The 72089-nt window shown below is 30.1% G+C and overlaps 4 protein-coding genes, 2 long non-coding RNA genes and 1 pseudogene across 8 annotated transcripts; 3 read left to right on the top strand and 4 right to left on the bottom strand.

Moving 5' to 3' along the window:
• The first annotated feature begins 21056 nt into the window (after positions 1 to 21056).
• LOC126553700 (uncharacterized) lies at positions 21057 to 21687 on the top strand. The gene is made up of 2 exons (XM_050208831.1): positions 21057 to 21404; positions 21469 to 21687. Exons 1-2 carry the CDS (start codon positions 21057 to 21059, stop codon positions 21685 to 21687), a joined length of 567 nt encoding a protein of 188 aa, XP_050064788.1.
• Positions 21688 to 21898: 211 nt separating this feature from the next.
• Positions 21899 to 23146, bottom strand: LOC126553699 (uncharacterized). Its single transcript, XM_050208830.1, has one exon. It carries the CDS (start codon positions 23144 to 23146, stop codon positions 21899 to 21901), a length of 1248 nt encoding a protein of 415 aa, XP_050064787.1.
• A 10878-nt stretch (positions 23147 to 34024) lies between these two features.
• On the bottom strand, positions 34025 to 34752 carry LOC114120166 (uncharacterized). The gene is made up of 3 exons (XR_007606572.1): positions 34452 to 34752; positions 34194 to 34372; positions 34025 to 34111 (listed from the first exon to the last, which is right to left on the bottom strand). It is a non-coding gene; the product is annotated as an uncharacterized LOC114120166 (long non-coding RNA).
• A 1696-nt stretch (positions 34753 to 36448) lies between these two features.
• Positions 36449 to 37243, top strand: LOC114128639 (uncharacterized; the record flags this gene model as incomplete). The annotated part of the gene is made up of 3 exons (XM_027993201.2): positions 36449 to 36730; positions 36809 to 37044; positions 37156 to 37243. Coding segments are annotated over exons 1-3 (465 nt in total), but the record flags the coding sequence as incomplete, so codon positions are not given.
• Positions 37244 to 37254: 11 nt separating this feature from the next.
• On the top strand, positions 37255 to 37840 carry LOC126553695 (uncharacterized). The gene is made up of 3 exons (XR_007606571.1): positions 37255 to 37353; positions 37424 to 37510; positions 37587 to 37840. It is a non-coding gene; the product is annotated as an uncharacterized LOC126553695 (long non-coding RNA).
• Positions 37841 to 38172: 332 nt separating this feature from the next.
• Positions 38173 to 40016, bottom strand: LOC126553698 (putative nuclease HARBI1; annotated as a pseudogene).
• Positions 40017 to 42228: 2212 nt separating this feature from the next.
• Positions 42229 to 43876, bottom strand: LOC126553694 (uncharacterized). Of its 3 annotated transcripts, XM_050208827.1 has the most exons (5): positions 43273 to 43868; positions 43104 to 43208; positions 42965 to 43042; positions 42830 to 42907; positions 42251 to 42771 (listed from the first exon to the last, which is right to left on the bottom strand). In XM_050208827.1, exons 2-5 carry the CDS (start codon positions 43206 to 43208, stop codon positions 42604 to 42606), a joined length of 429 nt encoding a protein of 142 aa, XP_050064784.1. In that variant the 5' UTR covers positions 43273 to 43868; the 3' UTR covers positions 42251 to 42603. The 3 variants fall into 3 exon arrangements, with proteins under 3 accessions (XP_050064785.1, XP_050064786.1, XP_050064784.1); XM_050208828.1 differs by lacking the exon at positions 42830 to 42907 and having other exon boundaries at positions 42229 to 42771; positions 43104 to 43876; XM_050208829.1 differs by lacking the exon at positions 42965 to 43042 and having other exon boundaries at positions 42231 to 42771; positions 43104 to 43873.
• Positions 43877 to 72089: the final 28213 nt, after the last annotated feature.

Here is a 72089-nt window from a genome sequence, read left to right as displayed (position 1 = left end):
CATAGATTTACCTACTTAAAATTTTAATTAATTAACTGTAATATAACAAATTAATTAATAATAAAAGTATTTTTTTCTTTAGGAATGGGTAAATAAATCAGATCCATCATATGGGATATCAGACGATGATTATCCATCTTATGATGTCAATAATGTTACAAATAAAAAACATTATTTTGAAGTAATTTGTTGAACAGTTTATTTTTAGTATACCTACCTATTTTTAATGTATACCTTATTTTATGGAGTGAATTAACTTTAAAAAATCTAGTAATAAAGTAATGTTTTTTGTATTTGTGTTTATAGAGTAATGTAACTAGTTGTGCTTATAATAATAGCAAAAAAGAAACTTGTATTACTTTAAACAACATCAACTACACACTGGAATTAAGCCATGACACCCAAAATTATAATCAAATTACTGTGGAAAATAATAACTTAAATAATCAAAACAATGTTATTAACATTATAGAAAACGCAAAACAAGTAAATAAATTTCTAGTAAAACATTTTTATTAAAATTAATGTAACATTTTTTTTTCTATTACCTACATAGGTAAATCATGATGACATTTATGGCAAATCAAGTATTATTTTGGGAACACCTGTATCATCTGTAGAAAACCCAACGCCTATGGAACAGGTATACATATAATTTTCTATTGTGTATTATATATTTTTATAGGAAAAAAAAATGTTTATCTAATATAAATAGGATAATGATGACATCAATGGCAAATCATTGTAGTTTTGGGCACATCTGTTTCATCTTTAAACAGTCTTATACCTATGGAACAGGTATAGTGGTATACATATAACATATTGTATACTATATATGCAATTTTGGTTAAATATTTTAATGTAATAATTTTTATTTAATATAATAGGATAATGATGACATCAATGGCGAACCAACTGTAATTTTGGGTACAACTGAATCATTAGTTGGGAGTCTTGAAGTACATCTAAATACAAACAATCAAAATAAAAGAAAGTCTAGAGTAAGCTTGAAAGGTGATACCAGACAATTCAGAAGTTATCGAAATCAAAAAAGAAATACTGGTTTGGAATATACAACTAATAAAGGGAAAACAGTCAAATCCCGAGCATCTAAAGTACTTCTAGATTGTAAAGCTAAATGTAAAAGTAAAATAGGAGATGATTTACGTGAGCAATTGTTAACATGTATTGGGCCATGGGTAGTTTTAATAGACGAACCTCTTATATGTCTAAACTTATTACATGTTGTCCTAAAAAAAGTTGTAGAAAATGAAGGGATACACCAGAAAAACAAAAACCAAAGGAAAAGACATATAAATACCATGTACCAAGAGATGGTGATTTAATACAGGTATGTAAAGACTGTTTTATGAGAATATTTTGTGAAAGTACTAAGTTTTTAAGAAATATTTGTACTAATATGCTAAGTTCACCTGCACAACGATGCTCTCCAGATAAAAGAGGTTGTGCACCACCTGGAAACAAACGCTGTCAAAATAGTATTAATTTGTTGATTAACCATATTAACTCTCTCCCTAGTTACGAGAGTCATTATTGTAGAAAGGAGACTTCTAAAAAGTATTTACCAAGTCATTTTACATTGCAACGAGCCTATGATGAATACAAAATAAGTGTAGAAAAGCCAGTTAGTCGAACACTATATGAAAAATATTTTAAAGCTGCAGGGTTGAAAGTTAAAAACCCCAAGAAGGATACATGCGCACAGTGTGACAAGTATAAAATCATGCTTACTGATAATGTTATAACAACCGATCAAAAGAATAAGATAATTGAAGATAAAATACAACACCAAAATGAAGCTGAGCAAGCCTATGAATCAAAAAGAAGTGACATAGCCACTATGTCCACAGACCATTGTGTTTTGTCATTTGATTTACAACAGTGTCTGCCGACCCCCTCATTAGACAGCTCTGTTGCATTTTATAAACGCCAATTGTGGACCTATAACTTAACTGTGCACAATTGTGCCTCTTCTAAAGCAACATGCTATATTTGGTATGAAACTATAGCCAAACGAGGGGCTAATGAAATTGGTTCATGTGTATACAACTATTTATCTAATTTACCAAAAAATATTACTCATGTAACCATGTACAGTGATTGCTGCCCAGGGCAAAATAAAAACAGCATCCTTATGGCTATGTGTCTGTTTTTTTTGGATCAACAAGAAACTATTAAAACAATTGATCATAAATTTATGGTGCCGGGCCACTCAAGAATGGAGTGTGACTCGGATCACGCTAAAATCGAAAAAGCTCGAAAAACATTTCCTTCATCCATTAATCATCCATATGATTGGATGCAACTAATTAGATTTGCAGGAAAAAATAAGTTTTTGGTAGTAGAAATGGTGCAAGAAATGTTTTTTGACTTCAATAAATTATTGAAAAAATCTTATCAAATGAAGAAAACCAATGAAAATAAAGAAAAATTGTTTTTCGAGATGTTAAGTGGATTTGGTACATTAAAAACAAAAAAGGTATAGTATTTTATAAAACATCCCTTGATTTAAATGCAAAATTCCTCAAATTGGACTTAAACAGGAAAAATGAGACTTCAATGGAAATAACAAGAGCATACCATGATATTATGTTATGTATAACTGAAGAAAAAAAAAAAGACCTTATGACATTATTGGCATTTATACCTGAAACATTTCATGATTTTTATAAAAACTTAAAATCAAATATAGATATTAATGATCCTATAATATCTGATGAAGAAAATGAATGAATTAACTTCTGTACAATTTGTTTTTATTATATGTTATTTTAATATTTTGTTTTATTTTATCAAAGTGAGACTAAGTGATTATTCTTTATACTAAAAGTTACTATTTATTTTATCTTAAAAGTAGTTGTTTATTTTTAAAAGTTTTATATTGTTAAACATTTTATCACCCAAAAGACATTATGATTTTAATAAAGCCTAAAATCAGTCAAAAAAATATTACCTACTAGTACTATGTTCTTAATTATTATATACTAATTTATTAGATAAATACAATTATGATCAACCTTTAGGCATTCCATTCCATTTTAATATAATAATATGTATATTGTACATATTATTATTAAAATATTTTGTATTGTATTGAGTTACTTTTTAGAGAACTTAAACTATTATATGCAGTATTTAGTTATTTGTTTTATGGAAAAATAATTTATGTGTGATAAACAACTAAATTATAAAAAAAATTAATTATTAATAAAATTCTAAATTAATTTTTGTTGACTTGATCCCAATAGCACGAATATTATTACATGATAACAACTTGATACTATTTGCATTTAATGGTATCAAGTCGTAAAATATGATAAACGTTCGTGCTATTGGTATCAAGTCAACGAAAAAAACTAAAAAATGGTTTTAAAGCATTTTTTTTTACATAATCATACAATTTATCGAAGTTATAAATAAAATTAATAGTTTCGAAATTATTTTTATTTAAATGTAGAAGATGAAACGTTTTTGTTGTCTACTGAACAATTACTATTATTGACTTAATTCCCTTTTCACAAAAACCGTCCATATATATACATAAAAAAAAAAGTATTAACAAACAAATTATAAACAATTATCTGAATCATCGGAAGAAGAAGTGTCCCCTGTTATTAGCATGACATGAGATGTATTTTCTTGATACAATACTTGATCCGTATTGTTGTCAACGTTGCACAGTTTGCCTTCTTCTTTTATCGTATAACTTACAAAATTGGCCCACATGTCTGGTGTAACTTTTTTGATGCCATCGATCAGTAATTGTCTTACGTCGTTAATTTTGAATGTAGTATTGTGATTCTTCACGTGATTTTTCACAACCGACCACACCATTTCTATCGCATTCAATTCGCAGTGGTAAGGCGGAAGTCGTAGTACAATTTTGTTTGATTTTAACGCTTCTTCATCGATAATGTATTTGTCATGATGATGTCTAATTTCCCGAACCTTTTCTAACAACATATGTTTCACTAACGACGTATCCACATCACAGCCTTTTGAAGTCAACCATTCAACAATTTGGTATTTTCTCCAGCTTATTGTAGGGATGGGGTCCTTTTTTACGGAATGGTACGAAACATTGTCCATAACTATAACCGAGTTTTCTTTCAGTTTGGGCAAAACTCCGCAAAACCAGTCGTAGAATGTATTGCCATTCATTTCGTCGTGATAGTCTGCTGTGTTTTTTTTTGATTCAAAACACAGTAGACCACCCTCGACGAAACCCTCCGATGACCCGATGTGAACAACAATTAATCGCTTGCCCTTGCCTGTTGGATTTTTCGGGCCTGTTGACAGTCCTTTAACAAATGCATCTCTATGCGATGTTACCGTCTTGTCCAACCAAACCTTACTACAGCACTCTCCTGCATTTACCCATGTCTCATCCAAATAATAGATAGTACGACCTTCATTTCTGAATCGATGTATGTCTATTATAATTTTTGTCGCCATACAATTAGATCTCCTCGCTCAGTGAGTGCGCTGTTTCGGGCTCTTTTTGTGTACTCAAATCCCAATTCCTTTAAAATGCGCTGTAACGATGTCCTTGGTATAGTCGGTAAGTTTTGATCATCACTGATGGCTTGAACAATTTTCTTTAGTGTTGGAACTTCATTTCTTAACCAAAAACTATGAATTTTCAACCTTATAGCGTTTTTATCGAAGTCATCAATTTTTTCGTTGATTCTTGCACGAATTTTTGTTTTATTTGGTGACTTCAGTTGATTGTCATTTTTATAATTCCGTATGGTATTAACAATAGTATCACGTCCAATGCCGGATGCTTTCGATAGATACGCAATCAAAGGTTTGTACTTGATATCCGGTTGCTCTTCAAGTTTGGTTTTATACAGATTAATAATCATAACCTTCTGTCTGCTTCCAACAAACTGAAAAAAATAAAAAATATAAATAAAAATATTTTTTTTTATTTTTATTTTTTAAAACAGACTTATTTTCAATGATTATTATTATTAACAATAAAAACATAAAAAATCAGAATAAAAAATGTATAATATTATATTAAATTGTAATTCAACTTTATATTAAAAATGTAATACAATATTTTGTGTTTTCTAACTTCTAACGTTGTGTATAATAAAAAATTAAGCTGCACTTTTTTGTTATTAATATTTAATTTTACCGATTTACGATTAATTAAAAAAAAAATTTAAAATTACACCATAAATACTTTATGAAGTTACCAATACCTGGTATGAATTTCAAAATCTTAAGAACGTTTAGTATCTAAATTATTCTTAAATATTAAATTATTTAAAATATTCTTACCCGTCCATTTGGATTTCTTTTAACAGGTGAACGTAATAATTGCGGATTCTCATTTTGAACAGCATGTCTGACAGGTTCATTCACATTAATGGTTTCTTCGGAATTCATTTTTTTTTAAATTACCACAGCACAAAAAATATAAACAATATAAAAAAGTAAGCGCGCGTGTAAATGCACAACTGCCTCTCACTACAACAGGCTGTAGACAGTTTACATTACGCCTCACAGTGTATACAGTTAAGCGTTGCTGACCGTCACCGACAGTCGCCGAAGCGCTGTCAGTTGGTTGAGTGGGAGTGATTGAGTGGGGATGCGCGAAATCGGACGAGTTTTGGTTGAATAGCGATTTTTCGTATTCATTTGTTTTTTGTTTTACAAACACAAAAGAACCGAGCAAGCGTCCGAACACCGTATTACACTGGTTGAGGAGAAATAGACAATCACAATTACCATTTTTGTATTTTTATATTATGTATATGTAATATATATATTATTATATAATTACACATTTCAAAAACAGCCGGGCTATTATGTCGAGATAAACTTTTACACCAAGAGCGATAACAATGATAATACCTACTATCAGTTAGGTATATTAACTATAGGTAATAACTTATAAACACAACGATCGACTTAAGTACTTTTTTAGTAATTATCTCTTTTCTAGACACTTGATTACCATTTCCGACCGAATTACCCGTAAAACGATTTTCACTCGAACCCATCTAAGGTTAGGTTAGGACTCCCTCGGCTCCTTCCAAACCACCGGAGGTTAGGTTAACTAAAATAGTGACTACTAGACTTTTTACGATATTTTCTTTACAGTCCCGTCTTCGATCTAGGGTACTCACTTAGACCGAATATCACTTAGACCGAATTTCACAGCAGAGCGAGGCACATCTAGTAAAACTATAAAACATTAATTAGATTCAACACACCAAATCTAAAATAATTTTAACATTATAAACTATTTTCAATTTATTCTAATTATTATTTTAATAGTTTGTATTACTAAAGAAATGTTATTATTCTATAAATTATTAAAAAAAATCAGAAACTTACCTGTTTGGGATGTATTGAATGCAATCAGTAAAAAATGTTGAAATTGTAGAAAAACAAGTAGCAAATAAACTCGACTAAGAATTTCAAATGAATGAAATCAACTACGTATAATAATACTAGGTTAATAATAATATTATCGTTGATAATATTATTGTTAATCCAATCAATTTATAAATAACTTTATTATCAGCAGAAACAGACGGAGTATACCGACATACCGTGTACCCATATATGTCGCGGCCATTTTGTCTTGTCTAGTGTTCACTGGAATTCTAAATAAACATTATTTGTTGTTCGACGAATATTATTAGTATTAGTATAATATAATCAAAACTAGTACAGTAGTACATACACCAAAAATTGAATTATCAGTAACTAGCCACCGAAACTCGTTATTTGTCCCTTATGTAATTTTCTCTTTTTAATTATTTAATTAAAATAATTTTAAAACAATTATTATTTATTATTAAAAATAATAAAATAACTGAATTTAAATGAAACTAGAGTACCTATTTGGTAGGGGGCCCAGTTCTTATAATTTTTAAGAGGGCCTACCGGGATTTTCCCGGTACCCCGGTGGGCCAGTACGCGCCTGTAGAGCGCGCACTCGTTATCAAAACACGAGCCGACGCGTTCAATCGATTCCCCCCACTACTGCAGGGCAAACAAATATTAAAATAACTATTAACTACTATACATGGCCAGTACATGCGTAGGTATGCCGTATAAATGTATAATTTATTCCTTATTAATCATTTTCTTATTAGTTATTAATTATTTAATTATCATTTATCGTCCACTTATAATTATAATCCACTTGATTTTGTCTACTATAATATTGGCTTTGGTTATAGAACAAAAAATGGTTATTTCGTGTTCTTCTAATGGTTGTACAAACAGACGACAAAAGGGATCTAGTATTCAATTCCATCGGTATCTACAAAATATATAATGTTTTTGCTAATAACATAAATTATAAATAATATAACAATCATTAAATATTATATTTTATATCATTATAGATTTCCTCTAAATAGACCAAATATTCTAAAGAAATGGGTTCATGCAATGAAACGTAAAAACTTTACACCCACTAAATACAGTTATTTATGTAGTGAACACTTTGGTCCTAATGACTATCAAATTCGACCAGGAGAAGATATAAAATTACTATTAGAGTATGCTGTTCCATCAATATTTAAAGGGTTTTCTACTCATCTGCAAGAAAAAAAAAAATTGTCGTCGCCAGTTGGTCAGAATTAATGAATCAGTAATAAGTGTATTAAAAAATATGCTAATTATTACAATATGCTTACATCAGATAGCTACAATTTTAGAGTCAAGTATAACTACTCAGTTTGGGAAAAACATTATTAATTTAGTAATTAAATACCATATATACAAGATGGATAAAAATTAACGAAAAATGTATAGTAAAATGTATAATAAAAATAAAACTTACCGAATTTGACGACGATTCACGTGTTGAGGTAACTTCATTCAAAAAGGCATTGGTTCGATTAAACCAAATAAGTTTTGGTTTATATAAAGAATTAGTACCAGCTCCACTTTTTTTGCTCCTATTGATTTTTGCGATTTCCTGTCTGTATACGTCACGAATCGATTTAATTTTAAGATGCAATTGATCACTGTCCACAACAAGTCCGATACTACTTAAATTATTTTTAAGTTTTTCAAAATTACTGATTTTTAAGTTTCTATTTAAATAATCTTTATGTTTAATGTTCCATAATATTGGATATTGTTCGTATACATCGAGAAATTGGAAAATATCATCATTGTTCCACTTCACTTGACTCATCATTAATTTGTTTATGATATATTCAACAAGAAAATTAACAGAAACAATAAATAATTAAAATTTATTATAATATCTGAATAATGAATATTCGGTAACGACGTATCGTTTTTAGTGTTTTCACAAACTCACTGCTGTTGTTTTCACACACACTACCGGGGAAATACAAGCTACTAGTTCAAAATAAACAACTATTTCCCAATTACATGATACTATTTTTACTCGCATCGGATAAAATGGTGTGCTTGTTTGCTAGTGAAGTTGAAATATTTTAACTTAACTCGCAAACTAGTTTAGTATCAAAATAGTTTTCTAGTTTACTAGCACGCTCAACGAGACAATGCTTTTTTACTAGGTATCAGATAGTGAACTAGCTTACTAGTCGCTAGTAAACTAGCATCGTGTAAACTATCGCCGCTTGTACACTAAGTCTAGATCCTAGTCTTAAATTAACTATTTCTCGGGCAGAGTCATTTATATTCTGTCCTCAAATTTATTTAATATTGTTAAACATTAAGTTACAATTATATTTTTCTTAACATAATAAACTATACATTATACTAACTCAAATTGTTGTGTTCTACTCATTACTTATCCGAACTCCATCTACTGACGTACGACCGACAAGCGTTCCAGAGAATATTTATGTATAATTTTGTGACGAGTGCAGAGCCTGCCGCACTTGGGGTCACTGCCAGTTCACTACATTATGATTTAATTTTAAAGTGTTAAAACATGTCGTCTAGTGCTAAATTAATATTAAATAGAGCTGTTAATAATAATTTGGTTGACCACACTACTAGTAAGATTAGTACCAGAAAATGAAAATGTACATTTAATGTTCCTGACTATGGTTTCAGTGATTCCGGTAATAATTTATTATGAAATAATATTACATACCTATTATATTCTGGCAAGCATTTATACCAATCTTATATATACAAATGAATCGCAAAAGTGTTGTAAGCGCATAACTCAACAACGCCTGGACCGATTTCGCTCATTCTTTTTTGTTTGGGTCGTAATTGTCAGGAGAAGGTTCTTACGGACGAAAAATTGAGAAAGTTATCGGGTTAGAGAAATATGACGAGGTGGTGATGAAATTACAGAGGCGCCATCTATCCAGCAAATAGTCAACTAAATTATTTTTGGTAGTCAATGGCAACCATTTAAATAAAATAAATCATTTATTTAAAATGTTTTTAAAAATGCATGCAAATAGACATACAAACTTAAATCGTTGTCATAGTAAAAAAAGAAATTAAAAATTTTTATATATAAAAATGGAGACAAAAATATATAAAAATTCATCAATTGAGAACAGCTGAACCGATTTCGCTAATTATTTTTTAGGAGTATTTGTTATTGTCTGGAGAAGGTTTTTACGAAAGAAAATTTTTAAAAAGTCAACCGAATAAGTAGAAAAAGTGCAAAATCTATTCATTGATGTCTGGGATTTGAACTCGATACCATTGTCTTTATTTACTCTATGGTAGACATCTAAACATCAGCTCGATGTACAATCAATATAATCTATGGTTTCTATAGTTATTTTAGTTTGGAAATTTGAAATTTGTTGAGTGAATTTTTTTTTAGTTCACAATAATCTATCTATCTTCTATCTTCTATATATATAAAAATAGAGACAAAAATGTATAACATTTCATCAATTGAGAACGGCTGGATCGATTTCGATCATTCTTATTTTGTTTGGGTCGTAATTTCCAGGAGAAGGTTCTTATGTAAAAAAAGTTAAGAAAATTGCACGGAAAATAAAAAAAATACAATGAAAAATAAAAAATACCGATGACTACTATTACTATTATTATTATTATTATTATTATTACTATTTTATTTTCGGTAATCATGGTAACAATTTTTTTGTTATTATTATTTATTTTCCCCATTTTTGTAACATTTTTCACTGATGATTCGCTCCTATTGGTCGCAAGAGAAGGTGCTTATGTAGTTATGTAGTACAATTTTAGTAAAATCCACCAGAAAACTTCGGAATCTGGATGTAAAAAAACAACAACTGTCACTGCAGTCCAGCAAGAAAATAAACTATATTAAGGTCACTATTGATTATGATTGAATATAATAATTATAGACCTGTTGTTATATTTTGTTAAAACCATAACAACAAAAATAAGAATTAGCAAAATAAGTCAATGTCTACAGTAAATTTCAAATTCACAGCAATAAACTAACATAACAAGTTATACCAAGTTTTATTGTTTTACCAACAGGCAACAATATAAAAATTACGAGATGGCACATTATTGTATTTTACCCACCGTAGTAAAATAAAAAAATGATATAACTTTGAAACTTAAGTGTTAGAAATTATAAGCTTACGTACACATCTCGCGGGGTCCGCAATCCACCATGTGTGGATTGCCTACATGATAATATACTGCTCGCATAATCATAAGAGAGTCTCACGGCAACGGCAAGCAGAATGACTATAATATTATGACTTGAGTAACTCACTGACTAATAAACGTAGAGCCTGAACAATGATAGATCGATGTTTAAAATTTACACGGTACATTCGTAAAATCGTACCACAATTTAGTGTGCAATAAGAAAGCATTTTACAAAATTCGCATATTAAAGTGGTGGTTTCACAAGATTTTTGAGAATCAAAACGGTCAATGAAAATATATAAGTTTTGAACACCGTTAAATCGAATATTAAATAACAAATTAATCAAAATTCGAATCATAATATTACATAGAATTGGCATTTTTAACGGGCAACGAAGTGCACGGAGCCAGCTAGTACTGTTATAAAATACTATTTTATTTTAAAAGATTATTTTTTTTACAATTTAAAGATGACATTTTGGTACCTGATACCCCAGAACATAGGTATGATTCCAATATTACAATTGAAGATGAGATCACATTGATTCCTGAAAGCCCACAGACAGAAATGAATTCTCATATTAGTACAGATATTTTTTATAAATCTTGTTCTACTGCACGGAAATCACATTTTGATATCAATGAAATAAATCATTTAGGTAAAACCTATACTTTTCAATATAATATTATATATTAACAATCAATCTAATATTTAAATGTAATATTTTATGAAAATTATAACAAATTTATGTTAAATTAATAATAATATTATAGATGAACTAGATTATACTAATTTAGTAGCAAGTTGCTTTGACGAAAATTAAGTTGTTATTACAAACAATAACAATAGCATAGGTAAAAATATTTTAATTAAGAAAAATTAAAAGAATATTGATACCTACTTACATACATTTTTTTTTAATGTCTTAGTATAATATAATATATACTAAAATATTACTTATAGGTATACTATACACCTACCTACTACCTATAGGTATTATTTTTTTTTTTTTACAAATACTGAAATACAACTATACATATTATTTTATGAAATTGTATAATATTTATTACAGAACTTTTAAATGATACTAATTTAGCTGCTAGTCCAAATACTGATGGACCATTTGCACAATATGAAATAATAACTGTTGACTAGCATGGTATTGATAATATCTCTCAGAATGAAAGTATAGGTCAATTAATAAAATACAATATCTGTTGTTTATAAATATATACTAATGATTAAATCTGTTAAAAATAAAATATTTTCAGAAAATAATGAAGTTTTTAATAATAACTGTAAAAAAAAGAAATACAGAACAGTGGAAAAGAAATAAAGCAGCTGCACTAAGATCTAAGGGTGAAGAATATGTGTCACAAAAAAGGGTGATTGTTCCAGCCAAATCAGTTAATTTAGGCCTATTATGTACAAAATCATGTCGTTTTAAATGCAGTACAACTATAGATACAGAAACTAGAATACTATTATTCAATTAATTTTACAAAATGGAAATTAATGTAAAAAATGCTTATTTCTTTAAAAGTACCTATAAGACAATGTGAAACCTTTCGTGTTACTAAAAATCCAAAGAAAGTACGGTCATATACATATCAATATTTTGTCAAAAAAATTGATACTGATATTCGTGTTTGTAAAACTGCATTTTGTGAAATATTACAAATTGGAAGAAAGAAGGTTGAACTACTACAAAAACAAATTAAAATTGAGGTATCTCCACAAGCAGATAAAAGAGGAAAACATTTATCTCGACCTCATAAAATGTGAAGGGATGAAATATATTGTAAGTCATATTGAAAGTTTTCCTTCTGAAAGTTCTCATTACTCCAGAAACAATAATCCCAATAGAAAATATTTATCACCATTATTAAATATAAGTAAAATGTTTTCATTGTACAAAGAAAAATGTGTCGATGATAATAAACCGGAATGTTATAGACTTATAGTATTAAAGACACTACCTACAGGAAAATATTTTGCCAAAGTTTCAATTTAAACTTTGGTAATCCTAGGAGTGACACATGCAGTAGATGTGAATCCAACAATACAAGACATGTATCATTTTATAAAGCTGCCTAATGAGACTCAAGGGAAAGATCGTGAACTTGCAATAAATAATTATAAAATCTGTTATAATACCATGGACCTACAACAAACAATGCCTTTACCAAAACTGTCTACATCAAAAGCCTTTTACTTGAGGCAATTATGGTTTTATAATTTTAGTATTCATGCTATCACCGTCAAGGGCCATCAACCATACATGTTTACTTGTACTGAGGACTTGGCAGGAAAGGGTAGTAATGAAATTGCAAGTTCTCTGTGGTATTTTGTACAACTTTCCAAAAAAACTACTTTACAAGATGTGGATCACTTAGTTGTATGGTCAGATTCATGTTCTGGCCAAAATAAAAACTTTAATATTATATCATTATACCAGTACATTATTTTAAAAGGAGACTTTAAAATAATCGATCACAAGTTTCCTGAAGTGGGATATTCATACTTGGATTCTAATAGAGATTTTGGAAGAATTGAGAAAATTTTAAGAAAAAATCAAAATATATATACTCCAGAACAGTACCGCAGTATAATACAAGATGCTAGTAAAAAAAAATGTTGTTCTGGTTGATGTGGAACACTAGTTTAAAAAGGTTGACATTCTCAAGAATAAGTTGAGAATATTAAATTAAGTAAAAAACACTGAAGGTGAAAAAATTAATTTTCGAGACAACATCGAATGGATTAGAGTTGACACATTTGAAAGCTATAAATATAAGGAGAGTTATGATGAAGATGTTCCTTTCAAAACTGTAAACTTATTAAAAGATAAAGGTTTTATACCTACAGAAGTTACTTTAGAAAGACCGAATGAAAAAATTGGTGATATATCAAAGAAAAAAATTGATAATTTAAAAGCCCAACTTGCGTTTGTTCCACTTGAATTTCAGTGGTTTTATGAACAATTATTTTAACATAGTTTTCTTGTACTATTTTATTTTAAAGCATTTTTATCATGTTAATTTGTGATGTTTATTAATTTTTATTTTATTGGAGTTTATTAAAATTTAACAGAGTTTTTCATTTTATTTAACTGAGAGAAAGTTAATCATTTTTCGTTTTTTATTAATATTATTATTATATTGTTTTATTTTTAAAACTTATATTTAAGTTTTACAAAATTATTTATATTTTTATTATATAAAAAGTTATAAATTAAAAGATAATTAATTTATAATAATGGTATTTGTTTGTAATATTGTCAATATCACCCAATGAGAAATAATTTATTGGATAGTACTACATGGATAAAGGTGTTAAGTACTTCTTTTTTAACTTAAACTTAAGTTAGATCTAATATGAGTAAATGTATGAACTTAAAATTGATAGACATATTAAAGCAGTATAATATTAAGCATTAAATAATCAAAACCACGAGTGCTTAACTTAATAACTATAAAAGTTCCAAGCAAGTAAGAATGTATAAACTAAAATGATGCTTCCTGAAAAGTTTAGAAAATGTCAATTAACACCTCTATCCACTTATCCGTTCAGTAGTTCAGTTATTTAATAAATACAATTAACTATTATTATATAAAATATAAAATACTCGTATAATATAAAGTATACACAAATATAATAATAAATAATAATAGTTTTAAATTCTGAACGAAGTGATGAATGTATTGATTTTACAATGGTGTGTGTTCTTTTGTTTTGTGTCTGTGTACAGCATAACTAGTCGAAATAATGCTCCAATTTCAAACTATGGGGGTGATTTCCGATGTAAAAGTGAATATCCTTGGTGCATTATACAGGTAAAAAGTTAACATTTTCCAACAGTTTTCAAAAAAATCGAGAAAAACAAAAAAAAAATGACGGAAAAACGGCAATTTTTACGCAAAACCAGTTTTCGACCAAATCGATTTTTTTTTATGGTTGTAATTCAAAATCTAATCACTGAAAATACTTGAAATTTTCACCAAATGTTAATGTCAGTGGTATCCGTATATAGTTAAATTTTCAAAAAATTTTGACTTTTTTTAAGTTATTTATAGACCACTGAAATTTTCGATTTTTTTGAGATATTTTTTTTAAAGTGTCGATAAAAAATTTTTGGATGACCAAAAAGTTTTGAAAATTTAATACAAGGTTCCTTATGAGTTGTTTTTAATGTAGCTAAAAAAAATTAAAAATCGTTAGTCACAATTTTTTTTTATAAGCGTTTTTAGTTCAAATTTTTACGAAATCTGTCGAAAACGCGAACATTTGTAAGTAATTTTGAAGTTGAAAAACCATAAATTTTTTTTCTTTTATAACTAAGTTTTGAAAATTTGGTACAAGATTCTCCATACATTTTTCTTCAAATATCTGTAAAAAAAACTTTACCGGATTCAGACAAAAAATTTTTATGAGTGTTTGAAATTTAAATTTTTACAAAAACCGTGTTAAATAACAGTTTAGCCTCAAACGATTTTTGATATTTGTTATTATTCAAAAAGTATAAGTCGTAGATACTTGAAAATTTTACCAGTTATTAAGATTCGCGTTTTCTTTACGTGATTTAAATTTCAAATATTTTGACTTTTTTGAGCTATTTATAGACAACTGAAATTTTCAATTTTTCTGAAAAAATATTTTTGAAGTGTCGATAAAATTTTTTTGGCCCTATCAAAATACTTGAAAATTTAATACAAAGTTCCTCATATGTTATTCTTATAGTGATTAAAAAATTATAAGAATACATAATCACAATTTTTTTTTATTAGCATTTGAAGTTCAAATATTGACAAAAATTCGTCAAAACCATGAATATTTGCAAATTATTTTGTAGGTATATTTCATAAAAATTGTTGTATAAGTAGCTAAGAGTTGAAAATTTAATACAAGATTTTTCATAAGTTTAGCTTACAATATTATAAAAGAACTTAAATTTTGTTGTATTCAGGCCATTAAAACATAAACCCCCTTTTTCACCAACCACTAGAAATTATATCCTAGGCTGACAAATCATCTTCGTTCAGAATCGTTTTTCGTATACAATGATAACTATCATTGGATTCAAATTTAACACTCCTATAATATATAATAATGATCCATACGGCACCTAATGTACAGCAGAGCGGTACTCACTTGCCCGCTTTTTTTTTTAAATTAAGTTTTACAGTATAAAGATAAAAAAAAAAACCAAACATTTTAAACTAAATAACAAACATCACAGGTTTATCTTGTTTTAGCTGTTGCTGTGCCATATATATTCTTCCTTTTTTTTGAGTTCACTGAAAGCTTACTGTAGCATATGATCTTACCGTAAAAAAGTGTTTTACAATTCTTTCTTTAATATTACAGAATTTTAAACATGTAGGAAATTCAATAGATAAATCATTTATTTTTTTATTAATTAAGTTCTGAGAAGAGTAATGTATTATATATGTCTTATATTTAAAGAAGTTCACAATTACAAATTATCAAAAATAGTTCCATGCATGGATGTTTCAATCAACCTTTATTCAGTAAAGTAGTGTATGTCTTAATACTCTCGAACAGTTCATCATTAGGTGTATTTTGCTGTAAATTAATCTCACAATCTTTACAACAATGTTTTAACAACATATTAGTTGTACTTCCAGCTAGGTGGTATAAACTATTTAAGTCAATTTTATTTATGCATGTTAATATATGGTTAATAGTTTCTGTTTTAAATGCATCACTAGGAAGGTTACTAGAGTTATGTGTAAACATCTCACTAAAATTAATAATATTACTGGGAGTACTCTTATAACCAGGATTCTGGAAGAAATCTATAAGGTAAGTATCACTGTCCGTTACATAACTACTTCTTTTAACATCGGAAATAAATTGAGAAACTGAGATTATTTTTAAACTACTAAGACATTTGGTGGCTGTAGAAGTTGCTTCAGATTTACGGCGAATTTGAGAAAAAACATTTTCAATTGCGTCTTGGGTGAATCTATGACAAATCAAGAAATCAAAGCTACAATTGAATAGAGTTTCTGCAATATCTAACAAAGATAATGATGACATTATAAAACCAACATTTAACGGTTTCCATCCATTTCCAATAGTTAGGTTTTCAAATAAATTAATAACTTTTTCAAAAAAATCATACTCGTATTTAGATTCTTTAAAATTTTTAGTTATTGATGTTTTTTTTAGTTTTGAGGCTGTCAAAATGAACCATTCATCAGTTATTCGGATAAAATGTGCTGTAACTAAAGCATCTTGAGGTAAAGTTCCTAACTTGACAGCTAATTCAAGAGCAACTGCAGTCTTTAATGAAAAAATATAAAAGCTGCTCCAACGTTCATTTTTTGAAAATTATTTGGGAAGATATCTTCACGTTTCAAGTGATGTAAAGATCTAAGTTCTTTTCCTCCATCAATTTCTTCTGTCCACAATTTAATAACATAAGACCCTTTGACTATTTGAGAAGGAAGATTATTTATGTCACAGTAAGTTGTGGGTAAAACTATATCCCCTTTTAGTGTGGCACTTTTTAAATTTTTATTAAATGACATACATCAGGAGTAATGAAAATATAATGCCCATTTTAAAAGAACTTATTTTCTCTAATACCATCTTTTTTTTTATATATACCCAAAACTGTCCAAAGCGCTAGATTGCTATTACCCATATCCAATAATAATGATAATACTTTAATACTACAACTCTCAAAAAATTAATACATTCAAAAATAAAATTTTTGAAATATTCATTATCAACAGCACCATCTGTCACATGAGCACCTATAATTGTTTCCAAGTATGTCTAACACCTCTTATTAAGACCACAAGTAGTTTGTTCCCTACTTTGGTAGAATTTCCGATGGTTCCAAACATTTCACGGCGATTTTTATCATAACTTATGTTTGGGCTGATTTCCTTTTCATCCACTGACATACAACAAACTTTATCACTTTCTTCCATACAGGAAACTTTATGTTTGAGTGGGTCAAGTAAATCAGTAAACACTCCAAAACTTAATTTAAACTGACGTAGTCTTCTTGTTAACGTGCTATAAGCAGGTAATGGATATTTTGTTTCTATAAGATAATCATAACCGTGTACACCTAAGGCAAAACTCATTTTTAAACCCTTAACAATAGTCTTGGTTGCCCACTTTCTAGGAGGTTCATTTATAGCCATAATTTGGTCATCACAAAGGAAAGTATTTAATAATTCATTACTTTTTTGAACTTCATTCTTTAGGTGTTTAATTTCCAGCTGAGCTAACTTCTTTTCTTCTTCAATTTTATCAATTTGTTGAATTTCTATTTTCATCCGGTCATTTTCATCTTTAAGACGCCTTATTTCTGCTCTCGTTTTTTCAAGTTCTTCCTGTGAAGCAAAAGAAAACATTGAAAAACTACATCTATGTATTAATATAAATATTATATTATAATATTCAGTTTATATAGAAAGAACATCGTACGACGTGTGTTGTTTTAAAAATATCTAACTTTCTTAAAAACAATATATCCTATCCTCTTAATTATGTATGTAAGCCCATAATTTAAATTAGCACATTTTTACCTATAACCCTAACAATTAACATTTACTTATTAAAATTACATAAACCAACATGCATCAAGTATTTAAGCTGCAAAATAATAAATATTTTAACTATAATTTATATGACTTACTATTGGATCCATCACCAAACATTGCTCACTCAAGCAACTAACCGGCTCAAAATTTTCTCCGCCGATGGTTGTATTACTTTGTATACTTGTACTAAAATACAAAAAAAAAAATAAATTTAAGTAAAAAATAACTTAAATTTAAACTTACTTTAGCCTGTGACAACCTTTTTCAACCAATGAACCTTTTTTTAGATTTTCACTGTTATAATTGCGTGTTATCTGTAAAATAAATAAAAACCACAAAATTGAAGAATTTAAATTAATTTATTACATAATATAGATTAAAATAACTACTATTCATAATCATTACATATTTTTATATATAAATTATGTTATAAAGCATTTTTCATTAAAATAAATTTGTTTTAGTAATTAATTATGATATACCTTATACAAAGATTTTCTTTCAGTTTCCAACAAGAGAGGTGCATTTGGTACATCAAATAATGTTGGTAAAGCATTTGGTTTGAGTTTTTTTACACCATCAAAACGATGTGTTTCGAATTGTCCTTCTTCGAAGTGGATCTTTTGGAATATGCAAAAAATATAAAATAATAAATAATAATTATGGTTTAAAGAAAACGACAAAAAATATTAAAATTACTAAATTGTATTAATAAATTATGATTAAGTCTTCTTAACTATACTTACTTCACATAACTCAGACGAATTTGTAGGCTTCCATTTGTCACGGTGACAATTTTGTAACCAAGTTTTTAGTCTTTCAAGGTTTCTTGGAAACCGAAAAAGACGAAAACCTTTATTACTTGCATTGGAACAGTTTACTGCTGTACAACCACCCATTTTTTATACCCAGAATTTTATAGTTTCACACACAATATAAAACTTACATAGTACTATATTAATATAATATGACCATGACAAAATCTATTTTGTCATGAATATGACTGTTGACTAGCTAACTTGAGTACCTATGTCCTATAATATTTAAAAATTTTCGTTTATGACGTTCAGTAGAATGGCCTGAATCTATTATCACTATGTATCAATTGTCGAAAAATGGCAGACGATCATACCCAAATTTATAGTGCCTTACCCAGACAGGCCTTCACTGTATTGTTCGATCTTTTTGACTGTCGGGTGTTGCGCTTTGTAACCATGATCATGTTCGCTGCGCGCCGTCAGCTATGTTGGCTAGACTGTCGTTAACGGCGTCTTGCCGCCGGCGAACCGATGCGTTCGTTGTCCGTTTTGTTGTTCTGATCCGTTCGTTAAAGCGCACGCACATAGCTCGTCCGTGCCGCCTTCTTCTTTCGTTGTTCACGAAAAACACGTTTTTCCTCTCGCCGTCGTTCAACGGTCATTGTTTGCGTTACGTGTTATTTTAATAGTGCTGTTGCTCCACTAGCCTACTGTTGCCGTACAGTTTGATCTACGTTGCTCCACGAGATCGGTGGTCATTGCTTTCGACCCGCCCTACGCTCGGGTGCACACACACATAAACCACGTGTCAACTGGCTACTTCAACGTGTTGCTCCACACCGGTGTCCAGTTCGACCAAGGTTTCTCCCGTTCGACTGCTCGTTTGCAGAGTCAAGCAGCTCAGCCACCTCAAGACGTGCAGTCATTAGGAGCGGTGCAGGCCAGTCGGTGACCCCCCCCCCTCTCCTTGTATTTTGTTTTAGCATTTATTATAATATTGTCTCGTGAGTGTATAGAATTAATACACGCAATTATTAGTATTAAGTAGGATATAAATAGCGGTTCTGCTGCCCCCGCGCACCTCCCCCCCGCCCTAGTCTCGTCCCTGTCTCATCCTTCTACTACGTCATGTCTCGTCCTTCCCCCCCACCCGCCCACGTATCGTCCTTCTACACCGTCATGTCTCGTCCTTCCCCCCCTACCCCGCCCACGTCTCGTCCTTCTACACCATCATGTCTCGTCCTCCCCCCAACCACCCCGCCCTCGTCTCGTCCTTCTACTACGTCATGTCTCGTCCTTCCCCCCCTACCCCGCCCACGTCTCGTCCTTCTACACCGTCATGTCTCGTCCTTCCCCCCTCCCACCACCCCGCCCTCGTCTCGTCCTTCTACTACGTCACCGTATGTCTCGTCCTTCTGCCCCGTCGCCGTATGGATCGTCCTCCCCCCACGCACATCTCCACCCTCACCACCACCTGTTGTCATATATATAATTGTACATAGCATATTATTGTACATAGCATATTATTGTACATGGCATATTATTGTACACATCATATTATTGTATACATATATGATTTTTACATGCAATCTGTATATATTAAAGCCCTTATCCCTACCTAATAATTTTCACCCCCACCTAATAATGTCTCGAATTTAACAAACACTTACCCCTGCATGTGCAGACCATCATTCAGTCTATCTTCAGCCTTATACTATTTAACACTTGCACTTCGCGACCGTCCTCTAAGTCTTTTTTCAGTGTTTATTATTTTTATAAGTGATTTAATATGGCTGGCTCAATCGCTGATAACACTTCCTTCTACAAAAAGAAGACATATACTTATGTACCACCGTCACCACCAGCTGAACTCATTGATTCTTTAAGCTATACAATCGACTTTGCAGCCCGTAAGTTTTTACAAATCGGTATTGATCCTAGTGAAAAATTTCAAGTCGTTGTTCATGTGTTAACTTCTTCTCGGTATGTGCTTATTACTGTTGATCTTATGAAAAAAATATTCTCATATATGGGAATATATTATCGTTCATATTAGCCACACCACATAAGTATAAGCGAATAATATTTTATGAAGATGAAAAAAATAAACTATCGAGTATGATGTACAGCGGTGAAAATGTACTAGTTATGGAAGCAAAAAATCGTGAGGGCTGCAGAGTGTTGTTGAATCGGGCGGATCTTATGCGTCTTCAATATCTTGAAAAATGTATATTCGAGACCATCGTGCGAAAAGAAGTATTTTCCGTTCCGTTAGTTATGAAACAATATCATGAGATTGTTCAGTACATAGACAAGAAATGCGCTCAACAAAAATCATCGCCGAATAATGTTCATGATATGGTAATTTTCATTAAGAACATACAAGTCGATGGAGTAGTTAAATCTATACCAAACTTCAGTAATCAAATACAGATGTGTGCAGCTGAACAATTATCCGAATCTTTGCTGAACCAGAGAGCGAACAACTCACACGAGGTAATTAAAAAAATATATTATACCTTAAATAACAATATTTAATAATTTTTTTTTTTTTTTTTAGTTTTTTAATAAAACGAGGATTATTTCACCTATCTCATCGCCTACACCTATGTCGCCACCTGTTTTGTTGTCACCACCGCCATCACCGATTTATGCAATAAAATCATCATTTGATGAAAACGATGGACCGTCATTTTTCAATATGCAACCATTATCGGAAACGGGTGACTTCGATTCCGCCGTATCGGAATTGCATTTAGTAAGACGTAAACTATTTTAATTTTGTGTTATTTTGTGTAAAATAAAAAAACATTATATATATAAAAAAAGTTTTTTCATTTATTAATATTAAGTTTTACATTACAATAAGATATTTATTTACAATAAAATAAAATAAAAATAAAATAATTATTAATATTAAGTTTCGCAATAAATATTTACAAGGTTCTTTAATATTTATAATAAAAAAAAAAATATTTACAAAATAATATTTACAAGGTTCTCACTTCACCATTAAATGGATTATAAGTTATAATTTGGTCATGTAATATTAAACAATAAGCTGAAGTGGAAGCAGGAAACGGTGTATCGGTTTCAATTTCAATCCTGAGGTCGACAGTTGGCGTTTTTACGTTATCGTTCTGTCTGCTCATGTCAACAATTATAATCGGAGATAGATTTTTGAAATCAGATCTGGACAACAGAGGTGTAACATTATCATGTCCATAGTAAGATTTTTGAAACTCAGTGTATGCGTGGTATAATGTACCGATCTTATTCTTGGTAAAGTCGCATTGGAAATCTTCATAGGGAAATACTTCAGCGTTTAAATAAACTTTCAAGTTTTTAATTTTACAATGGTCAAAAAATGACATTGATTTATTTGAGCTATTTTTCCTATCAGTTTGAAATCCAATGATGACATATCGCGGTTTTTCCAATTTGTTAGATGTTTTTACTTTCCAAGAATGCGATGTGTTTTGAGGTAGAAACGGATACTCACACAACTCCCACGATCTAAACGCACAAGTTAGGGGCTTTTGATTGTTTACAACTTTCAACAATTTAATTTTTTCTTTATCACTGACTTTTACAATAGGCATTCTCCACAATATTTTTGTTATGTTTATTTTAACGTCTTTTAGTTTAGATGCGTCTGTGACAACTTTATTGTTTTTGTACTGCTTGATAGCATTTATATCTATCGAAGCTCTATTTAATATAAGTTGTTGATTGCAGTTTATTAAAATACGTTTATAATCTTCGCGAAAACCAAACAAATCTTTAAGAGCAATACAACCGTTAAACATATCACCTTCAATAAAATCTTTATTAATATTTTCAATGTCATTATCCCAAGCAGCGTTATGATGTGATGTAATATTCGATTTATTATAAGAGCAATATCCTTTTAATGTGGTTGTTATACCTGGATTAGCGAGTTTTTTAATTTGAATACCGTTTATTTCGTATTTCATTTCGGAGAAAAGAAATGCAAGTCCGTTGTTTATAAATCGAATGTCGTCAGTTATTTCTGCAGGTTTGGTTATTGTTCCTTCGATGTAAATATAACTCTCACACGGTAGAGTATAAGACTCTGTGTTATGTAAAGCGATACGCACTTCATCGTTATTGGAGAGGGCTGACGTAGAATAAGGTAAAAACGAGTGATATTCAATTTGAGTTATTCTGCAATCATCGGTGTATCCAGCCGTGACATCTAAATACACATCGTCCATATTAAATAGCGTTTAACGAACGTAAAAAAGCTAATTTTTTTGCTGTTAGACAATGTCGAAGCACTCTCTGTTTCGAATTTTTCTTTAGAGTTGTTGTCTTGTTAGTGTTATTAACACGACTAACGGGTTTTACATATGTAGTCCTATATATATTATGAAATTGTATCGCCATTTTATCACAAGTCTTGAATTAATAACCGTATCGATATCGGTTCTCCTCGTAGATCGACTAACTCGTTGTTTTGATTTTTTAAAGTTATACTCGCATGTGTTATAGATGTAGAATTAAGAGGATAAAATACCAAATGTGTTGGAACCTCTATTATTTTATATCCCGAGGTACATTTGAATAAAACTCGTGTATTGTATGGCACTGCTTTCCGTTGTTGAATGAACCCATAACTAGGTTTGATTCGATATATATACAATTTGTCTTTGTAATATTTACCAGCGTATCCGATTCGTGATGAACGTTAGCATTATATATACGATTTTTGAAACCCAACAATTGTCTTATATTGTTAGGCATGGTAAAATCCACAGTTTCGTTACAAATCATTGAACATTTTAATGTATTATTATCTGCTCTAAGCTCGAATAATGTATCCGTATTATGTAATAATTGTTTTATTACCATTTCCATTTCTGACAACTCATAAGAGCCTGTAGGTATTGTATAGCTAACAAGTGCACCATTATAAATAAAACCTATTTTATTACACTTTTCGTTTACATTAGGAATAGAATTATTTGTTTGAAACCCCAACACACAAATCTTAGCATTTTTACTGACTTCTATAGGGGGGAAAAAGTTAGGTTAGACAATTCACTAGAGTTTCCGGTTAAAGTTATGGTGTACATGATAAAAATTGTAGGCACAAGTGTCCGCAGTTTGTCGTATTGTATTTTTGATGTCTGTCGTAATTATATTCAATATTACAACCCGTTGAAATATTTTTGTAGTTCTAACGGCGGCGGCAAATTTCCAAACTATCATAATATTTAACTTGTTGTCCATTTTTTTTATACGCTACCCAATGCGTACCTGTACCGATTTCGAGATCTAAATTAACTACGGCCGACTCACGATGCTTAATTTTCAGAGGCAACTTGTCCCTGGAAAATACACCAATGAAATGAGGTATTTTCATCATGTCAGCGTATTTTATAATCTCATAATCATACAACGCTCTATCGGGTAACGTAAAAATTAGTTTTTTGTCGTTTTTCTAGCTTTCTTTACTGACCCCCCTTTGTAAGGTGCCAAGTATAAACCTTTACCTTTGACAATTTTATAAGATCGCCCGTTGTGTGGCGTAAGATATAAACCTTTTCCTAAATGAATAGGTGTGTTTTTACCGGAATTTAAATCATTTACGACTTTTACTATGTTACCGACGCCGCCGGTAAGCGCGCCTAATGCCGATAAACCGGCAAAAATAGGTATTAAAGGTAAAACACCGCCCTTTTTAGGTATAGGTATTGTTGTAATGATAGTAATCATATAAACAGTGATAAGATCTATCTTATCACTGTGCAAGCATGTGCATAGTGTATAAGATTTAGAAAAGACAGAATATATATTTAAAATATATATTAAATGTAATGTTAAAATAATAAAGATATAATATAGTAATAAAAGTGACTTATATGAATATATAAAACATGGCGCAGTCGGTCGTTTCGTTCAGTAATCTGTAAAAGTCTGGATGAAAACAGATAAAAATGGAGTTCAACAAACCGGAGTGCTTAAAATTGTCTGGTAATATAGCAGAGAATTTCAAGCTGTTCAAGGATGAAGTTATTATATTTTTTGAAGCGACAGAGACAATAAAAAAACCTCAACCAACACAGGTAGCACGATTACTTAACTTACTTGGCACAGAAGGATTAAAGTTATACAGATCAATCAAATTACCTGTAGAGGAAAAAGAAACAGTTGAGACAATCTTGAAACACTTGGAAAATTATTGTATACCTAAGTGTAATGAAATAATGGAACATTTTAAATTCTTTACTAGAAAACAATTGTGTGACGAAAATTTTGATAAATACTACGCCGAACTGAGAGTATTGGTTCAAACATGTAACTTTGGAACAATGGAAGACAAATTACTAAGAACACAAATTGTATTGGGAATAGCAAACAAAGAACTACAAACCAGAATGCTGAGAGAAGAATTAACATTGGATAAAGCAATTCAATTATGTCAAGCAGTGAAACAAGCTGAGCTGAACAGCAAATTATTAAAAGATCAAACTAAAGAAGTTGATGTAATGGAACAATATAGAAGAAGACCATGGAATCAAGGAGGTGAGCAGAAACAGGACAGAAGACAGAACCAAAGATACAACAACGGGAGGAATGATCAGGATAAGATATTCAATTGTAATAAATGTGGTAAGCAACATAAAGTTAGGGAATGCCCAGCATATGGAAAAGAGTGTAGGATATGTAAAAAATTGAATCATTTTGCCTATAAATGCAAAAACAATAAGCAAGTTGATATGGTTGAATGTGAAAATGATAATGTGAGTCTAGAGTATTTGACATTAGATGAAATAGCTAATAAAGATAATAAGAATACCTGGTTAGAAAAGGTTAAAATTAATAACATAAACACTGAAATAAAAATTGATACAGGGGCACAATTAAATGTAATGTCGAGTGAGTTTTATAAAAAATTAAATACAGAAATAAAAGACAGTAAGGTAGTAATCAAAGTGTTTGGGGGAACAATAATTAAGTCATTAGGTAAAGTAGAGGTAGCTGTTCTAGGCCAATCAGCACAAATTATTACAATATTTGAAGTTGTGAAATATGATGGAAAGCCAATTTTAGGGTATAAAGATTGTAAACGATTGAACTACATTAATGAGTTGAATGAAATAAAAGAAGAGGTTAATACAGAAAAGTTTATAAAAAAACATATAGATGTATTTACAGGTATTGGTTGCTTTCCAGATAAAGTTAAAATAAAGGTAAAACGGTGAAAAAGTTTATATATATGATAAATTTAAAAAAGAATGGGATGAAGGAGAGATTATAAAGAAAACAAAATGGTCCAGATCATACTATGTGAAAAATAGAAAAGGTAAAATATTGAGAAGAAATAATAATATATAAAAAAAAAAATGTAGGGTTAAGGACAATTTTATTGAGGATGAGGATATAAGTGTAGATAAAGAAGAGAATGATGACAATAGTGAGCATGAAATTACCAATAGTCAAACTGAAATAACTGGTAAACATAACAAAAAAAAGTAGATAGTAGTATGAAAGAAAGAGTGACAGAGTGCATTATAACAAGGGCTGGTAGACAAATTAAAAAACCAAATAAACTTAATTTGTAAGATCTTAGGAATTTGTAACTAGTATTTGTATTGTATAGTTGGTAGGTATCATATTTTAAGTATTGTAAAATTGTAAGCATATAACATTATTTATGTATATTATCACTCTGTATTATTAATTATTATCATCTACTATTATTGTTATATGTAGTCCTGAAAAAGGAGATGTTGTAATGATAGTAATCATATAAACAGTGATAAGATCTATCTTATCACTGTGCAAGCATGTGTATAGTGTGTAAGATTTAGAAAAGACAGAATATTTTTAAAATATATATTAAATGTAATGTTAAAATAATAAAGATATAATATAGTAATAAAAGTGACTTATATGAATATATAAAACAGGTATAATTCTTGGAGTTTTAGTTTTCTTATTTTTCTTTTTTTTTGGCAGCTGTCAGACATGTTTTTATTAATTTAGTTATATTTTTTTCATTAATTTTATTTTTGATCGATTTTTTAGCCGCCAAAACCACTTGTTTAAAACCGCAACCAGCTCCAATCTTCCGTTTAGCCTTCATAGCTGTAGTAACCAACCAGGACGCAGCTTTTTTCTTAATACCAGTGTCTTTAGATTTAACACCTTCCCAAGCTTGATTTTCTAATATATCAGCTTTATGTCTATCGTTCAGCGAATTACTTTTATCGTAAGCTATATCATGAGCTCTTGCCAACTCGTCTAATTTGTTAATACCTCGTTCACCACGTGCTAATCTTTCTTTTAATTTAGTACCAGGACCAGCAAATCTGTAAAAAAAAAAAAAAATAATAAATAAAAATATTTATAATATATGATTTAATTATATAGCGACTTACCTATATCCGGGTAGATGTAATTCCACAGGCAAATTATTTATAACCGAGTTAATGAGACCGGAACCTTTATTGCTGTTTCGCTTACGAACGCGAGACATCGTGTGACGCTTTCAAGTTCATAGCATTGGTATTTATAGTGAAAAATGCGATTTATCGAACAAGAGAAAAAATTATGTATTTATAATATTGATACTCCGGATACAATACAGTTTAGGCATGGTGAGCTATTTCCAAACACTATACGTTCGTTGATGTTGGGCAGTTCTGGTTGCGGTAAAACAAATTTGATATATTTTTTACTCGTTGACGAAAACGGGTTACGATTTGAAAACGTTTACATATACTCTAAAACGTTAGAACAACCAAAATATAAATTATTGAAACGTATAATCGATGATATTGACGGTGTTAACATTTTTACATTTTTCGAGAATGATAAGGTTATTTCACCTGAAAAAGTTTTACCAAACTCTAAATTCATAATGGACGATGTTTTGGGAGAAAATCAGCAAGTTATACGGGAATTTTTCGCACGCGGACGTCATAATAAAATAGATATATTTTATCTGGCTCAGAGTTATTCAAAAGTACCTAAACAGTTGATCCGAGATAATGATAATTTAATAGTATTATTCAAACAAGACGAAACTAATTTAAAACATGTATACAATGAACATTGTTCGGGTGATATGACATATACACAATTTAAGCATTTTTGCGTTACATGCTGGAATCGTGATAGATTTGCATTCGTCGTTATTTGTAAAGATAGTAACCGTGATAACGGACGTTATCGTTTTGGATTTGATATGTACGTCGTTATATAATGTGATACAAATAGAAAATATTAACATTTCAAACGCAGTCATGAAGGATGAAGGTAGTATATTAGATGAGTTAGTTAAAGCTAAAGAAAATATTAAACGTAAATATATTGAATTAAAAACTGGTGAGGCAAATGTTCAACAATTATTGTCACAAACTTTTAAGCCTATCATCGACCCCTTAACTAAAATATCAGATACAAACCATTCGACATCAAACGAGAAAAATAACAACGAATCGAATTTTAATGAGAACTATCAACAAGAAATTGAAAATTGGTTTCACTCTGCTGATTTAGATAAAACCTATGGCCCGAAAAAACTTTCAGATGAAAATATTATTTTAGGCGAAAAAGAAGTTAAATTTATCGAACAATCTATTGTAATTGATGGTAATAATTATCCATCAACGCCGGGCCTAATCCAGTTATTATTTTTGAAAAACCCACTTATTTATTCCGATAACGATCTAGAAGTATATAAATCTATATTAATACAAACATCGGCACATTTGACTTTAAAAGTAAAAAAATCAAAAAAACTGGTTCTAAATATAAGGATATAATACGTAAATTATTCCCCTCTGGTTGTCATCTATCTATGAAATTACAAAAAAATAACTTAGTGTATTGGGATAATCCGAATGAGTTAGTCGACCGGCTAAGATTACTTTTAGCTTCGAAAGCTGCTGGTAATACAGGTGTCTCCAATGAAATAATATCGATTTTTGAAGAATTATATGAAGCTGGGATAATAAAACGAATACCTAATGTCTAAACGTGAAATCGCTATTGAACTACACAAACCGTCACGGAAAAATTTCGTTAGACGCAGAGTTAACGTACATGGAAAAAATGATTTATGGCAGGCTGACTTAGTGGAAATGATACCGTATTCAAAGAAAAATAAAGGTTACAAGTATATTTTATGCGTTATAGATTGTTTTACTAAATTTGCGTGGGCTATAGCATTAAAATCGACAACTGGGAAAGAAGTCACAAACGCAATGTCTAAAATATTAATAGATAGAGCGCCGAAACTTTTACAACTCGATAACGGAAAAGAATTTTACAACACTAATTTCGATAATCTGATGGCCAAATATAACATACACAAATATTCTACATTTAGCATCATGAAAGCATGTATTGTTGAACGATTTAATCGTACACTAAAAGAAAAAATGTTTAGAGAGTTTACGGCACGTGGCTCACATGAATGGATTTCAATTTTACCAAAACTGCTTAATGAATACAATAATTCAAAACACAGAACTATAGGAATGACACCAGTGCAAGCAGATTTAAATCCTGCGTCAGTGACTATAAAACAACGTGAAATTAATAATGAAAAAATTAAATTCAAAGTTGGTGATAACTAGAGCTAGGATTTTGGTGACTTTTGCATTTTTTTTCTTTAAGTGCTATATAGTTTTAACCAAAAACAAAATTTGTTTCGTGATATAACGATTTAGAATATGTAATTTTTATTTTGCATTTTTTTGCATTTTTTGCATTTTTCGTGTTAAATGCATTTTATTACGTTTTTAAGGTCATTTTTACAAATTTTACGTTAATTTTGAGTATTTAAACTAATATTTGTTTATTTTAAATTTGTTTAATATGTGTCGTATAGGTAATCTCAATTATTACCTATAGTACCTACGGGTTTTCGATAAAATTATTGTTACTTATCGGCGAATCGGAAAAATTTTCACTATATAAATAAAATAATATTAAAAATATTTTAAAACTGGTTTATTGGTCGGCAAACTGAGTTGTCGGTGAATTGGGATTCGGCAAAGTGGGTCTGAATCGAAAAAGTAATATAATTAATTGTCGATTTATCCGATAAGATTAAATATCGAACGAACCCAAAACCATAAAGGTATACAATAGAAGCTTTAGTAGTTAATACAACACGTACCTATGTGATTCTACACCGTTTTTAACTGTACATATATCGAACAAATAATATTACGACTAATATTAAAAATCAATATTAAAACTTTAAAAATCTTAAAAATGCCAAAAATTAAGTCAACAGTTGGAAGCCATTTACGTGGTTTTGTGAGTGAGTTTGGTGCCGATATTTTTTCTACTGACGGTATGGTGCTTTTTTGTAAAGTTTGTAATGTTGCCGTTGCCTCTGAAAAGAAATTTACTATTCAACAACACATCAGTCGAGATAAGCATGTTCGTGGAATTCAACGAAAACTGAATGAAGTAAAACAAAATAATCAAGTACTATTATCTAATTTAACAAATAATAGTGATCAATCGTCATTTAATTTAGAGCTTTGTGAAGCATTATTAGCAGCTAATATTCCACTTGCTAAATTAAATAACACAAGTTTAAGAAAATTTTTAGAAAAAAATATAAAATTTAAAATTCCAGATGAATCTACACTACGTAAAAATTATGTTGAAAAATGCTATTTAAATACAATACAAAATATTAGACACTATGTAGGCGATAAAAAAATTTGGGTTAGTGTAGATGAAACGACAGATATTGAAGGCCGGTATGTAGTAAATATCGTTATTGGTACCCTGGAAGCAGAAAATTCAGGAAAAATATTTTTGTTGCATTCAGATATTTTGGAAAAAACAAATCATTCAACCATTGCAAAAGCGTTCGATAAAGCCATGTTTACATTATGGCCTGAAGGAATAAAACACGATAATGTCCTCATTTTTGTATCCGATGCAGCCCCATATATGGTGAAAGCAGGAAGAGCCATTTGCACTTTGTATTCAAAAATGGTACACGTAACCTGCGTAGCGCATGCAATTCATAGAGTTGCAGAAGAAATAAGATCAAATTTTCAAGACGTCAATAAACTTATAAGTTGCGTAAAAAAAATATTTTTAAAATCACCATACCGTACACAAATTTTTAAAACTCTTGCTCCAGGAATTCCATTGCCACCTGAACCCGTTATCACACGGTGGGGAACCTGGCTTAATGCTGTAAATTACTACTGTGAAAATTTTACTTATGTAAAAAAAGTTTTGCTTGAATTAAATCATGAAGATTCGGCTACTATAAAAGAAGCAAAAGAAGTTATGTCTAAGTCAAGTTTAGAGGCTAATCTAATTTATATAAAATCTAATTTTGGTTTCATTCCTTTGGAAATAAAAAAGCTGGAGACTTCTGGAATATTATTATCTGAATCTATTAATAAAATAAAACAAATTGAGACTACATTATCCCTTGCTCCTAATATAATCGGAGAAACAATATCAAACAAACTGAAAAATGTTTTAATGAAAAATAATGGGTTCAGAGTTTTAAAAAATATATCTGCAATTCTGAATGGTGAAAATACTACAAGTAGAGACGGTATACCGGAAGATTTAACTTTAAATGATATGGTTCATTTCAAATATGCCCCTGTTACTTCTGTGGACGTTGAACGAAGTTTTTCTTCATATAAAAACATTTTATCTGACCGCCGTCGCAGCTTCCTGTTTGAAAATCTTAAGAATCATCTAATTGTGCAATGCAATAATATGTGTACAGGTGAAAAAATATGATATATTTTTCTTTAAATGATTTTAAATTATAATTTTATTGATTTTTCAGAATAAATATACCAGGAACCGGATACACTCACAATGAAAATAAGAATAAACAAATGAATAAATAATAATTAATAATTAATAATAATATTATTTAAAATTAAATTTTTTTTGCTCATCTATAAGTACATTTTTTGGTAATTTTTTTAGTTCATTTTTTAGACTTTTTAGGTCATTTTTGCATTTTTTTTTAGTGCATTTTTGTGTATTTTTTAAGCCATTAAAATCCTAGCTCTAGTGATAACGTTCGTATCAGTACACAAAAAGTGTGTTTACAAAAGGTTATTTACCAAACTGGTCAACTGAAATATTTGAAATTATTAAAATAAATAAAACATTACCTGTCACTTATCAGTTACAAGATTATACGGGTAAACCGATTGCCGGTTGTTTTTACTCGGCGGAAATACATAAAACCGAACACCCGAACGAATATCTGATCGAAAAAATTATACGAAAAAAACAAAATAAAATGCTTGTCAAGTGGCTTGGATTTGATAACACACATAAATACATAATAGTTGGATAAATACACGTGATGTTAAAATATAGTGTCAGTCGTATTGTAGCTATGAACGTGTTTGGAGGTTCTCAAGCTGGTGAAACTAAAAAAATTATATCAGATATTCAGTCAAGTAATAAAACATTACAAAATGAATAAATAATCAGCAGAAAGAAATTCATAACATAAAAATTAATATTGCTCATCTGCTATCGCTGGAAAATCGCATGTCGGAGCTGTTTAATAATTATATAGAAACAAATACATCAATTTCTTTTATACTTTCTTCTATAGACAGTGTAAATGCCGAAATAAAACGCATAACGGGTATATTTGATGAAAATTCTTTACCGAATCATGGATCATATATTTCAGATTAAACACTCGTTTGAAAATCATCGAAGAAAATTATATTAAGAAAAATTAATTTTTTTACATAATATACTTTTTAAAAATAATTTTAGTCATGAATGTGTTTGGTAGTTCACAAGCTGGTGAAACTAAAAAAACTATTTCTAAACTCGATGACTCTATAAAAATAATTAGATTTGAATTAAATCAAAAAATGAGTCAACTTGAAAATAACACTAAGATTATTGAACTAAAATTATCAAATATCGAACAATTAACCGAAAATTTAAAATTTAAAGTATCTGATCTCGAAGATAATGTGGACTACATGAAATCTCAAATATCTGACCTTGTAGAAAATTATGCAGAAAATATCGCTGAAATTAAGAAACCTAAGGAGTGAACATAAAAATATTATATTTTAACACTTATTATTGTAACATAATTTTTTAACATTTATTATTGTAAAATAATTTTTTAACATAATATTTTAACAATTATTGTAACATAATTTTAAAACAAATGTAATAATATTTACATTTTAACATTGTTTTATATTTACATTCATTTTATCCGAAACATACTAACATAATTAATTATATTATATATATATATATATATATATATACATATACATCAAACAAATAACATGGTTTTATAAATAAACAGTTTACAAAAATAGAGGGTATAACTATTTCATTAAACATTGTACAAGCAATCTATGTAATTCTTTATCTGAATCTGTCCATGGCTCGATATCAGAATACACCAGCATATCGAGTCCAGGCCAATACTCAGATTCATCTTTTCTATAAAATTATAAGTAAAATTAGTAAAATTATTTTTAAATATAATTATGATAACTTACTCTATACAGTAGTAGTCCATGAGCTAGTGTGTTTATTTTATCATCTAGCACAACCCGCTTATCATCATAACTGTTGTACGTCAATTTATTTGTTTTGATTGTCAACAGCTTGTGCTTAAATGATCTAATAGACACATTTTCTTGGTAAGCCTTCACACCGGCTTCCCCAAACAGACATTTTCTGTGGTCCTCTAAAGTCATGTGATTCTTAACCACATGACGTCGGACCCCCTTAGTTTTAATACTCTCCCTTCCTGCAGTATCGGACGTATTTGATGAGTGAATCTTATAGGCATAAGATTTCGCCCTCAACGCACAAAACTCTGATATAATATCACCCTTTGACTCGTCAGAAAAAAAACCTGGCACCTTTTTACGTGCTGTTGTATAGCACGGATGGTTAGATGGCAAGTCTACCGTGTCTAACCTATCCATCAAGTTTGGATTTTCCAACAAGTCAGAGTAAAAATCATCAGTCATAATGTGATACACTAGTGAATCTGTAATAATGATATTAATTAATAAATACACAAGAGAATAGTTTTAATATACATTTACCTGTGTCAGTATACATAAGCGTAATGTCTTCACCATAGTCCCTCTGCATCACATTATAATGATAATCATACATCAAAGTTTTGCTAATGTCCAATACCGCGAATCCTATAGAAAATAAAAAATAAAAATTTATTGATCAATGTATAATATAAAATATAAAATATAAAAATATAGAGTAAATTTTTACCAATATATATAGGTTTATCAAATTTGATTATTTTATTTGCTAAGTAACAGCGCTAAGGGTATCGCTATATTATCTTGTACAATGTTTAAATGTAGTTTTATTTATCAGTTTTTGGAGTCGGCGCTCGCATGATACCAACTCCATTTTTATTTCCTTGCGTTTAGATTGCATCGTTTTCCCTGTAAAAAAAAAGTTAAAAAAAAAAAAAAAAGTTGAAAAAAAGTTTTAAAAAGTTTTAAAAAGTTTAACAGTAGTTACCAAAAATCGCATTATTCATGAGCTTGAAAAAATCTTTTTCAAAATCATTTCTCGCTTTCTTTCTCATATCGGTATTTAACTGAATATACTTGGCCAGCCAATCCGACTGGCTAAACTCCAAGACTCTATGTACCTATAAAAAAAAAAAAAAAGTTAAAACATTTATTTTAAAATAATGTAAAATTAAATATTTACCTTTTCAACTATCAACCCGTTATCGATTGCCTGCTGCAGATTCCTATAATGCACAATATAGTTTACCTTAGGCTCAAACGTCGCCATAAGTTTCCGCACTTTTGAGCCTTGTGGTAGGAATGGCAGATCATTATGCTTATCGTGCAAGTGTTTCGGGTATGATATATCTACTTCGTATACACGACCTCTAGCCGATTTGGGAGTTAAATCGCTCAAACCGTCTAAATTTGGCTCAACCCAGTTAAAATTACCATACGGCATGTACTCCGACATTGCATAACCGTACAAGTTGTTACCTATTAAAGTTTAAAAAATTGTTAAAAAAATGTATAAAAATGTATATAAAATTATACTTACAATCTTGATACACCAACCAAGATTTCTCTTTCGTTTCGTCATAATTCGGGGACTTTAAATTATGGCTTTTGCATATCGCATGCTCGCTTGTACCAGACCACCACGAATACCTAAAAATTAATTATATAAATTATTATAAAAACATTTTTACAAAAATAATATTGATGTACTGACCATTCTCAAACATCAGCAACATATCGTAATCAGACAAAAGTTCTAATTTTTGACCTGTATACTTTAACATCGCGTCAAAGCTCAGGCCTGGTGCTGTGTAATAGTGGGCTGCGTTCAAATTATACGGGCATGCAAACGTCACGGACGTTTTCAAAAACGTCGGCCAGCACAACAAAACATGGATTTTTAAATATAAATCGCTGTACTCGCCCAACGTCTTGCACTTGAAGTTGTCCCAGACCGCCTTCGCGTGCTTGAAATCTTCCTCATTAATCCCCGACTCAGTTAGTGTACTATAAAAATCATCCTCCCCCGGTAAACATGACTCATCCAACTTGTCCCAACTATCTGTATACTCGTACGGGTAAACACCTTTCCGAGTAACAAGAGGCATATCTTCGCGGACAAAATGTTTAGATGTCTCAAGGAAGTTTTCGAAATTTTGTATAATTAAGTTTTCAGCCAGAGACGATAAACTAGACGCCATAAACCTGAACGTATCGATAAACCGAATAGTGAACTTACTACTTATATGTTTTGTAAAAGATATAAATTTCTCTTCACTATTCGGAATAACGGATATGTTTTCAGTATCAAATCCAAGTTCAGTGACTATGAAATGCGAGTCATAGTTGGAAAGATTATGAAAAAATACCGGTACAAATTTAGGCTGTTGTAACTCTAAGTTACACTTTGAACACAAAGTTTGCCTAAATTTGCCGTTCAGATGATTATGATCTCTAACTTTTTCGCCACTGACTAAAATACATTTACACAAATTACACGTATTACACTCTTGATGTGTTTTTTTCTTCCTCTGCGGTCATGGTCAAAGGAATGTTAGTTTTCATTAACTTTTCAATTTTCCAACTGACCGCAACTATAGCCTCAACAAAACATTTTGCTACGTCCTCATGTTGTTCGTCGCCTCAGGGGGCCTATTCTCAAATCAATCGAAAACGATCGTCGAAAATATTTATTCAATGGTCAACTTTCGATCGAAAAAATTCATTCGATTGTTATTTTTCGATTTATGCTATTCTCAAAAGCTAATCGAATATTTAAATATCGAATACGTGATTTTCGATCGAGTTTTCGATTATCGTAATGTTATCACTAAAATGCTAATTATTCCATGAGATAATAATTTATTCGGCTGATAACAGTTGTTTATGGATGATATTATGTGACATATTTTGTTATGATTTTTTTTAAGTTACAAGTACTTACGGTGTTGCAAAGTAACGGGCTAATGCTAATTTGATAAACAGTTAAACATTTAAATTTGCAAAGTGATCGTGTAAGTTCTTACTATTCTCCACTAACCACTTTTAAAGAATTATGGATAAAGTAAATAAAAAACTAAAGGAAAATCTGTATCATTAGAACAAAAAGATGCGCTAGTTGAGTTTATGGTAGCTCACCCTGAGCTACAAAAAGGAAAATTTGGTCCAAACTTTACTCATAAGCAGGCAAATGCTCTATGGAATGAAGTTTCTCAGGAACTTAATAGTATAATTGGTGCAAATAAAAATGCAGAAAAATGGAGAAAAGTAAGCATAATTTAAAAATGTGAATTAATTGCATACTGAATTTTGTTCTATTTTTTACTCTAATCAAAATAATGACAGTGTTGGATTGACATGAAATCCAATACCAAGAACAAAAACGTTCAGTTAAGGAAAAGTCTAATGAAAACTGGTGGAGGAGAAGCAAGTGATCTATTTGATTTAGAACCATTAGATAATAAAATTTCAAGTATCATTGGTAATGTTTCAATTTTTGGACAATCGCAAATAACTGAGCCAATAGTAAACTTTGAGGGCTACAATTGTGTAGTTATTGGTTCAAAAAGTATCATTGATCAGTAAGTTTGGTTATACAATTTATATTTAATTTTGCAAATGTAGGTTATTTTTGTTTAATGTTTGTAGCTATTAAAATGTTCTATATTTATTGTATATTATTTTTATCGTAGGCCTTTAAAAAACACAACTAACAATGACTTTACTTTGGAAGATTCAATAGCATTTCCAAATAATGATGATCAATATTCATTGCTTTCAAAATTCAAATTTAACAGCAGAATCTACCTAATTAATAATAATAATGCAGACAATGCCACAAATATGTATGGTTATCCTGTGACAGTGACAAATAATGTAACTATTGAAAAGTAATTAATAAACATTGAAGTTTCCTTTTTAAATATTATTGTACTAAAACAAAATAAAAAAATATTTTAGACAAAAAGAAAAATTGGCATTGAATGAAATAGACAAAACTTATCAAATTAGTACAGAAAAAACACAACCACCAACAAATTAAATGAGGTATTTTAAATTACCAATTCAACAATTTACAATTAATTTCTAAATAAGTAAATGTTTAAAAAAAAAAATGTTTTAGTAAACACAATCTTCTTAAACGATTGATGGAGATGTCCAATGATGTGAGTTCTCTTTCGAAGGTTAGAAATGATATCATTAAAGATTATTATGCTCAGAAACTTCTTCTTTTGGAAAGGATTGTAATAGTGAAAGAAGAAAAAGTTAAAAATAATGAGGGCTGTAGCCTTTAAGGAGGTATGAATATTTTCTAATTAATTTTTTTATGTAATGAAAAGTTAAATAATAATCTGTGATAAATACATAAGTATTAAAAGGAACTTAAAAGTGTAATAGTTTATGTTTATATATTTTATTTTGTTAATGTTAATGTTATTTGAGTAAGACTTTTATTTTTAAATTTTGTTAAAATACATACAATGTTATTCTTATGAGTAATCATCCTCTAAGGAAGTATATAATATATTAGATACTATGTACCATTATATGAAATAATTAATCTTATATGTTCATAACTGTTATAAATACAAGTGTTAAATAAAGTGTATTTAAATTCAAGTATAAAAAAAGTTTTTATTAGTTCAGAATATAACAACATTTTTCATAATAAAATGTGACTGTTATGTGAAATACAATTGGATTATATGTTATTGAAAATTTCTTTCTGCAGTGAGCTCTGGGTTTATTCTATTTCCTCCATCGTTTATAGGTACTATATCAGGAATTACATCTAGATCCTCTGCTTCGACTTCATCATTATTATTAATAATAGGCAATATTAGCTATACAAATGTTATGTAGTATTGTGCATGCGTTGATTATAGTTGCAGCTTTTTCAGGATGATAATGAAGTACTCTGTGCTTAAGTAGGCATCTGTATTAAATTTAATTAATTATGCACTTATTATTTTAGATTAGTTTGCTTAAAAAAAATAAGTACCGAAAACGCATTTTGAGTACTCCATTACAACGCTCTATAATAGATCTTGTTTTACATAGCCATTTGTTGTACTGTTCCGCTGGAGTATTTGGTTCTGGATTATATAGCGGTGTCTGTATCCATGGTCTGAGTCCATACCCTGAATCTCCTTATAAAAATAAAAAAATATGATGTATGTCCGATTGAATGGAGATGTTCTAAAAGTCCTTGTACTTGACTTAATCGCCATATGTGACTATCATGTGCACTGCCAGGAAATTTAGCACATACATTTAAAATTTTTAAATCTGAATCACATATCTAGAATTATTATTATTTTTTAGTATTTAAATGCATTTAGATGTTGCATATTTTTATTTACAACATAAGAAAAATTAAAAAAGTATGCAAATGAAAATATTAATAGTTAATGTTTTAACTTTCAACAGTAATTATTATAAGATGTACTAACCAATTGAGTATTAATGCTATGATATCCTTTTCTGTTTACATATATATGTTCTGGACAAAATGGGTCATCAGTATTAGGTGGTACTATTGCTATGTGAGTACAGTCTATCACACCAATTACACTAGGTATACCATATTTCTCAAAGAACCTATTCAATAAAAAATATTAATACTTTTTAGTAATTGTAATTGTTGTTAAATACAATTTAAACTTTCAAGTCTTAATATTTAATTATGAATTCTATTACTTTATTGTATTCTAAAAATTTTAAATAAATTGTCTTGGTTTTTTACCCTTGTCGAACTTTATTAAGATCTTCTATTGTTGTTGGAAATTGTACATATTTGTTTAATATCATTGGGTTGTTTAATGCAACTGCTATCTCTGCTATGCATCTACTTACAGATGGTTGGCTAACAGCAGTACCTCTGTGTTCTCCAATATCTTGTTGGTAGCTTCCACTAGCAAAGAATCTAAGTGCAGTCAATACCTATATAATGATAAAATAATCATTTGGTGTACATTTCAAGTATCTAAGGTAACCCAGGGGCATACTCTGACCTACTGTGGTACTTTACGATTACACAGTAGGCAAGTACTTATTATGTATCACGGGCCGATTGGTATAAAATAAACTGCCTTGTAAATTACAAAGTCACCTATGTAGTTACAAGGTGTACATAATATGTCTTAGGTCTTTAAGTTATTGAATAAAATAGTAATTGCAGTTAAAGCTAACAAATGAAATATGAATTACAAAAACATAACTTTTACCAACCTTTCTTTTAATAGATAGCCCAGCAGTAGTATTTGGTTCGATCATGTATGGCGTCAATGTACATATAAGGTTTTCAGTTAATTGTTTAGACAATCGGTAGGTCCCTATAAATAATCTGTCCGACAATTCTGACAATACATTATAAAATTAATTAGGTATTCATCATTTTAAATACGTTTTGTAGTGTAAATTATGACTCACCAATAAACGGATCCTCTTGCACCATGCGTCTTCTCTCGTTGTTCACAAAAATATTTTGGTTTATTTGCAACTCTAAATTGTTAATGCCAAAATGCATTAGCATATCCAAATCATCGTCCATCATTCTTAACTAGTTATCTGTATGTTGAATTAAAGACGTAAGTATAAAAAGTTATAGTTGTTTTGATGTTATGATAACAATCACATAGTCGAAAATCTAGGATTCGACTGGGTTTTGACAGTCGAAGTTATACATCGAATGCATAAATCGAATCATCAGTCGAAAACACTTTGAGAATACACTTTTTGGCGAAAATCGAAACCAATGCTATTTTCGACTGATCGGTGATCGAAAAACGTTTTCGATTGATTTGAGAATAGGCCCATAACCTACCGGCACTGTAGGTATTTCATATTCTTCGATGAGCTCCGTCGGCACGTCATCGCTTGCCTTAACCAAAAATCCGTATCTCATCGCCTCATGTTTCTGAATAATTTTTGTATTTCCACCCTTTACCTCGTCCGTTTTCACTAATAAGGCCTCGAAATCAGCGTAAATAACAAATGGTTGTCTAACGGTATTTTTCCATTTTTAAAATTTGTACATTCCCCCTCTTTTGGCATTTCTGGAAAAATAGGCTTATGTACCCCACAGAATAATTTGTGCTCTTCCAACGCCTCACGTCCATTAGATTTGAACTTTAGTAGTCTATTATCAAAAGTACAAAACATCGCTTACAAAAATATACCGAATGTTCATATCTAGTTTTTGCGACCGTACGAGTCGCGACAAACTAGTTATATACTTGTAGTGCGAGTTGTCATCACTCGTTGTAAAAAGCAAGTCAAAATGGTCCGACTTCTCCTCATCAACTACACGAATTGGGTATACATTGTAAGTCGGATATTTTTTTGTCGGAATAAATTTTTTTTCAAGGCCGTAAACATTTATGGACACGCGTGTATTATTTTTTTCGAATTTTTTTATATCAGATAAAGGCGTTGGAAAGGAAATGCCTTCGAAATTATACTTGCCTTCATGTTGTCTATAATTGTCACCGACACGACATGCCACCGGCCCCGTTACATATCTCGCGAGAATCGCCCACTTGAAACATTGCTGGTCTAAATTTTGAGGGTTAATAGTGGCCCGTTTCCTATCAATAAACGCAGGCAACTGTATGTATGACGATCCTCCCATCGGCATATATTTATATATAGTCAACATTAACCCGTCTATGCTTTCTAATGTAAACCCGCTCCCTCTACTTGCGTATGTTTCGTTTTCACTTAACAATTTATCATACGCCCCCTGTATTATTGTCGAAATATCGCTCTCTACAAAACCGGGGGATTGTACAAAATTTATACGCTTTTTTTTCGACCTAACAGCGGATGAGGTGTTGGCGGTGGAAACGCGTTTACCATTAACACCGGTAGTATAAGAATCTTAAATTTAAAAAAAAAAATTGTTAATCCAAGGTGGACAAATAAAATCGCAGTCTTTTTTTTTAAAAAAAAAAAAAAATCTAATTAATTCGATCGTAATAAATAACACTAACCTTTATTAACGTTCTGCACTTCTTTTTCAAAATTTTCCATGGCTGCCATACAAATGTCGTCATCAGACATTATGTTTGAACAACCAGCCTGAATATCAGGAACAAAAATTTGCGGTGCAATTTCAATACAGTATTCTCGATCCTCCTGTTCTTGTTCAAAGTTGGCCATGGCAGCCATACAAATGTCATCATCTGACATTATGTTTGAACTGTCGGTTGGAACAGCAGGTCGGTTAATACGAGGTGCATACTTAATAACACTCTCTCGTTGAGGACTCAATGTAGCGGGTGCGTGAAGGATAGCTTAGAAAAATATTACAGATAAATTAATATTGAAAGTATAGAAAATAAAAAAAAAAATTGTATAAATACCGTGAACTTTTTTCAAATGTCTCCTCAAGTTGGATTCGTCTTTGAATGTTTTTGCACATACTGTGCATCGGTAAAGTATACCAGTATGTAATTTTTCATGTCTATCTAAACTTTTTTTTAACTTAAAAACCGAGGCACACTGCTGGCATTTATACATGATGAAATATATAACGTTAAAAAATAAAACACTTATAAAATGTAATAACGAAGAGCAGAAGTGTACCAAAGGCGAGGTGTTCGTACAAAGAACTGTGGCATAATGATCCTGCAATGGTGGACAACAGAGCAAGTGCCTAGAAATCTCAGTGTTTTTTTTTTTTTTGGTGGGGGAGGGGGTAAATCCGTGTTTTTACTAAAATATTATTTGTTTATCTCAGCCAATATGTTATAGGGTGGGGCCATACTCACCCGCAATAGGCGTGGCGAACAGGGTGCGTGTCCTTGACAATGACCATCGTCTAATGGGACGACCTAAAAACACCTGCATTATATGGCGATCGCATAATACATTACCCATTGTAACAATAAATGGCAAGGTTTATATTCGTAGAGAACCGTTTTCATATACTATTTTAACCAGAATGTTTGAAATATTTAAATACTAAGTTAAAATAATAAGTCAATTATATAAATGAAAAAAATGTTTATATTACAATTCCTAAATACCATAAATATCCATAAGGTTATTTAACCTAACATTTTCTTCTTCGTTACCCCCCCAGTCGTCGTCGGAAGCGGCGGTGATGGTATTTTCATACCGCTCCATAGCCATATTCAGCGCGTGATTTTCGTCCTCATCGTCACCCCAGGAAGAAGACTTGATCTGCATTGTTTAATAACCCCGATAATCAAATTGTGAAACTCGCGAGGAGTCTTCAACGGAAGCATGTGTAACATGCTTGGCGATGGGGACATGTCAGGTGAAAAAGCTTCCGGTGGAGTCTAAATAATAACAATTAATTTAATTTCAAAAAAAAAATTTTTAAAATTAATAACTTACTATTGCACTATATGGAACATTTATGCTCTCTATCATTGATGACGGGAACATGTCAGGGGAAAAAGCTTCCGGTGGAGTCTAAATAATAACAATTAATTTAATTTCAAAAAATAATTTTTAAAATTAATAACTTACTATTGCACTATATGGAACATTTATGCTCTCTATCATTGATGACGGGAACATGTCAGGGGAAAAAGCTTCCGGTGGAGTCTAAATAATAACAATTAATTTAATTTCAAAAAAAAAATAATTTTTAAAATTAATAACTTACTATGGGACTATATGGAATAGTCGTACTTTCTATCATTGATGACGGGAATATCGGCGATTCGTTGATTATTTCTTGAATATCGAATTCATTGTAGTTGTTCGTCATCTAAGAATTAGATTATGTATACTTATAAAATATTTTAATTATTATTGTAAAACCAAATACTTACGTTTAACAGCTTGGACTTGTTGAATTTTTCGTTAGCTGAAGAAATCTTGTACTGTCTTGTACGCGGTAAATATAAGACTGAATAATCGAAAACTATGTTTGCTTTTCGTAAAATGTACCTAACAACCCCACTAATAGGGGGTGTACCTTTTTACTTTGAAAAATACCCGTCTTTTTCTTAAAATGCGATCTTGATATTAGTTTTCAAAAATGATCATTGAGACCCATATTATATTTCTTTAAATGTATCTGGTTTTCGAAAATGTATAGTGGCGTCTGATTTTCGAAAATGTTTAGTGGCGTCAGATTTTCGAAAATGTTTAGTGGCGCCACCCGCTAGTAGGTGTGGTGTTATTATATAGATCTTTGCAAATGAGCAACTATAGTTTTTATATGACCCATATTATATTTCTTTAAATATATCAGTTTTGTTAATATCTCTCAATGGGATAGAGTCGAAGCGGGTAAAATATGTTTGGTTAAGTTTGTACATATACCGGTTCGATTCTATCCCAGAATATTATATATTTTTTGCAAATATTTTAAGTGAACACAATAAAATGTATAAATTCCAAAATAAATATAAGTGTACAATAATATGCTGTGTACAATAATATGCCATGTACAATAATATGCTAAGTACAATTATATATATGACAACAGGTGGTGGTGAGGGTGGAGATGTGCGTGGGGGGAGGACGATCCATACGGCGACGGGGCAGAAGGACGAGACATACGGTGACGTAGTAGAAGGACGAGACGAGGGCGGGGTGGTGGGGGGGAGGACGAGACATGATGGTGTAGAAGGACGAGACGTGGGCGGGGTAGGGGGGGAAGGACGAGACATGACGTAGTAGAAGGACGAGACGAGGGCGGGGTGGTGGGAGGGGGGAAGGACGAGACGTGGGCGGGGTAGGGGGGGAAGGACGAGACATGACGTAGTAGAAGGACGATACGTGGGCGGGGTGGGGGAAGGACGAGACATGACGTAGTAGAAGGACGAGACAGGGACGAGACGAGGGCGGGGGGAGGTGCGCGGGGGCAGCAGAACCGCTATTTATATTCTACTGTATTATTAATTATAAATTTATAGTTCTTATTTTATTTGACCTACCTACATTAATCCCAAGGACTATGTGTCAGGCGACAACCGTCCATTAAGATCGCCGATGCAAACAATAATATTAGATAATTATATCTGTAAGTTGTAACATAAAATTTAATATGGATAATGGTCTAAAATTATTCATTATATTTATAAATTATTTAAATTATTTTGTTATTTCGCCCCTTCGACATATAGCTGTTATAATGGGTGACTGTAAGTTGCGTCCCAATTTACCTTTTTTATGTAAATTGCGTCCCGGGTATTTTTTGGGTATATGTTAATTGCCTGTCCTGGGTGTTTTAATATTAAAATGTATATTACCAATTTACAACTAATATTTTCCTTCCCATTTTATCAGACTTAGGACTGTCAACATTACTGTTATAATGTTGGTATGGTTAAAAATATTTATTGTTGTAAGTATTTATTTATTATTATTTAGTGACAGAAACACGGGCCGCTACTTACATATGTACCTGAGAAATATCGGGCCGCAACTTACGTTACCTAACCTTTTTTTGGGACGCAACTTACATTTACCGATAATATATAACAGACTAGATATAGGTATTATATGTATACATCTATAATATATAGTTGCCCAGACAAGGACAATTAATTATGTTATATGAATGTATTATTTCGAATTGTAGATATTATAGTTATACGGCTGTAATGATTTGCTTGATTCGAAGCATATTTTGATTAAAGCTTATTTTATATGGAGACCTGAAGATGTTGGGTTTTGGTATATACTCTCGATGAGTGGATAACCGCATGATGCTCTCATCGTTATTCGAACGGTGTAACATATTTCGATTTTGTTTACAATTATTTATTGAAAACTGCAATGTTTTATTTTTTCCTAAGGGTGGTGACACTGATGACGTTGTTGATAGTATTATAATTTACTAAAAAATGTCTACAAAAAGATTTATAATAGATAGATACACACATATAAATGGGATAATTGTTTTAACTGCATACTGTGTTCTCAAGCATTATAATTGAAGTTAACTGCATTTGTCGGTTAAATTAACTGCAATAGAGCTTTGATCTAATTATAATATATCGACTACTTGAAGATATTGAAATAACACATTAAAATAGTTAATTCGAGAATCCAAGTTATTTAATTTAACATGTTTGGAGGATTAAAATGACTACAAGTTAATGAGTTATTCTGAATTATTTTTACTCTTAAAATAAATGTCAATTAATGATGCGCCGTAATTATTCATACGAACATATTGTAGTCAACTACTACGACTCGCATACCTAGCCTCGAGAGGGTGACCAGAAATAATAGTTATGTATATATGTAGAACAATTTTGTTATGATTGCGCGTTGCTCAAAATACGTATAATAATAATATAAGCTATATAGAATATTATAATAATACAGAATAAAATAATTAATATATAAAAGTAATAAAATAATATGTATAAAAAATGATAATAATAATAATATTATGATCGATTGATCAATATGTAAATACAATAAATAATATATATGATAATACAAAATGATAATATAAATTGATATTGATATCACCTGGTATTGATAATAGAACTGATACGAGCGGCGATGTTGCCAACAGGGCGTCCGAACACGATGATGATATGATTATAGCAATATATGATAATGACGTAAGCCGATGGGTTATCAAGTGGTAAGTCCCATGTTGACAACTTTCTCACTGACGAATACAGCAATATACATAATAACATATACGCACTTCAAATAGTATAAAATAGTACGGCACACGGTAGTCGGATCAATGACAATAGAATAATAATATTAGAATGGCAACTTACCCCATACGACCGACAAGCAAGTATTATGGCACCGTGAATCGCGGAATTGATGCGGACGCTAAAGGGCCGCGCGAGTAACGTCGGCACACACGCACGAATACAAAATAATGTTCAATGACGTGATGGACGACAAATCACTAATACACTGGTAACGAAAAACATTGTGGCATAATGGTTAGCGATCGAAAAAAAGGGCACGGATCAGCTAACTGGCACACGACGCACGTAAAAATGGCCGGCGCGTATATTTGCACGTATTAGCGCAAAACGGCGTATATGAAATTGCGAGACGAGAGCAACTCGTGGACTGGGTAGTATACGTCCAGTATTATGTCGCAAAGGTCAAAAGCCATATCAGCGATTACGACGATGGCAATGACGAAGGTCGCCGAAGCTTGTCGTGATCTCGCTGGACTTTGACCCGGCTCATCTTCGGCGCGATAGTATGAAGTTCAAACATCCTCCCCCCATGGGAGGCTCAGGCTCCCATAGAAATTAAACGGATTTGGTGGAGTGGACTGGAACAGCGGCTTGAGATGGTGTGTTACCGGGGTGATGTCATTTATCATTTCGTTTTTACAAAACCAAAATAATAATAATAATACTTATAATAAAATACACGTTGGTTGCAAATTACAAATAATACACAATGTAGTGAAAACATATAAAAAATAACTAAATAAAGAACATAGTATTAAATAATATAAATATAGTTAGACGCGAAGTCAGATAGTTACTACAAAAAAAATCTCGTTCTGAAACAACTTATATGATTTTGTGAGTAGGGATTCAATTAACGAGCACCTTACTGGGGATGATTTAAACTAGGACGCTATTGTGCGGGTAAAACTACTTTTGGTACTATTTTGGTAACTGGTAGAGTGATTTCACCCTGGCGCGTCAACAATCGCACAACGCGAACAACACCGTCGTTGCCAGGTAGTACTTCGAGGATACGTCCGAGACGCCATGTCAACGGCGGGGATTGGTTGTCGATGACCACTACCATATCGTTGACTCGTACGTTTGGGGCCTCGGTAGTCCATTTGGGCCTCCTATGAAGCGACACAAGGTATTTAGATGACCAACGTCGCCAAAATGACTGATGATATTGGTCGAGCAGCTTCCAACATTGAGTTAGATTGATGCGTGACTCGAACGGTACTCGAGGCGGAACAGCCAATAGAAGTTGCCCAATTAAAAAATGTCCCGGAGATAAATAATCAAGATCAGCTGGATCGGTGGTCAGTGGCGTCAGTGGTCTCGAATTGAGTACAGCTTCGACGTGAGTGAGTAGAGTCGTAAATTCCACGTATGTGAGTACATGTGATCAAGTTAATTTGGCTAAAGAATGGCTTATAACTGATGGGTTGATTGCTTCATTTGATGACATTTTGAAAAACTGGAGGATCACATTTGAATTAAGAAACAGTGAAATTACTAATTCAATAAATAATTGCAATTTGTCAGATTTTTTTGAATCTTGACCAATACTTCAAAGTCCAAGAGATTATGAATTGGTTTGTACCTATCTAATTCGCTTATTTAATTTTTAGGTGGAAATAAATTTTAGACTAAAGTACCCAAATGATATGTCATATAATTTTAGTCATTTCATAAATAATTGGACTAAGTTTACAAAAGCTATTTTGAATATTCATGGAAGTTCAATCAAAGATAAATATGCCAAAAACTTATTATCTCAATATGATGCTGCTCAATTGATGAAAGGTATAAATATTTTATTAATTTAAATTTTATTATTGAATAATATTTTGAAATTCTTTTATAACATATTATTCTTTAAAGATTATAGGACTTGTAATATCCTGAAACTATAACTATTACCATATTTTATCCCGACTAAGACTCAAATTAAGGGTAATATCAAAAATAAATCATGGAAATCATCTCATGAAGAGTCTGCTGCAGCATTTGTAACTCATATTACTGTTAGTAATACAAAAATTGTAAGACTTTGTAGCTATTTGGTTATTCTTAAATTAATTTAGTTTAAAAATTATGTTATTATTTCAGAATTTATCTAATTTAGAAGAGGATATAACTAGGAGACGTTTGAAATATGCTGAATATGGGTCTACAATACAGCCATTTATTATATTAGTGGGGAATGATATATCTTCCATCAATACATGCTACATTAGAGTAAATGACCAGCTATGGAAAATACAATGTCCTTTACGTGCTATTAATATTTGTTTTAAGACATATTTTACTTTTAATTGCTCACACCCAAGAGAATGTTATGAGACTTAGTTACTTTTACAAAATCATGTTTTTAATTTGGTAACTGATTTTGATAAACAAACGGCCATAACCATTAATATTTCAAACAAATTAAAATCTTTAGTTTAGTAATTTTTCATTTTAACTACAGTTTACTGATAATATTGTCCATTTAATATTTTTATTTTGTTGGTTGATTTATTTGTTAGTGTTGTAATTGTTTATACTATTAAAAGTGTTATTGTAATAGGTACGTATTATTAAAATAATAATTAATAAATTCAAAATTCAAAATGTATAACTGTTATTTATGCTCTATAAAAAACCTAATATCAGTTAATGAATTAATTTTACATTTACAGATTTTTCATAATCTAAATAATTATTCTTTATTCATATGCAATCAAAACTCGTGTGTAAGAAATTTCAGAGGAATTGGTAAGTTTAGAAAACATTTAAACAAAGAACATACAACTTCTACCTTAACATTAAATTTAAATCTTAATGAAGTAACAATTCCAAATGTTGAAATCGATTCTACTTCATCTAAATCTATTTTGTTAAATTCTGAATCTTTAATCTCTCATACTGAAATTGAAAATAAGATCAATAATTCATTTGAGAATATTGTAACTAATAATGTAGTAAGTTTCATAGCTGATTTATACTCTAATCCAAGTATGACTGAAACTTTATTACAAACAATTGTTACAGGCACTAATGAACTTATATCTAATGGAATTATGTGCCATTTAAAAAGTAAAATTGAACCTCTTTTAAACAAGTGTACTTCGGAACAAATCCAAGAAATAGATAAACTATTCAACGTGTTAGTTAATCCATTTACCAAACTTGATACTAAATTCCTTAGAATGAAATATCTTGAAGAAAATAATTTATATGTTAAACCAAAATCTGTAGTCGTGGGATATACTAAAGAAAAAAAAATTGAAACTGGTATAGAGCGTTTGTTAATGGTACCAATAGGACATTTAATATCTTTAAAAACAAATCTTAAATCTTTTTTTGAATTACCTGGTGTATTGGATATAGCACTAAATTATTTAAAAAAGCTCAATGAAATCAAATTTGCTTTCATCATACTTGAATGGTTCTTCGTGGAAATATATATATTCCAAATTTCTTGATAAAATAGTGTTTCCCCTTTTTTTATATTATGATGATGCAGAAATGGGTAATCCTCTAGGATCCCATTCAGGAGTTCATAAAATGGGTTGTGTTTATTACTCTGTTGCTGCTCTCCCTTCTGAATATCTTTCATCTTTAAATAATATTTTTGTAGCGTTTTTATTTCATTCTGCTGATCTGTCTTCGATCAAAAATCAATAAAAAAAAAATGTTTGCAGCCTTAATAAAAGAACTAATTAATATTCAAGAAAACGGTATTCTACTTTCTACTAATGTAACAATTTAATTTACTTTGGGACTTGTTTTAGGAGATAATCTAGGTCTCAATTCGATTTTAGGGTTTATTGAAAGTTTTTCAGCAAACTTTTATTGCCGGACGTTATTTACCAAAATCTGACCTACAAAATTTGTTGAAAGAATCAAAATTAATTATGAAGATCATATTAATCAGGCTAATGTTTCAATTTTGTTTGACAATTCTGTTAACAATCGTTACAAACTGTTATAAAAGAACGTTGTATTTTTAATGAAGTACCTAATTATCATGTAGTTGAAAATAAAGTTTGTGACTTCATGCATGATATTCCAGAAGGAGTAGCTTGCTATGATATGGCAGTCATCATTAATAGTCTAATTCAAGCAAAATATTTCACTTTGGATGAACTTAATAGTCGTATACAACTTTTTGAATATGGGGTGACAGAACAAAAAAATTCTCCACCTAGTATTAGTCAGCGCAATTGAAACAATGGAAGTATAATAATGTCAGCATCAGAGATGCTATGTTTCATTAGATATTTCGGTCTTATTATTGGAGAATTAGTTCCTTTAAAAACTGAGGTTTGGTATTTATATATTTCATTGCAAAAAATAGTTGATTTGTGCTGTGCTAGAACTATTCAACCAGAATGTTCAGTTCAGTTAGATGCTTTGGTTGCGAAACATAATAGATTATACCTTAAGTATTCCAATAGCAAATTAAAACCTAAACAACATATATTAACTCATTATGGTAGACTTCTATTAAAAAATGGCCCAATTATTGCATGTTTTGTATTGTGCTCCAGCAATTTCCACAATAGAGGTGGGTACGCCACTAAGTTTTAGATCTGTTATCTTTTTGGGAACAAATTGACCATTTACAAATGTTGGAATAAATAGTTTTAGTTGAATTACTATATACTCATTTGCTTCTATTATCTGATGTTTATCTTCAGAACCTCCGATGTTATTACAATTATTGCATTTGTAGTCGTCTAATGTATTCCAAACATTTTGATTTGTTGAAAATAATGTTTGCAAAGTTTGTGATCTGTGCTGTGGAATCTCAAAATGTATAATCAAACTTGTAGGTGCATTGTTGGCCGTTGTATGATTACAAGTATTGCAACGAATGGTATACAATTCTTGAAATCCAAATAAAGATTCAAATGTAGGTCTACTACGGTCCATAAGTGCTTCTAAAAATTCTATACAATCTTGTTGCGGTTGCAGAGTATGTAATATTGTCTCGTTGTCCAAATATTCTCTGATTGTTCGAGTATCACATGACCCACTGTTGCTTGTATATTCGTGTAAGCTATGTTGAAGTGTTGGTCCGAGTTGATTATTGCGAATTTCATTTACAAGAGATTGGCAATTAAAAAGAACCTGTATGACAGAATTAGCATAACATGATACACCATCAGTGTTAGTAAAGCCACAAAATATACTACTTGATGTTATTTCAACTTTATTCTTATTACTTTATATTTTTATTGTTTTTGGATTTTTTGACACAGTTGCATCATCACTTATTGTTTCTAATAATGAATCTGACCTTATAATGCAATTTTCTGGAACTTTGAGAGTATTACTATTGACCTGAATAAATTGAATATCATTAATTATGATATTATAATCAACTATTTTGGTTGATTTAGTTTTAGTTTCTAGAACCAAAATAGTGTCACTATCAACCTGTATAAACTCAATATCGTCCAAGTTATTATTATTCAGGACCTTAGTTGATTTAATCGATTTTTTAGATTTTTCCACGGGAAATCCATCGATTGCAGGAACGTTTGGTTTAATAAAATTGTTTTTGACTTCTTCTTGTAAAATTTGGTCATCAACAGTCTCAGAATATTTTTCTATTTCCTTGAAAGTATCTATGTCCATAACCAGAATAGGTCTGTGATCACTTATGAGGGACTCGTACACCAAAGCTGCAATGTCAACATTAGTATTGACATTGTCAATGGTTGTTCCGTGATCTGTAGTAATACCGTCAACCAGTATTTTGTAATTGAAATGTTTTAATATTTGAACTAGTTGTTTTGGCGGTTTGTTGAAGTTTACATTGAAATCACCAATAAAGATAACATTGTTTTTGGTGGAAGCTACCGTTTCAATGAAATCACAAAGCTTCTGTACAGGAAAATTTGGCGATGAATATATCCCAATATAGGTAATATTTTCAATAATAACTTCAATGGCTTCTAAGTGTGTGTTTTTCTTTTGATCTTGAAGCAATGTTGTGCTGCAGGTTATTTCTTTATGATTAATGGATTCTCCGACAAAACAAATAGAACCACTTTTACCATTTGCATGTATACTGTCTATTCTACAGCATTCAGTATGGTTCTTAATGGTATATGTGTCAGTTGATTTTGAACCAGTTTCTTGGAAGAACATTATTTTAGATTGTAAAAGGACGATATCCGCATTAATGTGAGCTTCATATTTTTTTAAAGACCTTATATTGTGTGACATGCAGGAGAGTGGCATGTTGTGTGTCACAATTCTAGAAAAGCGCGGAATAAGAGCACAACTTGGTGTCCTGAGTCTGCACATTTCATGTTCAACTTTTGCAGAAGGTTTTGGTGGCTTTGCAGGAAAGTAGTCTATACGCAAACCTTGAGCCGAAGTTGCTCGACTACATCCTACATATAACATATTGCACTCCAAGAGTTTTTGAGGTATATGAAATGCTACAGATTGATATGTGGCACCTTGACTTTTGTGTACCGTCAATGCCAAAGCTTCCACTAAGGGCAATTGCATTCTAGTTACTTTATGGTGCTCTGCATTACCGAGTTGAAATTCTAATTTTATAATTTCAATTGGTGTCCACTTGCACATATCATCTGTGTGTTCGCCTTCGGGTTTTAATTTGTTTTTTATCTTCTGTCTGGTTAGTGACCACACATCTGGCTCATCAAACTTGATCCAAATTCTTTTTGGAACTTCTTTACCTCCTACAGTCTGTCCTTTGTTTATTTGCACGAGTTCTCCGATTGCACCGTTCACTATGCCGTCTTCGGTTGAAATGTTTGCTATCACCATGTATTTAGCTGTTTCTTTTAAAACTAACGTTAAAGCTAAACCCATAGTCTTTTGTCATGGCAGTTTCTTGGCAGATTCAATATCCGATCGTTTTGCAGACGTATCAATGGCTTCGGATATGAAACTAACTTGATTCATAGAGTTAAGCACTCTCCTGGTAATTTCGTCGACTTCGTTATTAGTAGCCCAAAGATGCATTACTTGTGGTTGAAAAGTAATGTCTAGGTGGGTTATAAGATTTTGAAAATATTTTACATCAGCTTCCTCCAACTGTCCTCTGGCCAACTTTGTTAACATCATTGCAAATTGTTTGTCATCTTTTTGGCGCATTATTTCAGTCAACTCATAAAACTTGAATGTTTCCCAAATAGATTTAATCGATAACATTTCTACAGCACTTGGAAATTTAGACAATATTTCTTCAAAACTATCGTACAATAGTGTTGCTAATACCGGTGCTAATTGAAAGAAATCGCCAAACACTATTACATTTATGTCCACAAATGGTTTATTTATTCTTAATATAGACCTCAATCGTTGATCAATGTATCCCAGTGTTTTTATGCCAACCATGGAAATTTCATCAATTATCAAAAGTTTTACATTGGCAAACTGACAACGTAGTGTATTTGAAATATCTGAACTTAACTTTGGTAACAATCCGGCAAATTGATTCAATGGTAATTTGAATGCGGAATGAAGTGTTAATCCTTTTATTCCATATGCAGCTTTACCTGTTGGTGCTGTCAGCAATACGGGAGGAAGTGACAGATCATCTATATCTGGTCTAAGATTTGCTATCCGAATTACAGATTGTGCTAATGCACGTATAAGCATTGACTTTCCAGCTCCCGCTGGTCCAGTGACAAATACCTTCATCGCAGGATGACCTTTTCCCCACAATTGACTTCTTATGACATTAGTTGTATGATATAAGAGTTGGCGTTGACCGTCGTTTAGACATCCGATTAAGTCTTTAAACTGTTCATTGTCTATCAGGTGCACTATTATTTTACCATCATCTTTAGGTGAATCTACATCTGATGTATTGGTATTTTCAACATAATCTCCAACATCGTTTATTAGTACATCGTCTGGTACCCAATCTTCATCGTCTACAAGCTGATTATTGTTACGGCCTTGTTCTCCTTCTATTTGAATTTCATTATCGTCTAATTGGGTTTCTTCTACTTTATTAAACTGTTGGTACAACTTTTTTATTTGATCAATGTTTGTTTCATACACTTGTTTACAGTTAATATCTAACAAATCAGTTTTTTCATCGCGCCATGGTAAAAATAACATAATATTTTCTCTGTAAAAGTCTTGTTCATTTTTATCCACATTAAACCTAACATACCGTATGATTTTTCTGATTTTACGTTTATGTATAATATACTTGTTTGGTTTTCCGATTAGAGTGGAGTCAATCGGATAAGTGGTATCAGGTTCATTATCAGTGTCAGAATCAGAACTGTTGTTAGCTGGTTTTTTTTTTACCGCGAACTTCATAATTGGAGCCAAATTCTGCTAAAGTTACATCTTCAAGACTGTGTGGTCTACATGAATAGTATTCATTGAGACCGTCAAAAAAAATGTCGTCAGATTTTGGATCCATTTCTCCTCTAACTGCCATTGGTTTCAACATTCGAGTTCTTTTATCAGGATGGCTAGTGTTTATAAATATATACCCAGTTGAAGTATTGCATTGCTTCATACCTAAGCAAGTGTACACTGCTTCCTGTGCAGAGATTTCTTGACTCCCTGAAAAATTTGACGCTATTTTTTTCAGTTGTTCTTTAACCGATAAATCAGTAGAAGACTTAAGATTTTCGACAATGTCTCTCATTAGTTTTGATATTCCACGTTGGCTTTTTCCAATATTCTCGATTACATATCGAACACAAGAATAAACGTCCAATATGAACTGTATATCCATGTTAGATTGCCATAACGGAAATAATTTTTCATTGAATCCAGAAATCATTCGTTATTTTATTGTACGTTTTAGAAAAACTGTTGGCCGTCTGATAACAGTTCGAATAATGGATTTATATTCATTAACATCTTTAATTGACAATTTTTGTAAAATGTCTTCTAATGATGGATCTGAAGATGAATCACTGTCCTTGAAGTCCCTGAGGTATTGCAGAAGTTTTTCATATTGTAGTGTACGAATTTTTCTTGTGATCGGATAACTTATGTCTTCTGTTAGCGGAGTCAATATACAGGTTTCATTCATTGGCGGATATGGTATGTTGAAGCGACACTTTTTCATTTGTTTGTCTTTGTCAGTTCTGCAACAAGTGTGTATGGCTATGAGTATTTTTATGCAAATACTCATGGGCCGGACTGCCATCGTCTACCATACACGTAATGTATTTGTTGATAAGTGTTACATATGCACCAAAAGTTTCTGGTTTGGCTGGGTCGAAAACAGATGCATTGTCTAACCACAATAGCATGTGTACATGTGGACTGCCCCTATGTTGATATTCGACACGATAAAAGAAATGTTTCACACTGTGTTCTTTGAAAATAACATTTTTGGACTTGATCAATTTAAAAAGTGCTCTAAACCTATGATCAAAATAAGTAGCACAAACAACTGGGTCTTGTCGAATTAATCTGATTTTTGTGCATAAGTTAGGACAGTATCATCAGACAACGTTTTGGAGTAACGCAGTTTATACAAAATCTTTAACAGATCAGTCCAAGTTGATTCACTAGGGCTAAATGTTAAGAATAATATCGGTTGACCTTCTTGAAGCACCATGGCAAAAACATTTTTTCTCATCGCTGCAAGATATGAAGGTGAATTTTGTACGTTGTGTAACATTCGGTATCCTTGATCGTTATCTATCATTTTGTTTAGAACAGCTGGATTTGCTACGTCATTCGCAGTTGTGTTTCCTTTTTTTTTTTTTTTCGTAAAACAATTTGCACATTGCTTGCAATGAGTTTTTGAACTAATACTTTGCATTTAAAAAACAAGTTAGATGAGTCCGTTGCAAACCTTCGATCTACGTTCAGACAGTTCAATTTTATTTGATTTGTAACAACAATATCTTGAGATGCACGACATAGTTGTTTTCTTAACTTATCTTTTTCAAGTTCATGTACATGAACACTTTGGTTTTCACGGGATCGTTTCTTATTTTCTTTATTTTTAAGTGCACGTTTTGATAGTCGTCCCATTTTTGAAAAAAAAAAAATACAATACGAAAACGAAAAAAAAATACAAACAGAATACTTAATTTATGATACAAAAAACTAATTCCCAAACAATGAGAATTGAAAAAAAAAAATAAAAAACTGAAAATTACTTCTGACAACCTAAAAAAAACAAACAAGGTTAGTTCATATCAACAAAAAACGAAAAAAGTTACAGCAGAAAATTACCTTAACTAAACACAGCAAAATCAAAACCTTAATTGTCGCAGGATTTCTAAGGTTCTAAAAAATTAAAAATTGTTTAATTGTAATAAAAACCCATACGATAAAAACAAATAAATGTAAAAGTAACTAAAAGATTATAAATGAGACATAATAAACACCCCCCTAAACATTTAATAATACATTTTGTCGATTAACTTTATTGGTGGTGTTAGAAATAGTATTCTAAGCCAGAGGTTCCCAACCCGTGGTACGCGTACCACTAGTGGTACGTGGAAAGCTCGTAGGTGGTACGCAAAGAAATTTTAACTTAATTTTTTTTTTACTTTCATAAATATCCAACAATAAAAAAAAATGTTAAGAAATTAATGAATCATAAAAATATACGTTAAAAAAAATTTGACTCCTAATTTAGTTTTAGAATTGAAGTGGTACGCGTATTGATTGAAAAAGTGTCTGATGGTACTCGATGATAAAAAGGTTGGGAATCCCTGCTCTAAGCTATAATTGAAACATAGGATTCCTTGATCTGACAATGTCGCCTAAGCTCATGGCTTTTAATAAACTTTTTTCACAGACCGTGTAACACAATATAACAGAAATTATATGTATATAGAGTGTAACAATAATACACATGAAAAACAGAGAATTAACAGTATGCAGTAACATAACATTTCAATGAAAAATTTTAAAAGAAGAAAAAATATATCACAAGTTAGTAAGTTACATCAATCAGTTATTTCTGTTACATCCTGTATTATATAATATCATCCAATCCAATAAATAATAAATATTAACATAGTATATATATCACTATGTACATTGATTATTATTGGTTATAGTTAGAACATTTTTAAACTAATTTAGTTTTAAAATATATTTTATATATTTTACAATGAAAATAATAGGTTGTATAATTTTTAGAACATTTAATTATTATTGATATTCATGTGTATAAAACTTCATATAAAAGTGCCATGAAATATATGGTATAGTTTGATGTACGAGTAAGTATGTATCGTGATAACATAAAATTACCTTAATTCAATCCAAAGAATCTGCAACGAGGAATTTGAGCAGCAATGTATCTTATGTATCAGATCTAAATCGAAATGATGTATGTTAGCAAAAATAAATATAAATTAAAAATAATTAAATATTAGTAGTATCACTTATTTCTTTAGTCATTTTTGACTATACATTGATGTAACATTAATAGGTTATGTTATTATAGCTTATGTTTGTAATAAAAATCAGTATCATATTTTAGTGCAAGGAGTAATTGTATTAAATTAACTTAATTATTATAAGTCAAATACTGTCAAATGTGTTTAACCCTTAATTTTAAAACCATAGACCTAAGTTTTCATAAAAATTGAATTAATTTTTCTATAAGTCGTGATATATATATATATATATAGTGATCCACACGGCACCTAATGTAGGTACAGCAGAGCGGTACCCACTTGCCCGCTTTTTTTTTTTTGAAATATCGATAAAATACATTTGACCTCCAAAAAAATCTTGAAAATGTAATAGAAGGTTTCTTATGTCGTTATTATCGCAGTTACAAAAAAAAAAAAAAATGTTATTTGTAAACGCTTAAAGTTTAAATTTTTAAGGAATTGTAAAAATCGGTAAAATTTGAAAGTAATATTGTAGTTTAAAATCCATAGTTTTATTATTTTATACCTAAACTTAAAAAATACAAAACAAGGTTATCCTTAAGTTTTTCTTCAAATAACTAAAAAAAAAAACTCAAGTGTCAGATTCGGAAATTTTTTTATAAACGTCTGAAATTAAAATGTTTACAAAATTGCGTAAAATAACAATTTATCAAAAAACGATTATTACAAGTTTTGCTTACAATAATTATGAAAAAAAAATCAAGTGTAAGTCAAAACATTTTTATGAGTGTTTAATGTTTATTTTCATGATATCAAAAATGCATGTGAATATAACGTTTCTAGGTATAGGTATTTTTGTTATTTTTTTTCTACATAATTTAATTTTCGAAATATTTCGCTTATTTTTAAGCTATTTATAGACATTTTAAATATTCCATTTTTTTTTTAAGTTTTATTTTTATATTGTTTGAAATTGGAAATGTTATTAAGTCGTCATAACTCCATATTATTAAGGGAAACTTATTAACACTTTACTAACAAATAATATATATTAGCTCACACATCGTCTTTGTTCAAAACCTAAAACGTATAATGAACGCATAACTATATGAAAGTATAAGTGTATAACATAAAAGTAAATCAATAAATACAATTCAGGAACAAATCAAGATTGCAAATTGATAGTTGCGTAATAAATAATAACATATAAATTAAAATAATTATTAATTACAAGCGTTAAATACCTGGGTGCTATTAACATTATATAAACTTTAGGTATTATACTCACCAGAATCACCATGTAATTTGATAGGTATAGACAAAACTGGATGATGAGACACGAGTACCTGCCACATAAACGGCATAAAACAGCCTGAATCGAAATCAAAAATAAAATATGTACTTGACGAAATACTGCCGATCACTATATATGTAGGAAGATAATATAATATAAAACCCATTAATTCGGTATTCGGTATCATTTCTTTGCACGTCTCCGCAATTCCTTAAGATAACTATTGCGATTTCAAAAGTACGAAAAACTTGTTATTTAATGATGACCAGTATTATATGGCGATAAACGGTAATAAATTATATGATAATCTCGATGATAATGTTGTATTAGGTACAAATTTGACAAGTGATCTAGTTATATAGATTAATTGAGGGACAAACCACACATTTATTTAAGTACACACGTAATATAATGAAAATTATTAATATTGGAAGTGGTGGTTTGGTCTGCGGCATTACTAATTTGTTATAAGCTCAATCTCATTTTCGTCACGAAGCTCGACAGAACTAAATAAAAAGTAAGTAAAATATTCACCCTTTTTTTTTTTTTTTTACACCTGGCTACGTATTACTATTAGAATTTCTTTAAATTCTACATGTATTATACGAATATTAAAATTTTATTATTATTAATTAACTATGGCCATTATTGGCGGTAAGGGTGGGAAGTATATGGTTGAAACAATAGGGTTAAAGTAAAAGCTGGGCACTAACTAGTTAGTTTTAATTCATATTAACTTATAACTTAACTAGTTTAATTTAATGTGTAAAATAGTCTAATCTAGCTCGTTAGAAAATAAAGTAACTACCTAGTTATTATTATAATTGTATTATATTATGTATTATTATTTAATATTAATATTTTAAGTTGTTCACCTTTCATGTTCTAATAACCAATAAATGATATACCAATTAATTTTCAAGAAATTGAAATTATTACTTACTTAATTAGAACATTTTGACCAAACTACTAGGTATTTATTTCAATTTTTCAGTTTAAATCAATAATTGAAGTTAGATAACTTATTATTTACAATTTAACAAAACAAAAAGTTTTTTAATCTATAAAAAACTAACTTCTAACTTATACTCTAACTTTAGTTACTATTTTCACCAAACTAACTTCTAACTAAGTTAGAAATTTTGACAGTTTCAGAAACTAACTTATATTCTAACTTAATTAATTTTTTTATTAAAGTAACTTAAATTCAACTAGTTGAAAAAAATTACTAACTTGCCCAGCTTTGGTTTAATTTAAACACGTGTGGGTATTTGTGCCATGGCTTTGTCGCTAAAATTCCTGAATGATCACCCATCCGGGAACTAGCGACGTCGGGTGGTGCTTAACCGCGGTATCTGTTCGGTGACGGAGGCCAACCACTATGCCCACCGTAGCACAAAACGTTTTATAAATGCTAAATGGGTAACACACATACATTTAATATTAACAGAAAAAAATTCTTAATGTAACCCTTAAGAATACAATTTGTAAATAATATTTAAATAGGTAGCCAATCAACATAGAAAAACATAAGTGCTTTAAAAGTCAACAACTCTTTTTGCTTGAAACCTGTAACCATATTTAAATATAATAAGTGAAAAATATCTGGTGACATTGCCATCAGAGAAAAAGCCCAGTACCAACTGATGAACTAAATAATACTTTTTTTATTATACTAGTGTACCTACATATTTTATTGACTAATCCAAATTAAACTATTTAAAACTAATTGTTTCTCCGGAAATTTTATTTGCCTACAGCATCGGCTTTTTATTCCGAATAAGAATTTTTACAAATAACCACCATTATAATATTTAAATTTACATTATTAATTCTGTAATTTTACAATAAACACTGTTATTTAAATTTGTCTAGATGGCATATACAATTGTCCATAATAACTACTATGGGATGGAGCCCCCCAAAACTACGCCAGAGAGTAAGCAAGCCCAAAATTTAATTATTTTTTATAAATTGTGTTTTAATTTCAATTTGTTTTTTTTTTAGAAACTGTTGTTGCAAATGCCACAAGTGTAGCAAATGCCTTTAAAAAAAAAAAAAATTACAAACCAAGTATGTATAAGTGTACTAATATAGTGTTAAAATTAATGAATTTCTCTAATAAAATTGATTTAAATTATTTTAAAGAATGCCATGTTTGCAAAAAAAAACACAGAGGGCCCTGTAAGGCCACAACACAACCAAAAAAAAAAAAAAGAAAAGTAAGTATATTTGGACAAATGTATTTTAATGATTAAATGATTGTTATACTTAAAGAATAATGGCAATGTATATTATTTTTTAACTAGAATGCCAAGTTTGCTATAAGTGGCATTTTGGTGTTTGCTGGTGGCAGGCTGCAAAACATGTGACTGGTGATTTGAGGGACGTTCTTAACGAACGGAGACATAAAGTAAGTTTTCAGTACTTACCTATGTATATTATTTACAATTACACATATAACAAGGTGGTTTTATATTTTCTATAACCATCTAGTAATGAAATCTAAAAAAAAAAAAATTAAATATATAACATTCAAATAACAGTATTTTTAAATTTTCAAATATGTGCATTAGTGGTTGTCATTTTTGCATTGTCATTTTATGAGCTTATATCCTATTGTTTAAACAACAAGCAATTAGGTACCAATATTTAAAAAATAATAATAACAATGTATCAGTATAAAGGTTAACACATTTATTTTCTTACCGAAATTGGAACTAAATCATTTGAACTCATATTATTTAATTTCTGCTTTTTAGAGTTAGAACAATTAAAATTAAAAACAATTTCTATTTGAATCAGCAATCCCTAATGCATTTAGACTTTAGTCATAACGATATAACAGGATACCTAAGTTATTATTTATTTACATGAAATATTAATAAATGATAATTGATAGGTATAATATTTTACAAAAGAACAAAATAACTAATTAGTAAGTTTAGGTTTTAACAGTGTCGGTTTTGCCCACCCAGCTACCCGGCGATTGCTGGGGGCCACTGAACATTTAATATATTAGGGGCCCATATCTAAATGGAAAAGAATATTAAGTTAACTCGCGACTCGGATTAGGTTAGATTACTCGGATTCCCAACGAATCAGTTTGTAAACATTGAACCATTGATTATAAATACTAGTATTTAATATTATATTATTTATTTACTGGGTACCTATATTATAATATTATTAAAATGTATTAAAAGTATTATTTTAAATTTGTATATTTTATTTATTATTTAATGATAAAGAATTGTAAATTCATATTAAATGTACACGGAAAATGCAATTATTACCTTTATTTTATATGATATAAATATTATAAATGTAAGAAACCTTTTTTTGTTTTTTATAAGAGAGCCCTTGTAAATTACTACCGGGGTTGTGGCTTATAAAGGTTATAATGTTATAGGTGTCTGCATAGAACAATAGTATCTGTAGAATATTTATAACCTTATTAATGAAACAATCATTTTTTTTAATTTAAACCCCAAACCAGTACATAGCCAAAATAAATAGGTCACTGTCAGCATTGATATTTATTTAAACATATGATAGTTGATAATTTAATAAATGTTGGTATTGGGAGAGACTTTTTTGGGGGGCTTACATTCTAATTAAATCATCATAACTTTTTATCAACTACCTACAATTTAAAAGATACTAATATAATAAGATACTAAAAGATAGTCTATATTAGAAATGTAGGTACTTCAAATTTGCAGAAGCCTTGCATAAAAAGCTAAAAGTGTACAAAACTCTTTTTGTTATCATAGTCAATTAGTAGGTATTATGTTTATTATGTTAAAACGATTGTATATTGCTTTAAATTACAATTAATGCAAATACTATTAAATTATGTTATAGGCCGATACTCCTACTCCGATCACCAGTCTCATGGATGCAATGGTGATAAACCCGGGACCAGTAAGGACCATATCACCTATGGTCATCAATTAAAAAAAAAAAAAAATATAAAAAAAGTACGTAGGTAATAAAGAAAAATTTAAAAAAAAAACCCTGTAAATGTTATTCATTTTAGTTTTTAAAATACATATTACTAGGTTTATAAAAAAAAATTCTAAAACATATGCCAAATTTTACTATACCTGGTTAGGTTAAGATTGAGTTTTACTGTTTGTAGCAGGCACATAATATATTTTGGCCTATATCACACTATCACAGTATGATTAATATCTACTGCATAATAGGTACATATGTACATAGTACTGTGGCGACCCACAACGTTACCACGGTATCAACGCGCCGATCGTCGTCGGTTGCGCACCCCTCTCTATCGAGCAATATCCGTAGCGCGCATCGAGAGCAGTGCTGCCTTCATGTTTTTTCACCAACCGAGTATCGACGTACTTGTCTTTTTATTCGGTCGGACGTCGTCTCATATACACCGTCTCTTACGCACTCAACGCCCCGCTCATTTTGTACGCGCTATATTTAAAAACCACGTTTTCTTTTTTGTTTATATACCTTGTTCGAACGCAAAACATTTGTTTTAATTATTAATACTAATAAATTTTTACCAGAAATACATTTGGCTTATTTATATTTTTTTTTTATTGTAAGTAACCAAAACCTTCCCAAACTGACAACCGGTCGTTACCGACCTCCGAATCTTGCCAAAGTACATTAATGCAGCTTCGATTAACATCAGGGTTGTAGGACCTGAAAATGTAGGTGCATTTTGTTAAGTAACTCAATGTATACCACCATATCAAGAAAATACTCACCGAAAACACTACACGTGTTAGTAATAAATTGAATGGTTGTATTGCAATGTCTAAATTTACATTGAGCCAACGCAGAGTCGCCCATAATCACAACAGTTTGCGTTGGATATTCATTAGAGATGTTTTGTAAGGTGTTGGTCCAAATGTTTTTCATTTCGAAGATACAACTTAAGTCGAGTTCAAATGTCGTGTCACGTATTTTATATTTGATACACGGGTAATAAAATATTGGTAACATGTCACCTACAAGTTGAATTTATTTAACTCTCCACAACATGGTATAATATGGACCCAGATTAACGATTTCAAAAAAACTTACATCAATCGCATGACTGACCAATATTTTATTCTCAAGCATAAATTATTATTAAGCAATTACCTACGTTGATAAATTAAACCAATCACTTGGTTATTTAGTATTCTAACTAACAATTTAAACAATATTATGTAATAAAAACAACTGCGGTGTAATTAATTAAAAAAAAAAAAAAAAAAAAAAAATAGAAGTTCAACTCACGAGGAATTAGAAAACAATAATTACAGTTCCCCATTCGGTAATATAAAATATTATATAGTATGCAAGAAATGTGTTAACCTAACCTAACTTTTAACGTAAGTATTAATTGATAGTTGATAACATAGAAAAGAATAGTGAATAGTTAATACCAATGTTCTTTTTCTATTGTTGAAACCACGGACCAAGATAAACATATACATATATATATATATCTTAGTCCGTGGTTGAAACTAGGGTCTATACATAGATATATAATATAAACTATATATTTATTATATATATCTATATATTTATTTATATTACATATCTATGGGTCTATACTCTATAGTACATTCCTCCATATAATTATACATTATAATATTTTGGAATTAACGATTGCCAGCATAAACAAACTTGCTTGTTCCCTCGTTATCACTGCCCACTATCAGACATAACTCACATGGTTCCGGAGGGAAATTAAAGCGGCAATTCAAATATTCAAGATTCTAACTATACTCGCGGATTTTTAGACAATGAGTAAAAAAAAGAAAATTCAAACATTTAAGTAAAAGATTCAAGATCCTACGATCAGTAAATTTTTAAAAATAACAAAAATCGAAAAATTTTTAGTAGTAAAAAGTTATTTGACACGTTAATTTTTGATTGAAAACCTACCTTAACTTAAATTTAATCACTCCTAACATTTTTTTAATTGAATAATCCTCAAACTTTTCTATAATTATTCTAAGCTTAACTTATGGACAGCATATTATTAAATTTTCAATTCTTAGCTTTTGATAGTAAGTAAAACATTTATAAATTTTTAACTACCAAATAGTTAACAAATATTCATGATTTCAAATTTCAGTTGTCTATAAATAGCTCAAAAAAAGTCAAAATATTTTGAAAATTAAATCACGTAAAGGAAACGCCAATCTTAATAACTGGTAAAATTTTCAAGTATCTACGACTTATACTTTTTTTCGAAAAATAACAAATATTTAAAATCGTTTGAGGATAAATCGTTATCGTTTAATTTAAAAATTAAATTTAAAATTCAAACGCACTTAAAATTTTTCCTATAATGATGCTTCGAGTTTTTTCTATAGATACTTGAAGGAAAACTTATGGACAACCTTGTGTTATATTTTTAACCGTTAGTTATATAAACAACAAATTTTATGAATTTTTAACTACAAAATAATTTGCAAATATTCATGCTTTTGACGAATTTTTGTCAATATTTGAACTTCAAATGCTAATAAAAAAAAATTGTGCCCATGTATTCTTATAATTTTTTAATCACTATAAGAATAACTTATGAGGAACTTTGTATTAAATTTTCAAGTATTTTGATAAGGCCAAAAAAATTTTATCGACACTTCAAAAATATTTTTTCAGAAAAATTGAAAATTTCAGTTGTCTATAAATAGCTCAAATAAAGTCAAAATATTTTGAAATTTAAATCACGTAAAGAAAACGCGAATCTTAATAATTGGTAAAATTTTCAACTATCTACGACTTATACTTTTTGAATAATAACAAATATTTAAAATCGTTTGAGGCTAAATCGTTATCGTTACGCAATTTCATAAAAATTTAAAATTCAAACACTCATAAAAATTTTTTGTCTGAATCCGGTAGAGTTTTTTTTACAGATATTTGTAGAAAAATTTATGGAGAACCTTGTACCAAATTTTCAAAACTTAGTTATAAAAGAAAAAATTTTATGATTTTTCAACTTCAAAATTACTTGCAAATTTTCGCGTTTTCGACAGATTTCGTAAAAATATGAACTATAAACGCTTATAAAAAAAATTGTGACTAACGATTTTTAATTTTTTTTAGCTACATTAAAAACAACTCATAAGGAACCTTGTATTAAATTTTCAAAACTTTTTGGTCATCCAAAAATTTTTTATCGACACTAAAAAAAATTTCTCAAAAAAATCGAATATTTCAGTGATCTATAAATAACTCAAAAAAAGTCAAAATTTTTTGAAAATTTAACTTTATACGGATAACACTGACATTAACATTTGGTGAAAATTTCAAGTATTTTCAGTGATTAGTTTTTGAATTACAACCATAAAAAAAATCGATTTGGTCGAAAACTGGTTTTGAGTAAAAATTCCCGTTTTTCCGTCATTTTTTTTTGGTTTTTCCCGGCGCTTTTGAAAACTATTGGAAATTTTTTACTTTTGACCCCCCAAAGTACAAACTACATTCACTTTCCTATCCGAAACAGGGTCCACTTTTTAAAATCGGAGTTCTTTTACTGCTCCAAAACGTGGTGACAGACACAAAAAAAAAAAAAAAAAAAACACAACATCATTGTAAAATCAATACATTCTTCACTCCGTTCAGAATCTAAAACTCACTATATCCACATCTTTAACAGTTGTATCTACTTTTATAGAGAGAAACTTTTTGTGTAATGAAATATAATTTACAAGGAATACTTGTAAAAGTACATAAAATAAGCTCTAACCTCTAAAAATGCTTGATATTATAGATTTATTTTTACAATTTTTTATTAAGTGTTACAAAATAATATAAATAGACAAAATCATTCCTTGTTTTACAATTAAAATTTTTTTTTTGATGAGATTTGAAAATGAATGGATTATTTCTTCAAAATCTGTTTCTTCAGTTAGTTATTTTATATTGTTAATAATGCTAATGCAGAATACCTTTCTTGGCTCATAGTTGATATAAGATATTTTTTACTCTTTTAAAACAGAAAATGAACGCTCAACTGAACAGTTGGTAGATGACATTGACAAAAAAATACGTAGTACAACTTCTGCATATGGATACAAAATTAAAAATTATTACTTATTATCCATAACATGAGTTGTTGAATTTCTTAGGATTGTTATCTGTAGTTTCTACACTCTTTATGTGTCCTTGTAGCTGAACTACTTCACTAGCTAAGTTTACATTTAAGTCGTTTGGATAAACTTCACACAATTCTTTGGCACATTGACATTTTTTTCAGTAGAATATTGAGTTATATTATGAAAAATGAAAATTTTTTGCCAAATTATCATATGCAGACTTTCTTTTTTGTACCTCACATAGTAAATTATCAAGAATAACATAATGTCTTTTATTATAAAACTTTCTCGGCCAACTAAAGTCACTTCATTAGATCTATTTTCACCATGTTGTAATTTTCATTTTATTTTCCGTTTTTCATTTTCTTCATAGATACTCAGTCCAGATAATTTTTTAGCAGAATTTTCATAGTAACTGATTGCATATAATGTATTACAGAATCATATAGTTGAACAACAGTGATTAAATCAGTTGAAACCGATTGCAATGTTTTACTAGTTTTGTTCAACACTTCTAGAATGTCACCCCAAAATACAGCCATAAGAGCACATTCAAAACGATTTAATTTTTTTAATATTCCTTTTGCTTCACAGCGTTAAGATGGTTTTTGATAATGTTCCTCTGAAAATGTTTTCAACACTCCAACAACTAAATCCCAATTTTTAGTAAGAGATCTACAAGCATCATCCCGAGCCGACCATCGAGTTTCAGATAACCCTTTCAATGTTACCTTTGCATTTAACATTTCCCAACGTTGAGTTGATGCAGAAAAAAAACAGTATACTGTTTGTAACAATTCAAAAAAAGACGAGCTTCTTCACAGCAACTTGCAGCACAACTACCAACTAAATTTAAAGAGTGAGCTGCACAAGGAGCATACTCAGCCAGTGGATTAACTTGTTTGATTCTTGCTTGTAGGCTGAGTAGGTACCAGACATATTGCTGGCATTATCATAAGATGGTCCTCTCATGTTAGCTAAATCAATGTTAAATAAAGCCCGAGTAGTCAACACATCATCAGCTAATTTTTCAGACTTATGTCCAGTGTTTTCTAAGAAACACAAGAACCTTTCTTTAGGATGCCCATCTAAAACATATCTTTGTACAAATGATATTGGTCGGAATTTGAAATATCGGGAGGGCCGTGTTTGCGCCTAAATACCGTATATGCGCCTATATGTAAAAACCTCGATTGCGCTTAATAAATTTAAAATACGTAAATACTTATTTGCGCCTAGTTAAGTTACAAATAAATAAATTTGACAACATTGCAGTAAAACTTAATTTTCTCGTCCCACTTTTTTCAGACTTCGAACTGACAGAATAAAATTTATTGGATTATTCTGGTGTGGTTAAAAATGTATCTTTACTGTTCTGTTGTGTAATTTTTATTTTTTATTGTACCTATTATATTTTTAATAAATTTAAATTTCTTTAACTGTTCTGTTGCGTCGTTGTTAATTTCTTATGTAGGCACCTATTATATTTTTAATAAAATTAAATTTAAATTTTTCGCGTTACTTTGACTTTGTTACTTATATTTTTTATGAAGTTAATTGTTGATGTTGATGTATCTCTTAATTCGTTGATAACATTGTGTTTTTTTATAACTGCTTTATTCTTTATTTGTTTTATTGTTGTTTTAGCAAGATTTATTTTTAAATATGTATCTGTTTGAAATTCTATTAGAACTTCCACAAATTTTATGATTGATGGATGAGCGTTAAAAAAATATGAATTAAAATGTTTATGAAATGATTCACATGCGTTTGTTGTCTGTGTTAGATTATTACAACCTTTTGCCCATAATTCAGGAGGAAATAGACTATCTTCGCTTACAAAACTTTCAACTAAATAATCAGCAAATGATTTTACTTTTTTTCTGCTGGAATTTCAGACATAAGTTCCAAAAACCAATCTGATACTTCTTGTGGATGTAAAAATGAAAGACCGAAACAATATTGTAACCATTTTCCTTCTGAACTATTAGATTTATACATATTAGTTAATCCGAGATTTTGAATTTTCTGTACCAACATTGCCCCAAGTGAAACCTGCAGGTGGAAAGTTTTATATCCGGCCAAATGTAAGATGCAGAGTTTAAAATGCTTTTTTCAAAATCAGAATATATTTCAACAGGACAAAACTCAAAATTTAAATTTGAACATAAACGCTTAATATTTTCGAATATATATTTATAAACTTCACAACATTTTGATGGTAACAAACAAAACACTAGAGGTATGTAATGATTATTATAAAATCCATGAATTGTAAAAAGTTGACAAAAAAATTTTGTGCAATAAGTAAATGTACCATCGACGTATATAGTAGTAACCAAACTTAAACTTAACTTAAACTACATAATTCATTTGTTAATTATTTGTTTTAAAAATAAATATCTGTACTAAAACATAGGATTACTCATAAACATACTTTATTATAGTAATTCATAATAATTGTTTTAATTAAAATATGAAATCATGTAATTTACCTGGGTGCCTTAAACTGATCAACATTCACCAATATATTATCATTGTTTGCCTCTAACAAAATATTTTCTCCATCATTAGAATTATTAGAATTCTCAAGCACTGCTAAATAAGCAAAATCAATATAAATATTTTTAATTGGCATTGAAAAAATAAAATGACATGAAATACTTGGGTTATGCATTGATATCACATTATTAACTACATCCACTCCATCAACAGTTATCGACTGTGTCACTTGATCTTCAGTCACATTACTAACATTTTTAGTTGAAAAAAATGTATATTATGAGTACTCGGGGAAGGTAATTTAATAATTAGGTATGTTCCCAACTTATATTTCGCTCATACAATATGAATTAAAAGTATTTGCTTAATAACATTAAACAACAATAAAAGAGTAAAGACCTAGTTATTAATTCATAATTATTAGTTATTAGTAAGGCTAGGGACTTCATTCCCTAAAAAACCTTTGATTATGTATGCATTTATGTCTTTAAAAATTACCAAATATGCTATTAAAATATGCACTAAAAAAATAATTAACAATATTTAATAAAAACCTTTTTATTTTAATATAGATAGATATTTAATAAAATTTTAATTAGAGTAAAAAAACTTGTCATAATAAATAATTGATATTCTTCTAACACCCAAGTTCTAGTCTAAAATAAAAATAAATACTTTTTAAAAAACATTTTTAAATTGAATATATTTTTATATTATTTAATACCTAATTATTATAATATATGTAATATTGTTTGTATAAAATATTTATTTAATTATAAAACTACCATTTTCATATTAAAAATGCTCAAACATGCACTTATAATTAAAAATGTTCAAATATGCAAATATGTAACTATAATTTTAAATATGAACTCGTATTACCATGAAACAAATTTCTATATTACTTTGCTCTTTTGAATGATTTTTGAAAAAAAAAAAGCTCCTAGAAGTCCCTAGCCCTAGATTAGTATTATTAATCAATTACTTACTCGAATCAGTAGTAACACTAGCTCCAGAATTAAAAAAGTTGAAACAGAAAAAAATGTTTAATATTTTTAGTCTTGACAATAACATCAGCAATTTGTCTAGCCTTTTCTTTGGATTTTAACCGCTATCCAGCTCCACTAAGTTTATTACGATTCATAACTTCCGTAACCGTAAATGGAAAAAACTAAATTTGACCGTATTGTTTATTAAATAATAAATATACGTATATCTGTCACCAATTCACCAACAGATCTAAACATGTAATGGTAGGATGCACGCGATTCGGCTATGCCGAAATATTAACTGCATTTGTTAGGTATCAAAGCGATAACATAATAATATTAAATTGTATAAGTTTAAAATGTTTTTGTTCTAATTTGGTAATAATATCAAATACCGAGAACCACTGCGTTGTTTACATGATATAGGCACAGCCGCGGCTGTGCAACGCTCATCGTTATCGTACATTCAAAAAGTCCAATCTATTAATAGATATAATAATATTTAATAATATTAAATATTAAATAATAATTATCAAAATAATTTTCCAATAAATGTATTGAAGACTGAAGTATAAATAAAAACATTTTTTTTTTTTTTTGTTATTAGATACGCCATAATATTTATTTTCAATATAAAATTTCCGCCCCCCTAATAAGCTAAAGAATTTGCCGCCTCGCGCAACAAGGGACACTTGCCCACCCCCCCCCCCCCCAAATACGGCCCTGTTTATACCAACATTTCTTACAGTCATACTGGTCAGTTTTAGTGTTGACGGCTTCTCTACTTGTGCTGAGTTTGACTGCTTCCTTCAATTTTTTAGATGATTCGATTTAGCACCATAAATTTTTTGAACATTTTTCTCTTCAACTTATCCTCCATTATCAGTTAATAAATGCTGCTGATATCGAGCCAATTCTGCAGATTTACAATGATCTATAGTTTTCTCAAGACTAAGATCTGGTGCCCTTGGGAGTCTTTCTTGTAGACCCAAGTCTTTGACACCCAGTACTAGCCTGATTCGTACCATATTCTCTTCCAGATTACCTAACTCACAGCGTTTGGCTAGATTGCGTATGTCTCTTAAAGATTTGTCAAACGCTTCCCCTTCTTCCTGATAACGACGAAAATTTTTTTCAATTATTACGTTACCCTTAGGTTCATAATACTGTTGTATTTCATGGATATTTTTTTAACACAGCCAGGATTATTATCACTAGTAATATTGATAGATTCTAAAAACTCATATGCTTCATCACCAATTACACTTAAAAGTATTGCAACTTTGAGTTTATCTGACTTTTCATCTAAGTCATTGGCCAATAAATATAGTTGAAATTTTGAACCTTAAAATAACTTAAATTACGAATTACCATACTTGGTTCACTAATATCTAGAGGCGGACGGAGCAGGAACTACTTGACCATTCGACTGAGCCATGTTTTATATTCTACACTAATATACTATTTATTATAGACTTGTTATTTTATTATTATTCAACATTGATACATATTATAATTATATATCTTTTGTATTAATTTACACTTAACATGTGCTTCAGTCTTACAAAACACTGACTAGTGGCTATATGTATGAGAAATTATATGATTATATAATACAATCACGATGTAGAGAAAATAAGGTGATACCACTCGTAAATATTCCGGATGCCAATTTGGACGGCAGTTTGATAGTACCGCAGGAGCACGATAGGTAGCGCCACCATTCACCGGGAGGCCTGTTTTTCCTTTTTGTCACATATAAAATCATGAGGTTTAT

This window comes from Aphis gossypii, unplaced genomic scaffold, assembly GCF_020184175.1.
Source record: "Aphis gossypii isolate Hap1 unplaced genomic scaffold, ASM2018417v2 Contig00305, whole genome shotgun sequence".
Taxonomy (NCBI): Eukaryota; Metazoa; Arthropoda; class Insecta; order Hemiptera; family Aphididae; genus Aphis; species Aphis gossypii.
Note: the sequence above shows the minus strand (reverse complement) of the source record. Positions and strands in the feature narration are given on the sequence as shown.

Coding starts and splice junctions, on each gene's coding strand:
- LOC126553700 (XM_050208831.1), top strand. CDS start 21,057: ATGGAAGCAAAAAATCGTGAGGGCTGCAGAGTGTTGTTGAATCGGGCG. Junction 21,405..21,468: donor GAGCGAACAACTCACACGAG/GTAATTAAAAAA, acceptor TTTTTTTTTTAG/TTTTTTAATAAAACGAGGAT.
- LOC126553699 (XM_050208830.1), bottom strand. CDS start 23,146: ATGGACGATGTGTATTTAGATGTCACGGCTGGATACACCGATGATTGC.
- LOC126553694 (XM_050208827.1), bottom strand. CDS start 43,208: ATGACGAACAACTACAATGAATTCGATATTCAAGAAATAATCAACGAA. Junction 42,908..42,964: donor ATGTTCCATATAGTGCAATA/GTAAGTTATTAA, acceptor GTTATTATTTAG/ACTCCACCGGAAGCTTTTTC. Junction 42,772..42,829: donor ATGTTCCATATAGTGCAATA/GTAAGTTATTAA, acceptor GTTATTATTTAG/ACTCCACCGGAAGCTTTTTC.